This window comes from Poecilia mexicana, unplaced genomic scaffold, assembly GCF_051168715.1.
Source record: "Poecilia mexicana isolate PSO_F unplaced genomic scaffold, ASM5116871v1 scaffold_22, whole genome shotgun sequence".
Lineage (NCBI taxonomy): Eukaryota > Metazoa > Chordata > Actinopteri > Cyprinodontiformes > Poeciliidae > Poecilia > Poecilia mexicana.
The window spans coordinates 19,959,156-20,029,673 of NW_028263391.1; the positions used below are offsets into that span (position 1 = coordinate 19,959,156).

General features: G+C 39.6%; 5 protein-coding genes across 6 annotated transcripts; all 5 read right to left on the reverse strand.

The window, feature by feature from the left end:
- Positions 1 to 3,826: 3,826 nt before the first annotated feature.
- Positions 3,827 to 12,124, reverse strand: ak7b (adenylate kinase 7b). The gene is made up of 18 exons (XM_088002814.1): positions 11,361 to 12,124; positions 10,708 to 10,863; positions 10,508 to 10,616; positions 10,000 to 10,094; positions 9,777 to 9,887; positions 9,607 to 9,690; positions 9,309 to 9,397; positions 9,138 to 9,228; positions 8,986 to 9,063; positions 8,710 to 8,859; positions 8,495 to 8,623; positions 8,324 to 8,420; positions 7,640 to 7,762; positions 6,893 to 6,928; positions 6,617 to 6,814; positions 5,829 to 6,049; positions 5,436 to 5,611; positions 3,827 to 4,352 (listed from the first exon to the last, which is right to left on the reverse strand). The coding sequence occupies exons 1-18, from the start codon at positions 11,439 to 11,441 to the stop codon at positions 4,163 to 4,165; spliced, it is 2,214 nt and encodes a 737-aa protein (XP_087858940.1). The 5' UTR covers positions 11,442 to 12,124; the 3' UTR covers positions 3,827 to 4,162.
- A 336-nt stretch (positions 12,125 to 12,460) lies between these two features.
- galcb (galactosylceramidase b) lies at positions 12,461 to 24,304 on the reverse strand. Of its 2 annotated transcripts, none has more exons than XM_015002022.2 (17): positions 23,794 to 24,304; positions 23,632 to 23,700; positions 22,303 to 22,366; positions 22,106 to 22,219; positions 21,845 to 21,984; positions 18,579 to 18,617; positions 16,996 to 17,126; positions 16,611 to 16,766; positions 15,722 to 15,846; positions 15,196 to 15,323; positions 14,998 to 15,087; positions 14,820 to 14,909; positions 14,592 to 14,736; positions 13,544 to 13,724; positions 13,300 to 13,463; positions 13,131 to 13,207; positions 12,461 to 13,009 (listed from the first exon to the last, which is right to left on the reverse strand). In XM_015002022.2, the coding sequence occupies exons 1-17, from the start codon at positions 23,941 to 23,943 to the stop codon at positions 12,866 to 12,868; spliced, it is 2,007 nt and encodes a 668-aa protein (XP_014857508.2). In that variant the 5' UTR covers positions 23,944 to 24,304; the 3' UTR covers positions 12,461 to 12,865. The 2 variants fall into 2 exon arrangements, with proteins under 2 accessions (XP_014857508.2, XP_014857509.2); XM_015002023.2 differs by lacking the exon at positions 16,996 to 17,126 and adding an exon at positions 18,319 to 18,446.
- A 142-nt stretch (positions 24,305 to 24,446) lies between these two features.
- LOC106926858 (GTPase IMAP family member 4-like) lies at positions 24,447 to 29,654 on the reverse strand. Its single transcript, XM_088002816.1, has 2 exons — positions 29,520 to 29,654; positions 24,447 to 26,287 (listed from the first exon to the last, which is right to left on the reverse strand). The coding sequence occupies exons 1-2, from the start codon at positions 29,539 to 29,541 to the stop codon at positions 25,527 to 25,529; spliced, it is 783 nt and encodes a 260-aa protein (XP_087858942.1). The 5' UTR covers positions 29,542 to 29,654; the 3' UTR covers positions 24,447 to 25,526.
- On the reverse strand, positions 26,393 to 29,657 carry LOC106926854 (GTPase IMAP family member 9-like). The gene is made up of 2 exons (XM_015002020.2): positions 29,520 to 29,657; positions 26,393 to 28,366 (listed from the first exon to the last, which is right to left on the reverse strand). The coding sequence occupies exons 1-2, from the start codon at positions 29,539 to 29,541 to the stop codon at positions 27,399 to 27,401; spliced, it is 990 nt and encodes a 329-aa protein (XP_014857506.1). The 5' UTR covers positions 29,542 to 29,657; the 3' UTR covers positions 26,393 to 27,398.
- Positions 29,658 to 39,734: 10,077 nt separating this feature from the next.
- On the reverse strand, positions 39,735 to 42,834 carry LOC106926861 (microsomal glutathione S-transferase 1). The gene is made up of 4 exons (XM_015002027.2): positions 42,714 to 42,834; positions 42,315 to 42,447; positions 41,872 to 41,966; positions 39,735 to 40,112 (listed from the first exon to the last, which is right to left on the reverse strand). The coding sequence occupies exons 2-4, from the start codon at positions 42,429 to 42,431 to the stop codon at positions 39,866 to 39,868; spliced, it is 459 nt and encodes a 152-aa protein (XP_014857513.2). The 5' UTR covers positions 42,432 to 42,447; positions 42,714 to 42,834; the 3' UTR covers positions 39,735 to 39,865.
- Positions 42,835 to 70,518: the final 27,684 nt, after the last annotated feature.

Here is a 70,518-nt window from a genome sequence, read left to right on the forward strand (position 1 = left end):
ACACATGAATACATTCTCACTCTCTCTCCCACATGACACTCCACTGCCCTCCCACACCAGAGTGGGAGGTGTCTGTGTGGAACCTTCCCAACATCCCTCTCCTCCTGCCAGTCTGACCCCCAGAGCTGGTTGCTCAGTCCAAACCCTCCCTGAAGCCTGCGGGGCCTGAACCCGGTCCAACCTGATCCTGGGAGCATATCAGCATTTGTGGTAAGACTCCTTCATCATCATAAAGGAATATGAAGACCGTTCCTGTGATCACACAAGTTCGGAGGTTTTTAAACGCCGTAGAGTTCTGCTAATTTGAGACAAGTTAAAACATGCTAAAGTAAAAATTCATTAAACAGTAACTAAATGGGAAACTTTGCAGAAGTTGACACGCCATTTAAAGAGGCCAGTGAGAATTATAAATTTTTCCTGGAAGGAGATTTTTCAGAAGTTTCCTTCATATTTTTTAAACCTAACTTGTGTAGCTCAATAAAAAGAAAAAACTAAATGTTTTTTTTTCTTTAAAAACTCATAGCAACTTTAACTTAAGTCCAGACACAGATAGATATATCTGATGAATGAAGCAGTTTTTCTGGATGCTTATAAAGAGGCTTCAGTTTATTGTCTAACTTAGAGGAGTCTATAAGGCGGCAAGACATTTGTGTATATAATTCAGATCCTTGATGTCAGGTTTTGTTCTCTAGTATTTCAAGAATACTATAGAGTTCACTATAGTTGACTTATATTTGACCAATATGGTACAAAAATTGTACAGTTAAAAGAGGTAAAACATATAGTGAGTCTACAAGGGCATCTAGTTGACTAATTAAAGTTATTTTATTGTCCTTTTTAGGTGAATAAATAATGAATACAGTCAATAATGTTAACTGGTGTTAACCAAGTCATCAATTGGGCTAATTATTCAGAGTGTTTAAAAGTCTTGCTAGTACTATAAATGCAGAATTTTGTAGCAAATTTAAGTTCTGTATCGAGTCAACTTGTACATCAACGTATTAAAATTGTGACTGAAAGTTAAACTAGTAGAGAAAAAGAATACCTCATTATGGTAAGGGTATTGAATAAATACATTTAGGACTTGCCATATTCTCCCCATCCAGTCTGACCAGTGACGTTTTGAACATCCGGACCGTGTGACCGTGGTACAAACATGAAGACGCTGCCTACACTGAGTGCAGTGAAATGTTTCCGTGACACAGACTGCGGCTCAGATGCGATCCCAGCATGCAGGAAGGGAAGGTGAAGTTTTCCTGACAGTCGGATCAGTAATCGCTCATCACCATCTGATATTCTGCCTCAACAATCAGGCAGGACAGTCATGTAGTTTACTAATGAACAATGTTTGAACCAAACATCCCCCTCGACACACCATCCATCCATCACACACACACAGATATGTGAGCATCCTGCTTTTGCTGGGCTGCTGGAGGTGTTTCCAGCTCTTTGATGAGTTTCTGGCTGCAGCGCTCAGCCTCCCTGCTGAATGTGTGGCTGCTTCTCCGCCTTACTCCTCCTCTTTGTCTTTCCCCCTTGTCAACACAATCCCTCCATCCATCCGTCCTGAGGCAGGGGCTCGGCAGGGGCCAATCCGCCCCTCAAAGCGTCCTCTGGGTGCTCACACACTTGTCTTTGGGCAGCAGTGAAGACCTTTGATTTATTACATTCCTTCTCCAAACTCACAGCTTGGATCTGTGTTCTCAGCGGGTTCAAAACTTTACTGTCACATGAAGGGGCAAACTAAACACCAGAAACCAGAAAGTGAATATAAACTTAAAGCAAGGTGACAGTGCTGCAAGATTCTGAACTTAATTCTCACCAATAGGTTGTCTTTTTTATTTTGTGTTGCAGATTAAAGCATGTGAAGGATGCTCTACTTGTTTACTGGTTTGCTCTGTTGATGTTTATGAAAAAATAACTCATGGGTTTAGTCTTATTTTATGCTAAACCATCATAATTTTACAGCTACGTAGAGTCATGAGCCCCTTTTGCTACAAGTAAAAACACAAATTGATGAGTTAAAACTACTCCAACATGGATTGGAAAATGATACAGTGATTAGATTTTAAACCAGAATTTGGATCTGAATTTTTAAACCTAGTATTGCGTCTCGTCTCATGAGCTTGTTCTATAATCATGTTCTGTCTTTACATAAATATTATCAGTAAATATTCACCCTACTCCTATTTTTTAACGTAAGAGGAATGCAAAACTACATTTTTCTACTTTTATTCTAGTTCAAAATATGTTTATTTGAAAATATGATATTTACTTTTTTAATAGAATAATTGTCCCTGCTCTGCTAAGCTCTTATTTATTTTTCTGCGGTTCTTTTGTTGCTATTTTCTTTGTATGGAAATAAGTTGGAATCAGATGAACAGCCTGGTTTTTCCTGACGGGACCTGTAGTCTATTTTTGCCCTCAGAGTTGCTCATTCAGTCATGAACACAGATATAATAATCTAGGAACCTGTAAGACAAACTCTATCTTCAGATCAAATGCTTTGATAATTTGGCATGAGAAAAGGGGGAGTGTGTGACAGACAACATTCTGATTTCCACGGACTTTAAAAAGTTCTTATTTAATGATTCTGGAAGCCAAACTGACGATGAGTATTGGTACAAAACTTAATCATTTCTGTGCTCAACAACGGAGGAGACCACATGATGTTCAGGAACAAAGCTCTTGTTACAACTGCAGGCCAACTGTTTCTAAGCAACAAACACATCTTTCTTGTGCAAGTGTGTATGTAGGTGTTGGTATGTTTTCAGTCTGAGCTCAGGGATGTTACTCATTGGATTGGGTGTTATTCGGAAACAGAAACCAGCAGAAGTGAGGCTGGATTCAGTCCAACTGAGGAAAATGGGATGTAAATGATCTGATGAAAAAAAAACAAAAAAACTGGGATTTCAAACATCACAGAGACAAATCTGCAAAGAGTTTACCCGGTTTTCCCAATTTGATCTTCTCCTGAGAAGGACGTTATCCCCTCCGTCATAATCCTAACACCCAACAAATTATCTGAGACTGACACCTAGTGGTGCGAGAGGGTCATTAAACCGGCTGAGTTTCAGCTCTCTGAACATGCAGTCTTTTTTGATTATTGGAAATAAAATGGTAAAAAAAAAACAAAATGCACTCGGGTCTGATTAGTGTGAAGAATTGTAAAGTGCAAAGAAAAGTTTCATGTTTAAATGTCTTTTGAGATTTTGACGTATTTCGGATGGTTCAAGCTTGGACTAAATGTTTACATTAGCATTCCAAGTAGCTCAAGAAGAATGTTAAAATCAAATCAGTCAATCAAATCCCCCTAGTGTTCATACAGAATAAATCTGGTCAATTCAAACATTAAATTCGTTTCATCTAAAGCATCCGTTAGACTGCATAGATATCGGCAGGAGGAAGATGAGAGAAACCTTTCAGACCATCTTTTCCAGGGATGTCCATTATTATTATTATTATTATTATTATTATTATTATTATTATTATTATTATTATTATTATATTTTATCAAGACAATAGAATATTAAGCAATTTCCCCTTGGGAATCAATGAAGCATATTCTACTCTATTCACAGGTTCTGTGGCAGCAGAACAAGCCCTCATCACCATGTCTCCACCACTGTGCTTGGCAGTTTGGCAGTTGGTATCAGGTGTTTGTTGTGACACGCCAAACATTTTAAAGGTGCTGAATTGGCTCCCTGGCTGTAAAAGACCATGCATTACCTCTGCAGAGGTAATGCATATGGTGTGTTGTGTACAACAAACACGTATTTTACAGGAACAAGTCGATGACAGAGACTCGGGAAGCCGTTCAAACATTGTGCCAACATATTTATTACAGAAAGTGAATTGCTCTTTTCTCTTCATGTTGTGTTGTTTGTCACAGTGTTTCTCTCTAATTTCCCAGCGTAGCGATTATGTTCAATGAAATTATTTGGGCTTCTGATACGGCTAATTATGAACACTTTGGAGCTGTGAGTGGGAACTCCAGAGACCTGCAAATTAGCTGCCTTTTGCACCGTTTCTCCGTCCCAGATATCTGCAGCCAAATCCGAGCGGCGATGACTGGAGCGTCGTTGCTCCTGAGTTCATTAAACAAATTAACTTTCTAATGAGCTCCTGGATTCATGCACACGTTGAAATGGTTGTTTTGCAGTCATGGCCGGTACTCAAGAGTCCAAACACTGCTCACATCCGGTGGGAGAAAAACGCCGCGACTCAACCAGGTTTCCCTCAACAAATAAATGCTCAGTTTAATCAAACAGCGCAGGAAAATCAGGGTTCTCGGATGAGTCCTCGCCACTCGGGGGGTGGTCATGCGGGTTGTTCCGGAACAGGAACTCCGCCTGGAACGAGACACACCAAAATGCATCACGGAGCAGAAATAAACCTCGTTTTGCTTTTTAACCTTTCAATTACAAAGATTATCTGCTCTCCTTTTCACTTCAACTGCCTTGTCAGATTCCTCTAATAATTCATGTTTTCTGACTTTGCAGGGGGGGTTTTGTATCATTTTGCTTATGAAAACAACCACTGACACTCTGCAACTGTACAAGTTTTATTTCCTGTACAGGAAGCCACACCTTGTATTATTTTTCTTCTTAATAACGGGAAAAGTGAAAGAAGATGAACCCCGTCTGATCAACTTGTGTGTAGAATTTGATGTGAACAAGGTTCCTAGTTTTCTGTTACTGAGTGAAGCTCTGTAACACTCTTTTTGTTTTTCATGACCCAGATGTGCATTTGTGTCCTCAGTAACTTTCCTAAGAGTTTCACCGGATCCTAATTCAGAAGTAAAGAAGGACCAGACATCCCAAACCCATAAGAACAAACAGAACGCAGCTTTTGTTTTATTTTAACGTGTCGTTAGTGGTGGGCATAGTCAGTGCCTTCCTCTGGTTCCAGAAGTGTCTCTAAGCCAAAGACATGAGAATTAGGGAAGTGTGGGGATGCAGCAGGTTTTATGGCCCAGGAAAACGCTGACAGCACATATCGCATCCAAATAGGTCGTTTTACTTAACCTGAGAGTATTTAGTAAAGCGCCGGTAGTTTCTCTTGTGTTTCATAATCTTTGAAAATATAATTTCTCGTCCAATTCTCCACTCTGAGATTATAAAAACATAAGTCTCAGTAAGAACATTAGAATAAGATTCCTCCTGGCATCTGGGAGTCGGACTGTTAACAACTCTGAAGCTTTCAACCAGCTTCAATTCTTACAGAACGGAGCTTTTGTCTTTTTGACAGCTGAGAAGAAGAACTGTACATGCTGTAGATGAATATGTCTTCCTTCTTTTTCTTATCAGTTGGAAATTGAAATCCAATGGGGGAAATTAACTCCCATTAGATTGAATTTTTCCCTACAATCTTGCCCATGCTCATTTTCCACGTTGACTCCCTTATAGCAGCAGATGTTCAGAAAAGTGACCGACTTGAAGCCGAGCAGTACCAGGAAGTCCAGGGGCTCCGCCGGCTGCGTTCTGCAGCACTCGATCAGACCCTTTCCCAGCGTTGGCATGACGCTCTTCATCAGATAGCTTCTCATCTGGTCAGTCAGGTTGGCCATGTGCAGCTCCTCCAGCATCCTCACCTCCTCTGAACTCTGAGTCTGAAACACAAACATCGGACTGGAGCTGTTTAAGGGTTCTGAAGGCTGACAGTCGGCAAACGTTTCTAAATAATGCGGAGGTGTTAAGTCGTTCACTTTACGACTGTCTCACGTTTACATCTGATGCTTCTCATGTGCGCCACATAGACCGTCAGGCAGGAAACAGTTTGATTTCTTAACTGACGTGACGTGCGTCTGATGAATCGTGTCCACCTACCCACTCCTCCCAGCGTGCAGCCCTGCTCCTGGCCTCTTCCTCCTCTTTTCGCGCCTCCACTGCCCTCTCCTCTGCCTCTTTCTTCATCTTCTCTTCTGCTATCCTCCTTTCCTCCTCCTCCACTTCCTGAGGGCTGGGACTGTATGTTCTAGGGGGGCCCATTGTGGTGAAGATCTTACGCATCAGGAGCGAGGTGGCGGGTTCTTCACCATTTGTGGCCTCTGAAACACAGGGAAGTGAACTGAACTACAGAATCCTTCCTCTAGTCACCCACACTGGATTAAGGATGCACCGATCCACTCTGTCTCACACCCAGTACCGATATCTGAGGTTTAGTACCGTCTGATACCAATCCGATACAGAAAAACACTGCTGGACTGACTGAAAATGTTTCTTTTAAAACCGACATAAATGTACTGAATTACAAATGTATTTTATAACTGTGCAGCAGTACAGCATATTTAAATACACCAACAGCCAAACAACACAACTTTAATTTGTTCAGTCGCTGCAGGTGCAATAGGTTGACTACGTTAGTCAAACATGTAAAAATTAACTGCAACAAACTTTTTTTTCTAATGGTTCAAAAGGGGCAAATTGTAAATGAAATAAAGCATGACGTCATTCAGAGCACAAAGTGTGGAATTAGACTGAATAGATCTGACCTTATGAACGGGATACATCCTCACCAATACCCAAGCAAGAATTTTGTTGAGTATCAGAACTGGTACAAATGTCAATATGAGATCGTGCATCTTTACACAAGACGTTGTCCTCCATCACGTTACCCAAGAGCACAGGGATGATATCCAGCTCCTCAAAATAGTTGAGAACCGACTTTTCCTCCTGCATGTTTTCTCTGTAGATGGCCAGCCGGCTTAGGAACTTCTCCGGCTCGTAGCCGAGGTCTTGAACCGTTTCCTCGGGGAGGTTGATCACTCGGTCTGTCAGGAAGAATTCGGTGGCGTCCAGAACCAACACAAACTCTGCAGCCAAAACAAGGAGCTCCATGTTAATCCAGGGTCGCCTGACAAAACAAGCCAATGATGATGGAGCAAATCTACCTGGTGTGAACTTTTCGGAGAACTCTTCCTGCTCGTCTGAAGATGAAGAAGTGATTTATTCTTTGTTTGCTGTACATGTGCAGGGCCTTGACCAAGTGTTCATATCCACTGAGTGCAACCACATTGTCTAATTAGTAAATGAAGTCAACTTAAGTGGGATTATGTCTATTATAAATCTAACTGCTTTGTGAGGGCCTCAGAGGTTGGTTAGAGAACAAATAGCAACATCAAGACCAGGGCAGTATTTAGAAGAATAAGAGCCTCTGGGCTGGAGCCAGTTTTGGTGCCTTATCCCCGGAGAAAAAAAAAAGAAAAATCAGTGTTTTTTTTCCCCTAAAGGAGTTTTTTGGACTTTATTTCCCAGTAGATTGGAAAGAGGGTTGTGAGAGAGAGGGAAGATATGCAGCAAAGAACAACGGGCCGAGACTCAAATCTGTGTCAGCTGGACTGAGGCCTCTGTACATGGGTCGCATGCAAAATGAGTAAGAATCTCAACCAGGAGATCTACAAAACCGGTAGAGACAAATACCACCTTACAAGTTTCCATTTGTAGCTTCTGCAAAAAATGAAATGATTGCATTCATCGTTTTCTAAACAGAACGGAAAATTATGCACTTCTTTACGCATCGAAAAATTCAAATTAAATATGAGTTTTCTAAATAAGACCAAATGTGAAAAAGTTCAAGGGATATGAATACTTTGCAAGGCGCTGTAAAGATGCATGTGGAGGTAGCATGTCCTTCTTACCTTCAAACAGGTCCTCGGCTTGCTTGTACGAGTTGGGAAAAGCATCAAGGACATAACCCTGGTTTTTGCATTGGTTGGACGTCATTTTGTCCCTCAACACCTTGAGCTGCTCCTCTGAAATATCTGGGAGATAAAAGGAGAGGTGCGGCACGCCATCTCTTGTTTCTTATTGTGCAAAATATGACTGTCCTCGGAGTTGTGTAAAAAGGACTAAGATCTCTGCTAAGAAATGATTCTTCCTGGTTGGCTTTGTGTTTTATTTTTTAAGCTGTTGTGTTACATGTACTGTTTGGAAAAAGCATATAATGTATTTGTGTACGTCGCAGATACCCATTTTTTTTTTTTTATGTTAGAAAATCTTTATGTGTTATTATCTCATGTTATAATGTGGAGACCAGCAGCAAGTGTGGCCTATGTAAGTACGACTTTTTTTTTCTCTTCAAAGTTCTTGGGTGCAAGTTATGTCAGAACAAATCTTTCCAAAAATTATTCCAGTTCTGGGAGAAAGAAAAAAAGCAAAAAAAAAAAAACATCTAAACAATTCATTATTTTCCAGCACTAATCAGAAAATAAGCACTTTATAAACATGACATTTTGGAACACAGACGAGCCATAAGTCAGTTTTACCACACTTGACTGAAAAAAGCAAGTGTGGTAAAACATTTTTTTGCAGAAAGCTTGAACCTTCACTATCCATGGACTCGTTCAGGGTGTTGAGCAGCTCTTGAGCCTCTGCTGCGACTTCCTCAGCATCCGGATCTGGGTTCTTCACGATGCCTTCCTGATCAAGAATACCAACAGAGTTCAAACATGATCAGCTTTAATTGAAAATAAGGGTGCCGTACGGCGGCTCACCAGTTCGGCCATGGCCTTATAGATGGTGTCCCTCAAAGTAATGTGATGGAGTTTGTATTTCTTACAGATCTGTAAAGACAAGGTAGTCTTCCCCACTGCGGGAGGACCCAGGATGCACACCCGGAGAGGCTGCGAAAAACACACAACCAAGCCGCTCAGGCACAGCTCCGTGACAGAAACACTACGTGAGGTTGAATCTGCACATTGAGCCCCACCAGAAGCCCTCGAGACAGTCGATACTCCTCCACCACCAGGTCCACATTGTCCACCAGACCACCCTCACAGTGCCAGTGTATGGAGAACAGGTTTTCAACGTTTACCGCCTCCATCCGAAGGTTGACCTGGAGGGACTCGATCTCCGTCACCTGTCAGGTAGAAAAGAGCCGTCAGGAATGATTTCTAACATCCAGAGAGGAGCAGGACTCCTCCTGGGAGGGGCTCTGTGTCTACGTTTAATCTAAGCTTCTTCTTCTGGTGTTAAAATAACTTACAGTTAACTCTGGGTTGAGGTAGATGTCCTCAAAGGGCCTGTTCACGGTGTTACCAGGTCCCACTACAGTGGCAATAATCTGGACGGATCATCAGCAAACAAAAATTGGTTTCTTAAGCTGTTCACTTGGATCAGTCCTGGATCGTTTCTCACCTTCACCAACTCCTCCATGCTGTTGTTTGACAAGTCCACAGCCAGCAGGTAGTAGGGTCTGGGCTGGTGTTGGATCACATTCTGGACCACGCTGCAACACAAAGGAAACTAACGGGTCATCAAAATGACAGGAGACCTGCCTATCTGTCCACCTCCGGTTAGAAGATTAACCTGGCCAGATCGGTGACGTGGATGGTGGGAATGATGTTCTTTCCATCTCCATATATGGATATTGCAGATGCCTCTCCCAGCCACGACTCCTAAAAGCATACAGAATGTCACAGATTAAGTCAAATAAATCAACATTTGCAACTCCGGTTTTGTCTTTCATTAGATTTATCTGGATTGTGTTTAAATTCCAGCTGAGAAGTTTTTAACAGTGACCAGGAGGGGGCATTGTTCACTCAGTAGACTGAAAGTATGTCTGAGTTAAAACAGTGGAGAGTTGTGTTTTCCTTTGTGATGGGACCTTGAAGAAGAAGTGGAAGACCCCTTCCCCCATTCCGTACTGCAGGCCGGATGCCACCACATAGGTGGAGAAGATCTCTCTGTTCTGTAAACAGAACCCGCCCAACATTGTCAGTCTCACTCATCCTCTGGAAAGAGAACAGGAACCTTACAGATGAAATGGGAACGCACAGGTTTGCCGACTTTCACCACTACTTTCTCCAGGTCGATGTGCTTTTTGAAGCTGGGATGAGCTTTTCTGCAGTAGAAAATCTCATCAGTGAAGGGAAGCTCCGGGTCTTCCTGGGATGGAAAAAGAATAACACAGTGACAAGATTCCCCAGGATAATTACATCCAGATTAGATTAAATATTTAAGCAGGAATGGAGGTAGAGCATAATTAAAAGTGACTTACTGGATCCAGTGGTATACTGTTGGCCCACGTCATCACAGTGGAGATGAGGATAAAGATCTTTGGACTGGTAAAATCCTCTCTGTGATCATGGAGGGCTGTGAATGAAACACAAGAATGAATCCTGCTGGATTTATTGACTATTGCATCAGTTATCGTGAATTAAACTTCGTAGAAGAATGATCTTTATTTTATTTTATCTTTTTTTAGATTTGAATTTGAATGGATGCTAGAGATGTTGGACATCAAGTGTGCAGGAGAGATGGGAAATAGAGAGAAAGGGAGAAGAAAAAACATTTCAATTTTGAGACAATTCTGCTTAAGAAATGTTGGGAAAGTAGTAACGTGGTCACAAAAAGGAAAAATTAAACGCTGCAATTAAATTATTGGAAGAAGTTGCTCCATCCCACAGCAAGATCTCAGATATTTACCCTTTATCATCAAAATGGTGTAATAATTACTGCGTTAAAATTACATTCATGACACAGCACCACTGTAAATGAAAGGTTACCTTTAACAGCCCAGGAAGCTTCCTCCACCTGATCGGCATCCTGGCTAATGTTGTAGATGATAACTTGACACTCCATCAGCTTTGACAGCAGTTCTTCCTTTCCAGGATGCTTAAGAAAGACCCAATAAAATCAGAATCAGTCAGTGAGGTTCCACCTCGTGAAGCCATCTGACGGGACAGCTTCGGATCAGATTACTTACACAATATTCCTCCAAGATGTGAGGCGGGAGCTCATCAGACAGATTAGAGACAGTTCCAACCACCTGAAAGGCTTGATTCAGGTGACCCTCCTCCCCTTCCTCCTCTTCCTCTTCCTCCTCTTCATCCATGGCGTTTAGAACGGCCTTACATAGGAACTATACAACAGGCAATAATAGACAGAAGAACAAATCCTCCTTACTAATTTTTTAACTATTTTAAAATATATGCTTTTATAGAAAAAGACAATAAGGACATTAAAGTCAAAAGGTCTTCTTTTCACCAAATACTCTTGTTTTTTGCTCTTGAGTCACTTTTTTATACTTGAGTGACATTATTTTAAACAAAGGCTGTCACTATTTGAGAAACACTTCCCTGACTCTTTGAAGTATTTCTGTTTTTTGCAGATTTTAAACTATCTCCTGACCAGATCTGAAATTAACTATTACATATAAAGCCAATTTATCAAAATTGGCAGAACGTAAACCTTAGTGCCTTATTCGGAGACAAAACAGGTTTCCAAGGAGCAGTCGACACTCACAATATGGCGGACAAGCTCACGTATCACTTCTGCTACAACGAAACCAAGCGGCATTTAATCTTCCGTGAACATAAAATAAAGAGAAGCAAACAAAATCTGTCAGTGTTTCAATACCTTGGCGACGTTCCTGGAGGAATACGAGTCGATGTTGTTGATAAAGACCCGTTTAGGAGTCGCTTTGTGCTTATGCGGCATGTTACTTTATAAAGTCGAAGTTTGACTATTACCATGGCAACGAAACGTACGCTAGCGAACGCGCTAACTAGGTGATGGGACTTACGACTCTTTGAAAGGAACCAAAGCTCATGGATCCGATTACTTTAAAGAAACGTTCAAAAAGTCATTCAAATGATCCATTTTTGAGATGTACATCTTTCTAAGGAGGACAGACCATTTTATGCTGGTTGCATCTTAATTATTGTTGCGGGTGAAGTTCAGAAAAAAAATAGTTTAAGGTAAAAAAAAAAAAACTAAAATTTTAGAAACTAAAAAAAAATCATAACATACCCATGTTTTTCCACAAGTGTTGTATGCTACATGAAACCTGCATCAGTGTAGCAGCCAGGTAACCGTGCTGCCAAAAGTGGCAAAAACTGTGCTCATATGTTCAGCCCCTTTTTGTAGTTTAACTAATAGAATAAAGTAGCTACTACAGTGTGAGACACGAGTCTTATCGTTCATGTTGAAGAGCCGTTCAAAAGAGTTGGATCGTTCGTAGACGTCACATTACGAAAAACTTTGCTAGTTTTTCCCTTAGAACAATCGCTCAAAATAATTACCATTACCGCTTAAGCCAAAGTTAGACTTCCTCAATTTGTTATAAAACAAGAATCAATCGTCTCTTCAAAACAATAAGTTTAAGAAAATTATATTTCAGGGCCCCACATGTTAAGTGTGATGGAAAATCTATTTGTGATTTTTTTTATTTATATTTAAAAAAAATACAATTGTATCAAGAAGGTCTACATTTCCCAAGTCCTTTGTACAATAAATGCCACCTTAGACTTTATTGGGCAAAAATAGACTAACATTTTTTTTACAGTACATCATTATTAGCAGAAATATATAGAAACAACAACTGCCTTCAATAACACATCTTTCCCAGGGGTGTCAAAGCAGAACTGGATGGATTTCAATAGATAAAATGAAGCTGAAGAGGAAAGAACATGTTGTAGCTTAAGTTGTATAGCTTAAATAGAAATAAAAGTCAAATAAAATGTTAAATTATTTTTTAATTGCATAATCTCAATATTACAGGTAAAAATATTTAATAAACAAATTCAGGCAAACGTCTTTAAACACCAACAGTGACTTTAATCAGTTAATCCTCCAGAATGAAATGGATTAATCACATTCATTTTGAAATATAATTCATGGTGAGGCAGTTCAGGCAAAAAAATTCCTTAAACACCTCAGTGTAGTCTTTGTGTTCCCTTGAACGTGAAAAAAACCAACATAAAAATCAAAAACAAAAGCAGTGCAAAATTAATTAAGCAGTAAAGCTCAGAGCTCCAGTGTACTTCCTATCATTACGTCCCTCCTGTTCTCTTCTTTTGTACAAACGTCAATCAAGTTTCCAAAGTTTTAAATCAAGAAAGAATAATTTCCCTATTCCATCTTTACTCTGCCAACACATTAAAGTTATCAAACTGAGCCAGTTCAAACGAGTGGGTTCCGATTGCTGCCCAGCCGTTCTTCGGTGAAGAAACTCCGGTGACATTCCACAGCTGCCGTCCGTCCAGCATTCCGGAGGCGCTCTGACCCTGCAGCATGGAAAAAAATTAAAGAAGATAAGACAGACATTCAACCATCTGGCATCTGTTTCCCTCCTAAAAAAAAAGCTGTTACATAAAGATCTCATCACAAGTTAAATTATTTTCCCACCTTTACAGAAAGGGACAAGTTGTGCCAATCAAAAGGTCTTGTTCCTGACTGTCCCTCTGCCAGCACCGATTGCCCAGCTGTTAATCAAAGATAGTATTGAAAAAAAGCACATTAAAATCCCAGCCTGTGCTTTAGACTCTGTTCTGCACTGACGAATGACAAAACTGACCCAGATCATTGGTAACCTTGTACGATCCATCGGCAAACACCCAGAAGAAGACTCCTTTAGCGCTGCGTACTGACTGGCCCCCTTTATCCACCCGGGCTGCCACGAACACGCCACCGCTTTGTACGTTCTCCATAAATACATCGCAGGTGACCATCATGTTCTGCCTGTCATACAAACATTAGTGGATTAATTTTCTAGATGCAGGTCTCTGAACTGAGCAGCGGCGATCACAGCGCTGTCTTACCACTGGTAGTCTCCGATGACAGTGACGGTTTGATCGGCGTCCGTTGCCCAGGTGATCGGTCTTTCCGTCACGACCTGCCGTAGGGTGAAGGTATGTGGTCCGGGGTCAGTCAGGTTAATGTAGTACTCAAACACACCGGTTTGGTCGGCGAAGTTAGGGGCCTCAGAAAATGGAGGGTTTCCTGCACAGACGCAAAGTAACAACTATAGAAATGATCTTTAAATCTCTTAAATAGGAATCTGTAGAGACAATAGTGAATATTTCATTTTAAAGTATAATGATAATATACTTTTAGCTTACTTCTTTTGTCTCAGTGTAAGCTGTTAAAGACACTTCAAGTAATACTTTTTTCTGATTTTTGCATGTCTAAAATATGCTATTTACTTTGAAAACTAACTAGTATCAATTGGAATGCATCACTACAAAAAAAATGTTTCAATGCAAAGACAACATTTGATGTGAATTGGCTTGATGTAAATAAAATTTTATTTTTAAAAAGTTGGAAAAGAGTGCAAATCGTTAATTTTTACTTAAAAAGCTACTTCTATTTGAAATACATCCTTATAAGCATTCTCAAAAATATTGAAGAACTGGATAAAAATATATTATTATAACATAGTATTATAAAAATACTCTTTCCTTAGTAAAAACAAGGAAATAAACTGTATACGTTTTTTGAAGGATACATTTTTATGACTTGGCTAAACTAAAAAATGGAACTACGTAAGTGATTTAATAACATCCCCCAAAAAACAAAGACACATACAGCTTTCTTTGAAACAAAAATTAATACAAAAAAATAAAAATAAAAAATCTAATGGTTCAGTTGCAGTTTCATGGACAAAAATAAAAATGCAAAAATTAACTGAATCGGATAAACATGTAAAACATTAAAGAGGAGTGAATAAAAAAATATGGACATATGGTTCAGCAATATAATACATATGTATTCTGTTGCTTCTATTTCAAATTTAATGAAATTCTGATATGCAACTCTAACATTTGGGGAAACAATACTAACTTTGTTTTCAAGTGATTCTGGACTTACGAGTATCAAAGTTGTCCTTGTAGGCTTTAGGGAAGCGGGCTGAAGGTGGCGGCTCAGGGAAGCTCCCTTTCTGTCCGGTCCTGATGGTGGTCAGAGTGTAAACTTCATCTTCAGCCATATTCAGAGTAAATGATCCATCTACAAGCTGCAGGGGGCAGAAACATTTCAGGATACAGGTCGGCCCCAACATCTATTTCTTCACAGCTTTAAAAGCTTGTGTTTGTTAACCTTCACAGGAGGCAGCTTCTCGAACAGCGAGTGCTTCTTCGCCTTTAAGTCAAAGTGCGACCTCCACACCTGCAGCTCTTTGATGGAGGCCTTGGAGAAAGAAAGGCAGCAGAGAGTAAAGGCACCAGCGTCTCTCAGTCAGTTTCATCAGACATAGAAGGAGCTCATTAGAACTTACAAAGGAGCCTTTCAGCTGAAATGTTGCATTCTGGGACGTGACATTGAAGGGAGGGAGAGGAGGTCTGATGCAGATGGAGTGATCATGAGTCTGAGGAAGAAAAACACGATTCATTTTATCTGACTTTGCTTTCCATCCAGAGGATTACACATTCATCGTGTAGGTGCTGATCACTGTAAAGGCCAAGAACTAACTCACCATGGTTTCTATGACAACAGTCAGATTTCCATTCCCGTCTGTCAGGGCCACATAACTTCCCCCCTGAGCGAAGTGTCCGACAGTCTGCAGGTATGTCCATCCAGGCTGAGTGAACTGTGTGCTGTGGGCTGCAAGGAACCAACACTGAAAAGTTGGACTGATTTCTGGAACCTCGTTCCAAATGCTGGAACACATAAAACTGAACATCTTCAGGAAACGAATGCTGGAAGTTAGGAAAAACCCATCAAACCGCAGCATAATGTTAGACTCAGTACTAGGCCAGATCTGAGAACTGCAGGAAGAATAAGATATGACTGGACAAAACATGGAAGCTCCTTTAGGTCCAGACGCCAAGAATGTTGGATGGATTTTATAGCAAGGTCAAGAACATTTCCATGAGAACAGGGCTGAGATTAGTAGGAATATTTTGGAAATCATTCATAAAATTGAAGGTTAGGGAGCTTGTCTTTTAGGAATGAAAAACCCAAACTCCTCATGTGGGTCTCAGTATCCGACCGTGACACACCTGTGATCCAGATCGGAGATTCCACCACGTAGTTTCCACTCCAAGGTTCCTGAGCCGTCATCAGCCCGTCTCTGCCGAACGGCAGCTCCTGGTAGTAACTGGCCACCAGGTTCCAGGAGATGGTTCTGCAGGACACAGAGTATACTTTTATTTTCATCTGTTAAACCCTGTCAGTTGTTCAAACAGGGAGGGAGGAGCAGCACAGCAACAACCTCAAACTATTCTGATGCAAAACTCCGAGTCAGTGCAATCAGACCTCCTTGCCATCACCCCGATCTTTGTCAGGACTCTGGTTGAGTCATTCCAACCATTAATATCCCAGCAGGAAAACATATGTTGGTAAAATTAAGATATGACTAGAAGACTGGTGTGAACATTTAGGATCGACTGGGCCAATTTTTAAGGGCAAAGTTCCTAACGCTGTTCTTTAAATTCAAAGTCAAAGCGATGACATCTGCAACAAAGTTGCCATTAAATAAAATGCATTCAGTATTCTGTGATGGAAAAAACAAACAATACTGGTCCAAACGCTGCTTGACAGCAGTAATGCAATCCAGTAGAGAGTGGAGGGAATTGCTGCATTCAGGCTTCAGATACAAGTAGATCATCTGCATAGTACTGACAAAGTTCAGAGTTGCTGCAATAGAAACCTGACTTCATCCCCTCTGACTGAAACCATGAGATGGGACTGGTTTTACTGGATAAACTGAGGCACATTTTCATTTTATACAAACTTTAGATTGAAATGTGTTACTGAGTCTACCAACCAGCAGGTGTTACAATGTCTCAGGAGCTGCCAATGTAGTCAAAACACTCTGAGCTATTTGTCACATGAATCAGCCTTTGCTCTCATCTCTGGAACATCGCTGGGGTTTTCCGTGTGGCTTACGCAGTCATTTGTCCGTTGACATAGTTCTGGTTGAGAATCCGCGCCCAGCAGCCTCCTCCCACGTCATCGTTGAAGGTGCTGTAGTCCTCCGATGACCACAGCTTTTTCTTTGTGGTCAAGGCCTCTGGCACTGTGGTAGTTCCCGGATAGTGAGCCCTGATTCGGAACAAACAAGATTATTAACAGTAAAATAGAACAAAGCTAAAAAAAAAAAGAGGTTGAGATGATTTCCAGCCTAAACATGTTGAGTAAACTAAAGGAATATGATGGGAATTTCCTTGAGACATTCCACAGAGCTGTCATGCATGTTGGCACGCAGAAGTGAGGTTATTGTTAGAGCAGTCCCTGGAGCGGAAAAGCAGGAACAAATAGGACTACGGCCTACCCTATCACATCTACGGCGCTGCTGAGCTCTGGGTCGAGAGTCAGCGACAAGGTAATGGGCTCCCACAGGTTATCGCTGGCTACGATCCGGACCGACTCCAAGCCAGTCTTGTCCAGAGTGTACCGCAGCAGCTGGTGGAGTTACAGACGGAAAGTAGAGACATTCACACCTCCCTCAGTTTTAAAGATTTGCTGCCGGCATGGAAAACTCATCTCACTTTATGGGGAAAAACAAAGACTGGAAGCAAAAAAATCCCAAAAATAAATGTATCCTTTGAGGGAAAAAAGACCATGATAAGAAATAGTTGCTTTAACAAAACATACCATCACCACATCTAATGAATCCCTTACAATCACAACAAAATAAGTATACGTTGGTTTTCTGAGTTGATCATAGCATCTCTGAACGTTATCTATAAGCCATGATTTCCTTTTCTCCATCAACGTAGAAGAAATTTGGATTTGTCTTGAGTGACACATCTGGAAATTGCAGCAAGAAAACTGCTGTTGACCTAAACTTGCCACCATCTACAGTCAAAGCAGTGACTAAAATGTCTAAAACAACTGAAACTGTGGCAAACAAAGCTGGACGAGGAGCTAAATAAAACCAGGCCTCACAAAGAGCAAATAATGGTGTCACCAACATGCCACCAAAAGCCATGGAGTTTCATCAGCTCTACAGAGACTTTGACTGGAAAGCCGTGCCTTGATCAGATGAAGGTGAAGCTATTCAGCAACTCTAGTAACACAAGTAAAACTTGTGTTTTACTAATAGATCGATACACTCCTCTCTGTATATGCAGCGTGGTTAGGTGAGGCTTTCCAAACTCTGAAATGACCCAATTCTTTTGGTTTATCAAGCTTTTAGTTTTTATGTTACAGATTCAAACCAATTATCTTGAACTTCTTTGTACAGATTATCATCACCCTGTAAAATTCCTGCTGCCAATTTGAGTTGCATTTTAATTTGGTTCTTTCCAGTCCGTTTGTTGAAAAGCCAGGCGAACTACTGATGATTATCAAAACGTGACAGCAAAAGACAGTTGTATGTATTCAGAGATTTCCATGATGGCAGCAAAGAAAGAATGGAGTTTAAGAGCAGAAACATGCTCATGTGATTGTTAGCTTTACGACGTTCAGTCTGTGTTAGTTTCACACAGTCGAGCGGAAAAACAGCCACCGACAGTCAGCTGAGCAGGTGGAATCTCAGAGACAAACCTCCCAAACGAAATTGAGCTTTCCCCTCCAAATGTCATAATTTAGCCAATCCGTCTGAACGAACTCCGAACCGCTGAGTTTACAGGGGGAGTTCTGCGCTACTTACCCAATCACCTGAACTGAGTCATTAAGGTGTGGGTCAGCGATCAGAGATTTAGCGATGCTCCAGTCTCCGTCTGCGGCGACGATGCCGACGTCGGTCAGACCGACGCTGTCCAGCATGTTCCGCAGAACCTTGGCGAGAAGGAAACGTTCTCAGAGGAACTTCACCAAGGTCTCAGCTCAATGTGAGTGGCTGTTCTTCCCATATGGGTGACTGTGGATCGAGCTCATGCACATTTATCACATGCATGGAGAAATGCTCACCTTGATGTACTTTGAGTTGAACGACCGCTCATTCCAAATCTAAATGGGAAAAAAAAAGAGAACATTTTACAGCAACATGACGTTTTGCTAAACAAAATTTCAAAAAAATGTTTCGGTTTCTGTCAAATTTCTCCTTTTTTTCCCCTTCAAACCTAGTTTCAACTGAGATCCTAAGAATATGTTTTTTTAAATTAAATGTACAGGTGCTGGTCATAAAATTAGAATATTGTGATAAAGTTCATTATTTTCCATAATGTCGTGATAAAAATTAAATTGTCATATATTTTAGATTCATTGCACACCAACTGAAATATTTCAGGTCTTTTATTGTTTTAATTTTGATGATTTTGGCAAACAGCTCTTGAAAACCCAAAATCCCTGTCTCAAAAAATTAGAATATTATGAAAAGGTTCTCTGAACGAGCAATAAAAATAATCTGAATCAACAAAGTAACTCTAAACACCTGAAAAAGATTCCTGAGGCCTTTAAAAACTCCCAGCCTGGTTCGTTACTCAAAACCGCAATCATGGGTCAGACTGCTGACCTGACTGCTGTCCAGTAGGCCATCACTGACATCCTCAAGCAAGAGGGTGAGAAACGGAAAGAAATTTCTGAACGAATCGGCTGTTTGCAGAGTGTTATATCAAGGCACCTCAGTGGGAAGTCAGTAGGAAGGAAAAAGTGTGGCAGAAAACGCTACACAACGAGAAGAGGTGACCGGACCCTGAGGAAGATTGTGGAGAAGGGCCGATTCCAGACCAAATTAAATTTTCATCTCCATAAAACTTTTCAGCAGATGGAAGCATGAAGTGCTCCAAAATCTTCTGATAGCTGCTGCATTGATCCTGCCCTTGATAAAACCCAGTGGACCAACACCAGCAGCTGACATGGCACCCAGACCATCACTGACTGTGGGTACTTGACCCTGGACTTCTGGCATTTTGGCATTTCCTTCTCCCCAGTCTTCCTCCAGAGTCTGGCACTTTGATTTCCGAATGACATGCAAAGTTTGCTTTCATCCGAAAAAAGTACTTTGGACCACTGAACAACAGTGGTCCAAAGTGCTGCTTCTCTGTAGCCCAGGTCAGGCGCTTCTGCCGCTGTTTCTGGTTCAAAAGTGGCTTGACCTTTGACCTGGGGAATGCGGCACCTGTAGCCCATTTCCTGCACACGCCTGTGCACAGTGGCTCTGGATGTTTCTACTCCAGACTCAGTCCACTGCTTCCCCCAAGGTCTGGAATCGGCCCTTCACAGCAGTCAGGTCAGCAATCTGACCCATGATTGCGGTTTTGAGTAATGAACCAGGCTGGGAGTTTTTAAAGGCCTCAGGAATCTTTTTCAGGTGTTTAGAGTTACTTTGTTGATTCAGATGATTATTTTTATTGCTCGTTCAGAGAACCTTTTCATAATATTCTAATTTTTTGAGACAGGGATTTTGGGTTTTCATGAGCTGTTTGCCAAAATCATCAAAATTAAAACAATAAAAGACCTGAAATATTTCAGTTGGTGTGCAATGAATCTAAAATATATCACAATTTAATTTTTATCATGACATTATGGAAAATAATGAACTTTATCACAATATTCTAATTTTATGACCAGCACCTGTATTTCAACGGGATCATTTTAACCATCAAAACATTTACAAGCAAAATTTTGTAAAACTTCTAAAAATGTGTGAATGTTTGGGCAGAATCATGTAACTAAGTTTTGTGCTGTCAGTTCATATTGCTTTCAGATTTTTGGTCAGATGCAGATTAATTCAGTGGAAACAGCTTTATTAGTTTGAAAATTTAATTCATGACAAAAACAAATAATAATCATAATTTCATTATGTGTAAATCTATGGAGTTAGATTTGTTGGTAACACTTTATTTGAAGGGGGGTGAATAAGACTGACATGACACTGTCATAAAAACCTGTCATGAACATGAATAAGCCTTCATGAATATTTATGACTGTTTTCATAAAGCGTCATTCGGTAAATTATGACACTTTTAATACAAAGTTGACATTATTCAAAATGTCTTTGTTATGACAACTTGACATTAACCAAGAAATCATTACTGATGTACCTTTTTTATAAAAGTATTACTGATTACACTTTAAAAATTAGGTAACTTTATGTTATTAAAGGTAAAGTTTAAACAGTAATGATTTATTGGTTAATGTCAAGTTGTCATAACAAAGACATTTTGAATAATGTCAACTTTGTATTAAAAGTGTCATAATTTACCGAATGACGCTTTATGACAACAGTCATAAATATTCATGAAGGCTTATTGATGTTCATGACAGGTGTTATGTCATGTTTATGACAGTCTTATTCACCCCCCTTCAAATAAAGTGTTACCAATTTGTTTCACAATTATTCAATCAAAAAAAAGTCAAACAAAAAAAAAAAAATCTTTAAAATATTTTAATCATAAAAATATTTTTTTACGAAACAAAAAAAATAAGATTTTTTATAATTGAAGTCACTAATTTTTGTTTGAAACTTGTTTTTGGTTTAACTCCTTTTCTTGCTTATACAACTTTATTTGCTTTGGGGAAGCTTACATGAACATTCTGGGCGGGGCCTAAGGACGAGCGATGTAAGACGTGTTCCGATTGGTTAGCGCTGACTAAAGCGGATGACTCCCTGAGATCTCAGAACTCTGTCCCGAACTGCAGGGCTTCGGTGACGGGACACAGAATGTGAATGGTAAGTAATCTTAACAAAATTACATCGTTTAGCAGCTACTAAAGTGTCCACCCAGTTTCAAAGAAGAAATTTTTGTCTCGTAAAAAAATTTTATGATTAAAAAGATTTTCAGATTTTTTTTGTTTGACATGATTTTTTTTTTTTGATTGAATACTACGTTTTTGTTTGATATGATTTTTTTGATTGAATAATTGTGAAACAAATCTAATTCCAAAAAATCCTGCTTTTGTTCCAATAATCACTTAAAAGTAGGGTTTGGGCCAGATGTGTTTAAAGGTATCGTCTCTCCATCTCAGCAATAGTCTTCATCACTTTGCAGGAAGGTTCAGCAAATAACACTCCAACTTCAATATCAGTTTTATGTTGATAGATCAGTATTATCTTGATAATCTCCCAACAATCTCTGATCTTCCAAAAAGACCAATTCTGTGAGTATTGACTCTTCACAGAAACTTGATTGATTTGCTTTTCAGTCCAACACAGAAACGGATTAAACCCGAGTCAGGAAACCTTCAGCCATGATTGTATATCTACCTGTGCTGTAATAATAAGGAATACTCACTCCAATATATTGAATGTCCAAGTCGTGGTATTTCTTGGCTCCTATGACCCAGTTCACCACATACGCTGCAGTGACATCTGGGAAGTCATAAGGCCAGTTCTTCCCATGGCCCACCCAGCCGGGGAACGCCCAGGGTAACGCTGCACCAACACAGAGTTTATCCATGTGTAACACACCGTTTTACACTTCATGAAGTCACTTTTGGGTCATAAATTTGCCCATTTCAGCTCCCAGGTTGGTACATCTGAAACACTTCCCCACCTATGAGCGTTATGTTCGGGTTCCTCTTCTTGGCCTCCTTCATCAGCCACCACTCGTAGCCTCTGAAGAAGTTCTCATCGTTCTCGTAGTGCATGTATGAAGGCTCCGTTCCATCTGATGAAGCCGTCATTGAAAAAACAAAACGTAATCGCATGCGGCCACTCCAACTGCAAAAATTAAGCAGTTAAACAAGGTACCTGTAGTCTGAGCATCTCCTCCGATCTCCACCTTCAGAATGTGTAAAGAGGCTCCAAAGTTTGGCTGCAGGAACAAAGCAGACAGTATAATGACATAGTAAAGTGACCATTTATTTTACTCAAAAGAAGCCCATTAGGGCCTCCAAAAAGCTGACTGCCAAAGAACTTTCAGGTGAAAATGTGACATCTCTCAGGAATAAGGACACTAAACAAGTGGAGGGCTAAAGATGTCGTATCAGCCTAAAAAATGTTTACTTTGTCCAGAGTGGTTTAATAGAAACTGTTTTTCTTTCTGCACTCATGCATGCCATTTTGTCTGTAAAATGCCATAAAAGCAAAATTTCCTTTCAACTCTTAATAACAAACCTGACCAGAATGCTGCAAATTGGTGACTGGATGCAGTCTGCTGGGCTTCCTTTGACTGACACTTTTTCAACTATTATGAATAACTATTTGAGCATACTGCCCTGTTTGATAACAACTGGAATGTATACATAATTGAATTTAAATATATATTTATATATGTATATATATATATATATATATATATATATATATATATATATATATATATTTTTTTTTTTTTTTTTGGTAAAGTGACATTTGTTGTGAATTGATGCTGCTGCAGACCGACATGACAGTCAGAAAATGCAGAACTTAATTATTGACCAAACTTAGTAAAGCTCTGTCAAAAGCCTGTACACAAATCCGTATTTTATTACAGTAGCATAATCTTGAATTTTTTTATCTTCACTTAATTAATGTTATTAAATTCAAAGTTGCATTCTTATTTTGTTTAGTGAAAAATGATCCTACTGCAAAAATATATCATTCTTAAGGTTTTGTGCTCATTTTACCAAGGGGGTCAACCAGTGTGAAAGACTGGTTGTTGCTAAAACAAACTACTTATGGAAAAGATTTAATGGAAATGGGATCGTATTCCAGTCTCACGTTTCCAAACACACTATTTATTACAGTAAAGCCTAAGATAAACGAGGTGGACTTGAAGCAGGAAATGATCATCCTGATTACAGTAAACAAAATCTTCCTGAAGATTTGATTAAGCTTTATGCTTGACATTCATACCCGCCATGCTTGTACAAGATCTATATTTCCCTTAAAAACTCAGAGGTTTATTTAACTACATTTCTCCAGACAAAACCATGTTTTAAAAACTAAACCCTGACTGAAACCAAAAAGACCAACAGCCAGCCTGTTGTAGCAGAAGTTACTCTGCTCCGCACACAAAGTTTACCGATAACTTTGTTTCCCTTTGTTTGTGTAGACCAATCAGCTGATCATTCTTGCAGCTTAACCTCTGACTCTCACCTTAAACAGGTAGTCCAGGATCTGGCTCCGGTACGGCTCAGCATAGTTCACAAGTAACCGGGATGTGGCCTAAAAAACACACATTTAAATTAAGAACCTCAAACAGGCGAACTGGGGGAGAATAAAACGAACCAGGAAGCTGCAGATAAAGACTGGACTCACCCCTCCACCGCTCAACCCCCCGATCCCGTCAAACTCTCTGCCCAGACCCCCCTCATCAGTCAGCGGGTAGGTCTGCCCGGACGAAGAGTGCACGGTGAGGGAGAGGAGGCACACTGCGGAGGCAAACACCCAGAACACCCGCTGATCCATGCTGTCAGCCTGGACCGAACCCTGCGCGCTCCGACTCACTCCGATAAGCGCGCTTCCGCGTCCGAGGAGTCACATGACTGCCGCCGATCACGTGGTGACAGAGCAGGTGACGATGAGCACGTTTGTTCTTTTTTTTTTTTTTCTTGATCTAAAAATCATAAAGACTAAAACAAACAAATGAATAATGCAAAACGCGTGGATGCAGAAAAAGGATGACGGCGTGGTAAGGCCTTTGTATGTAGGAAGAAAAGATGGAAATTTTCCGCCAAACAAACTCGAAGTCTTCTAGGAAAATCTATGATTTATGAGGTTGAAAAGTCGAAACGTTTTTTAAGACATGTTTGATAAGAACTTTTATAACAACTGAAGTGTGAACTGTGACATAGTTACTTGATTGTGCTATAAAATGGCACTAGGAGTCACTGATCACCTTTATTCCACCTGGCACTGATACAGCAATTCATGCTTTTTAAAGTTATCTATTACCTAAACAAGAAAAAAAATTGCAGTCACAAATATGTCTTTAATAGCATATCCTTACAGACAAGGACCAGTTACAACAACAAATCACATGAGCTTACATGATCTGAGTTCACACCATTTTCAATCAGGTTAAACAACTGCATTCAAATTAGTATGGAGTCTTTCAGCAGTATCCTAGGAGACCAAATCATTTATTACAGTTAATTCTGTAAAATATTCAATGGGCAATGTGCAGCATATGTTTATCTTTCTCCAGCTTTTATCCAACTAAGCATCATTAAGCATCGCCACATGCTTTTAGATAATTTATTTGCAATTTATATAGAAACAATGTTATTTATATTTCCCAGGGAGATCTTTATTGCTGACTAAAACCGGGAAAGAACATTTTAAATGAACACATTTCCAATGCTATACTTAACAAAAGAATAGTCATTTTAAAATCAATAGGAAGCCTAAAATATAAACGACAAAACAGAGAACATGAAATTGTACATTAGCAAGATACATAATCTTGTATATGGAGGATTTTGTGAAGCTGATCCATGTGATTCACAAAAAAACTAATTTTGCTTTCAAAATGTAGGGGGCACTAATCAGGAGATAACGCAGCTGTTTTTTCACGTCTAAAACTGGTACTCAGACTAAGTTTTAAATCATTTTAACCAAAAATGATTTGGAAAATTACATTGTTCCAAGTTCTGTTAGTCTGTTTTTGCTGTAGGTTTCTAAACATGTCTGATGTAAAGTGCTTAGGAGTTTTTAAAGTTGGCTTACATTTACACTCTAAAACAAGAATTTACTGAAACCTTTATATTATTGAAGGCTGAAAAATATAACATGATCCTGTCCTGTTTGCATTTACTTCACTCTCAGTCTGTCAAATCGACTTGCACAACCATTTATAACAAGTTTAAGGAAATAATACTTGACAAATATTTATTTTGTGAACAATCCCGGCGCCTTCCAAAAAACAGAAAACACCTTAATGTAACTGAGAATGTTTCCCACAATTCAACACAATTTCAGGTCAAAAACTTCAGTGAAGAAACGGAGGTAAACTCCACACGATGTCGTCCCCAAAAAGCAAGACGAGTTTCTCACTGCACACGACACTTGTTGGGTTTCTTCTTTCGACCCGATGCCGTCATCTCCTGATCCACCTCCATCTTCAACGTGTTCTTCCTCTCCATCTCATTTTTCTTCTGCATCTCCAAAGATCTTCGTTCGCTCCTCTTTGAGGCCTGTTTTGCTCTCCTAAACATCCATTTGGTGTAGTGTTTGCCATGGTTCTCCTGAACCATTTGATCGATTTTCTCCAGCAGCTGGCGGACTTGTTCCTCACTTGCCACTTCGTTGTTGAAGACATGATATCTACCGGAAAAAGCCATGACAAACTCTTCGAGGGCTGAACTCTTTGAAATAAACTCCTCAATAGTTTGTTTCTTCAGTTTGTCTCCATGTGTGAACAACAGCAATGAATATCGGGCAGCCTCAGAACCAAACATCTTCAGAATAATCTTCATGGTTTCTTCCTCCTCCTTGGTGAATCTTCCAAGCTTCTTAACCACCAGAAAGACATGAGGACCCGGAGCACTCAAAGAGATGCATGTTTCAATTTTCTCCAAAACTTTCTTCTCCTGGAAATTGGTGTCAAACAGCCCCGGCGTGTCAACTACTGTAACCTTTCGGCCTAAGACCTCTGCATCAGCCTTCTTACAATCGAGTGTCCAGGAAGACGGACACGCCACCGACTGGAACACTTCACTTCCCACTATGGTGTTTCCTGTGGCACTCTTCCCTTCTCCGGTTTTCCCCAGCATTACAATCCGGAGTGTGTCCTCGCTGCTCTTCTTCGATCCTGCAGACAAACACAGCAACAACTTTGGTGTCTTTTTTTTCTTGTGTTGTTGATGATTCTGTATGAGTCTGAAGTCTGAGGAAACAGTTTGATCACTCTACTAAGCAAATTTAACATCATTTTTAATTGGATGGCTCAAATTTGACAAAGAGTAGACACCACTCACAAGCTAAAATAAAATCCCAGTAGAAGCACAGAAAGTCAGTAAGATATGATTTCTAGGTTACATAATAATAATAATAATAATAATAATAAAAAACATCAGTTTACCATCTGATCTAACCTTTGAAATACTTCTTTTATGACTATAGGTTACAATACATACATACAATTAAAAGGAAACTGAAAACCAGGATCATCATGATGAAAAACTGATCTTTATTTATGTAAAACAATAAAAAAGAAAGCCAAACTGACCTATAGAAGGAAAACAAAAAAATGTCACCAGCAGTCAGTAAATCAGAATAAAAACTACCCATAAAACCTCAAATTTATAAGCCAGTATGCTGAGACCATGAATCAAACTGGTATCATTAATGTGAAATAAATCAATATGAAAGCTGAATAGTTTTCTATGTTTAAAATAGAAAGAAGACTTTTATTTTCATGTCATTTTTGTCTTTATTTCTAATTTGTAAAATGTCAGAATGTTACAGTTGGTAAGAAAATCACAATCATTTCATATTAAATAGATGTACATAATAAAACAATGATGTGCTCCCTCGCCAATCTTTTTATCACCTGATTGGTGTTTGACTTGAGTTCAGAGACAATGTACAGCTTCCCAAGATCTCCAGATTTGGATCCTTTAATATTTAGAGAATCCTCAATATATGGAACAGGATTACATTCAGCTGCAGTACATATAGTTGTAGTTCAACAGTCTTTCAGACAGTTAAAAAAAGATTCATACTCATATATAGCATTTCCTTTCAGGAATAAACAGGAACGTAGCATTTAATTAGACAAATCTATTTTTATCTTATCAAGCATGTTTGTTTACCGACTTAATCTATGCAAAATCAAGTTGACAGAAAAGAAGCTGCTGAAAGCTTTATGTATTTCTACATTAATCAGAGACAGACTGAGAGCTGAATTTGCCCCTCTAGTGTTATTGAATGTGACAGTTTTTGCTAACTGATATAGTCAAAGCTCCAACAGCAGCTCCGACTGCAGCTCCGGCAGCAATCCCAACTGCCACTCCGATTGGTCCGCCACACACACCCAGCACACCTCCAATGGCGGCACCGCAGGTCGTTGCCACAGCGATTGTTGGCGCAGCGAGGAATTCGTTTGACTTCTCAGCTCGGGTGCGTGCCTCCTGGTGGTAGTGCATGATCACCTTGGTCTCCTCCCTGCGGTAAACGGCTTCACTGTACTTGGCTCTGAGCTGGTCCAGCTCCCTCTTCTGCTGCTCTTCCATTTCCTTCAGTATTCGCTCCTTTTCCTTCAATATGGCGGCCTCTGCTTTTTCGAACATTGCATTTGTGTAGTACCCTCCGCCATTGGCCTCAACCATCTCTTCAATCTTGTCTAAAAGCAAGTAGGTCTGCTTTGGGTCTTTGATCTCGTTGTTGAAGACGTGGTATCTGCCCTGGCACTTGTCAATCAGGGCTCGCAGGTCTGCGCTCTCTGAAATAAAGTTTTCAATGGTCTGATTCTTCAACTGGTCTCCATGAGTAAAGAGCACCATTGTGTACCTCTGAGCATCTTCTCCAAAGGTGTCCTGGATCATCTTGACGGTATCCTTCTCCTCCTGCGTGAACCTGCCCAACTCAAGAGTCACCAGGAAGGCATGAGGACCCGGAGCGCACAGAGAGATGCACATCTTGATTTTCTGCAGCACGTCTTCTTGAGTAAAGTTTGTGTCAAACAATCCTGGCGTGTCGATAACGGCCACATTCCGACCGTTAACGACCCCCCGGGCTTTGTGGCATTCTGCCGTCAGAGAAGATGGAGACAGGTCTGACTCAAAAGCCTCCCTGCCAAGGATGGTGTTTCCTGCGGCACTCTTCCCAACTCCAGTCTTCCCGACTAGAATAATTCTCCTCTCCCTTGGATCTATTCCGCTTGTGAACCCTGTTGGATAGAAATACACCATTCATCATAACAGTGCTGCACTGCTGGCTGCACTGTGCACACACCAGAAGAAAACTGATCTCCAATGAGATCATACTCTGCCAATGTAACACCTGACATAACATGTTTTATTTAGATGCTGTTTCAAATTCTACATTCATTTATCAAGAGGGTAAAATGTATTCAAACCAACATGGATACATATATCCAGGTATTATGTTTTTCTTTGCAGGTTTTCTAGCCTTTTCATGTTGACAGGTAGGTTGATTAGTAACAACGTAGGTGCATCAAAGTAAAAATGAATCGTAATTCTGGGTCTTTAAAGGCTGAATTTAAAATAGGATGTATTTTAAATGAGATTCATGAGGTTTGTTTTTCTCTTTATTCCTTCTTCTGTTAAGCTCATTTTATAACAACTTTTGTTGTTTTGCATAAGCCATTGTTTCTTTTTTTTATCTCTGAGCTGGATCTTCAACTTTCAAATCTCTGAGTCACTGCCACAAAAATGCTGTGTCATGCTTAACTCGTGATGTTTTTTTGTTTTTTTAAACAGGAAGAATGTCTAAAAATAGATTAAATTTGGACATTTGACAAAAAAAGGGCTTCACTTTCCTTTCAGGTTTTTTGCTAAAATTTTGAGGTGTGCTCCTGTTTTCCTGTGTTTTTTCCTTTAAAATCTTGTGCTTAATGATTAGCAACAATAATCTGGATAAAACATATCTATTTCTCCAAACAAGTGAGTTATGCTCTTTCAGCAAAAACCAAAAAAAAATCTATTTGGAGTTTCAATTTAAACCTTTTTTTTTTTTTTTCCTACAGATGAACTTTAAATTTCAAACAACTGCTAAATTCATCAACTTCCAAAAGATAAATCAGACAGAAATATTTCTTTTGGGTCACCACATGATCTTTAGGTATGTCTGCAGAGCATAGTGTTGGTAAAATGCTCAAACATAAACAATTCATATATTTTTAGATTTACCATTAAACCAACATGATTAATTTCAATAAAAACCCCAACTTCTTTCAAGCTGACATGCTGAAAGTACTGCTGAGATGGATGCATTTGAACAGAAACCGGAAAACACATTCTGAGTTAAGAATGTCAGCCCGACCTCTTAAACCAAAGGCAAAAAAAAAAGTCTTTTCTTACCGGCAAATTTTTTCCCAGACATGTTGAAAGTCCCAGCTGTTCCTACCGTTCTTCGTCTTGTTTTGAATGAGCCTGTCTTCCTCACACCTGAGCTATCTTACCTCCAAGGGGGCGTTCCTTTTGTGTCTTTTTTTAGCTGGAAATATGCATGAATAAGATGAGGTCAAAAGGAAAAATACAAAACAAAAAAAAAAAAACAAGAGTAATCAGATTTAGATAAAGTTAGAGCTCTAATTTTACACCTAAAACCTGGTGGGTTATGTTTGCCTCAGGTCGGCTCAGACTAAACTGGGCTAAAGGATCGTCTTTTGAACCAAAACTGGATCTGTTGGTTTTAGAGCTGAAAACATTCCTTTCTACAACCTTAACACAACATGAAAATCAGGTTGAAGGAGATGTTTGTGAACCGTTCAGCTCTGCAAAAACTGAACAGGGAGTCATGCAAAGGTAGGCTCTCCAGCATCTCAATCAGGTTGAGACCTGGACTTTGACTGAACAGTTGCAACACAATGATTATTTGCTTCTTCGGTGATTTGTTTGCACACACCAGTTGACACTCTGGCAGGTTTTTCCACTGTGTTGTTGGTTTATCTCATGAATCTGATTGGTGCGGCAGCACCCAGCTGCAGAACGCACGCAGTGAAACCTGTTTCTCTTGTCTTCTCTCTGAGGTAAATATCACCATTTGTAGAAGTTGGACATGGAAATTCAGCTTGTTTTCTGAAACAGCACCTGCAACTGTTCCCTTAATTCTGGTCAAGCCACGCCAAAGAACAAAAAAAAAAGAAAAATATTTTGTATTGTTTGACACAGGTGTAGTAGGAGTAGGATGAAGGGAAGAAGAGCTGAAACCACGCAGTTTAGATTAATTCTGCTCAGCTCGGTGCAATACCTGCAAATCGCCACAGGGTGCCAGTATTTGCTCAGGATCAATACACACGTTAAGTTAAAAGTGGTGCTGATTGTCGGTGGTAGATTTGATGAAAGATTTTTTAAAGGAAAATTTTGCATTTGTTTTTTTTTTTTTTTACATTTGTTCTTGATGAAACGAATAACAATCACTGACATATTAGAAATTATGATATCTAATTTATGTCATTATTATTCACTTATTTCTTCTTGCTATATGGTAATTTTATTTATTTTCTTATTTATTTATAATCTTATTTATCCATCATTATAAGTATTATTTCTCAGAATGTTTCTGTGATGAATATATTTTGTCTACTTTTATTTTTTTTTTTACTTTTAAATGTTTATTTGATTTATTTACTATTAAGAATCCATTTCATTAATTTATATATTTGTTTTTCACTTAATAAATTAGCATTTAATACATTAGCACTACTGTTCCTCTTTTACATTTACAACCTATGTCATTAAAAACAGTTTATTTCTGCTGTGCCAATTCCCAGCAAATATCATTTCAAGACATTTTATAAAGCAATTTAATCAAGTTCACTTCTAGGAACTTATAATTCAATGATCCAGTTATATAGATTCAGTTGAAGCATGTGTACCTGTAGCTCCGAGGTAAAACATCAGTCCTGCCCTCTTCCTTTTACTGAATTAATTTTCCCAAGAGATTTTATCCCCAGTGGAAATCAGATCTCCCTGATGAAAGCAATCTAAATGCTGATGGTGTCCTCTTTGCACAGCCTTCCCTTTGCGTAATAAACATTTACTTCACACTGATGAGTTAAAGTATAAGAGGATTTAAATTTAAAGTCCCAAGCATGGAAAAAAAAAATCCCCCTCATGGTTTCAGAGTGAACATTGCATTGAGAGCAGCCAGTTATAATAATGAATCATTAGCATACTGTGACATTTCAGAGCAGTTGGTGTGTGTTGGGGGACCTGCCAGAAATCCGAAGGCTTTCAGGCTCACCTTTCACTGTGATTTGTTGTTTTCTTTTTTTTTAGACCTGCACCTCCACTTTTCTTTTGTTTCTCTTTTTTCTGACTTTAAATACTGAATCCTTCAGCATGTTATTCTAATGTCAAATTCGGCTCAAATGTCAGGCAGGGTTGACGAGGTAGTTGGCTGAAGTTTTTTCATGGAACCAACCAGAGTCCAGCCGGTTGAATTCAGCTCACTTATATTTGACTTTCCGCTGCTTGACAAGAGCACAGAAGGAGCTGCTAGGCAGTCTGTACATGAAGAAAAGAATCAGCTGTAAAGAACCCACAGGATGTTTCCCCCACCACCTTGCTTTACTGCTTACCTGATCTTTACGCAAAATGGGCTCATTATTAAAACCTTTGTCGAAAAGCAGAGGATTTATTTTTTTGTTGTGCCAAACAAAACGATGAGTCGCACAAAATGAGTCATATACATGTTGTGCTGTACATCATCAGATCTTTTCTTGGTAGAGCATCAGTCAGCTCCCTGATGAGGGGTTTACTGAGGCGGAGCCGACTGAAGCACTGCTCCCTCTGGGAGGATGCCGGGGAAGTGAAAATCCTCTGAGGACGGCAGGTTTTTCCACATGATGAGCCCAAGAATGTTTGGTCCGACCTGATGTTCCCCCCTGCCTGAAAGGAGAAACACACTGAGTTTAAAATAACACTCTAAATCTACAAAAACATCAACTTTTTTTTATAATTAAGTTTATGAAACTCTGGTTTAAGCAGTTAATCATTTTCAATTCTGAATCGCCACCATCTAACATAATATAGTGATGCTTAAAGAAGTCGTGGTCCTGAGGGATACAGTTTATTTTGAAAAATGAGACGCTGTGTAGATGTTGCAGCTCACGCCTCTAACAACTCAACATGCAAACAACAGAACTGCTGACTTCTGGTACCTGAACAGCAATTCTTATCTTCTGGTCCTCCCAACATGACAGGCACAATCACATGTAAGTGGTCGTCCTTCCAACTACTCCTTTTCATTCAAAACTTTTATTCATATCAACACGTGACATATTCATTTTATTAAACTGTAAGTTAATGAAATAAACAAATGTGACACTTTTCTTATATCTCTTCCTCCCTTCTTATAGTTTTTCCTATTTACAATCCATTTTCGGGTCGTTCTCTCTGATTTGAGTCTATTATGCCAGACTATTCCCCCTGATCTTTCAATACAACCTTATTTTCCACTTCATTCCTCTTCACAGATCCTTATTGTCATGTGTATATAATTATCTCTCTGTATAACACAATTTTTTATCCATTTTATCCTCCTCATCACTCCTTGAAATCCCCTTTTATCCCAATATAAATCAATATTTATCATTCTTATCATCCCTTTTCTCTCCTCGTTCCTCACACTCATCCTCCTCCAGTCTTGTTTTGATCACATCAGTGTTCTTTACTACATTTATCCCAAACCTTAATATCACTATTTGCTTCCTTCTCTTCAAACCTATTCCTCACATTTGTCTTTCTCGTCTCTCTGATTCAGATGTATTTTAATCACACTAATCATCCTCATTCCTCTTCGTATTTCCTGTTCATCCCAGTCGTTCTCTTCATCCCTTTTTAGAGACCGTTTTCAATATTCATTTTGGCCCTCATTCCTGTTTATTGACCCTCATCATCACATTTGCATTCATCCATTTTTACGATCAATCTCATAACTATTAATCCCACTTATCCTCTTCATCACCATTTTTACCTCTTCTGATCACATTCTTTCCTCCCATTTCTCATTTTGAGGCTGTTTAATAAACCTAATGCTCCTCGTGCCACAATGAGGCGCTCTATCATCCCACCCATCCTCATCATCCCTCTTTGTTGTGCTTAATCTAATTATCTTGTCTACAACCATTTTCATCCCACTCATCTTTTTATATCAAACATCTCTTCCCTTTATTTCTCATCACTTCCTGTTGTTGAAAGATTTCAGTCATTCCTCTGTAGCGGGTCATTCAGCTGAGCGATCCTCTGACTCCAACCAATATTTTCCACATCGTGGCTCAAATTTATCTCCTGGGCTTTCAGCCCCTTTAAGACTCACCTGTAATGTGTTTACAGAGACACAGATGAGTTCATGTGGATGCGTTATGGATCCATTCCTACCGCTGTAAAGGCCTCAGATTGATTATTGAGTTGTAGCAGAAGGCCAGCAGCAGCTTTCTGTTTGAATCATGTTGGTTGCCTCAGGGGAGCATTAAGTCTTGTTTGCCTCTCAACTTTCTCCACTGCCCCTTCTTTGAATCCTATTGCGCTGGCTGGTTTCTTTTTCTTCTCCTGTCAGCTGAAGTTGATGGGCGTCGGACCCGAAGAGGCCAAACAAAGACAATAATCGACGGCACATAGGTGGCAGTTTTGGCTTACAGCATGTCGGTTTTAGCATATGCAAAAAAACTAAATAGAAAGAGCTAAAAATATGAAGAGTAGATACTTAAACCTTTAGATTTTTACAGAATACTGACAAAAGCAGTATAAATTCTGATGCAGAGACCTTACTACAAATTTTGCGTATTTGTATTGAAGAAGTAGTTCAGGCTTACTATGTGATTTAAACCTTATTGCTATGCCTAGGTAGACTATGAGGTGAGCATTGAACGTTGCTGCTAATTTTCAGACAATATAATCAGAGTAAAGTTTTTGCTAACATCTTTCTTCTCTTTTTTAGAAAGTACAATTCCCTTAAGAAATATTAATATGAATGTGCATATTCCTCCTACAGTTCAAAAATATCTTAAAACTTTTCAAGGACACTGGGGTATTATTTTGAGAACAGCTCTTAGCTGGACGTGCGTCATCTCGAATGCCCCAGATGGTTCTGCATCAAAAAAACCTTCGTTCCTCGAAAGCTGACAGAACCGCATGGAGGGTTTACTTCAGGAAATTTAGTCAAGCTCTACATTGCAGAATTACACAGATGCCGCTTCAAACTTCACTGTTAAAAAAAACAACAAAAAAAAACAAGCCTTATGTTAACCCTGTTCAGAAGTGGAGGCCACTTCTCTGTGCTCAGAGGGATCCGGGACAAACCATCACACAGTGGAAAGCAGACTGTGGTCAGACAGATCAGCGTTCCAGCTTTTTGTTGGAAGGAACAGAGCAGAGAAGCATCCAGTTTGTATCAGTGCCCTTGGCAAAGCTCACTTCCAATTCAATGTGTCATGGTGGCATTAATAGAGAAAAGTCCAGTAGAGATCGTAGAACAACAAACTCCTTGAGGAACAAATCTTTTCTCCATCATGTAAATGCAATTTCTTTATGCAGGTGGCCACATCTGACACACACGTCCAAAGGCCTGAGGATGAAAATGACATAAAGATATTTACTTTGTAACTGTTTACTCATTGAGGCATTACTATCCTTGGTTTTCTGAAACCAGGCTTTGTTGGATGGATTCTTTTTTTAATCTCAGACTGCTGCACCCTGGACCTTCTCTCACAGTAAAATCAGCAGCTCTAAACGCACACATAACCCTTTGCTACACTTTATGAGGTTAATCGTTAGTGCAACATGTGCATGGGCGTGCTGTAATTAGCAGATTCACAACAGTAACTTCCAGCATGGGCAATAGAAGCATTGAGGCTTCCCTCTGTTCCCCCAGCTCATGCATTCAGCATCCACAAGGAGCTGAGCTTTATTAACCGAGACCATCTCAGTCTGATGTATAAATGCAGAATTAAAGACCCGAGGAATAGTTTCCATGGATGTCAGCTTCTGAAGGGTTTGTGTGAAATTAGGTGCAATTTCACACAAACATTTGAATCCTAAGATTCAAATGAAACAAACCATAATCCTCATTAAAGATTAAACCTAATGTGTAGAAAGTGCAAGCAGATTAAAATGTGTATTTAAATAAAGTCAGAACAATGTGATTAATTTTAATAAGAAGAATGTTTGCCCTACATATTGCATGTTAATCCATATGTTCATATAGTGTACATCTGTTGATGTTGGATTTGACTGGGTGATAAATAGGTGAAAATCATGGTTCACATTAGGAGATCATGTCCTGCAATCAGAAAAAAAGACAATTTCATTTGTAATTCATCTCATAAAAATGTTTAAATGTCCTTTGATCCACCATCCATCCATCTATTTCCTTCTGTCTAGTTGAGGTGACATCATAGCAGCTCCAGGTCAGTAAGCCAAGCATCACTCTTCTACACAGGGCGGGTGATTTCCGATCTGACTGCTTGTTAGGAATTAAACATGGCAGCAGGAAAGTCATTTTGTATAGACAGATACATAGATTTAACTACTTTTAAATAGCCTATTAGAATATAAAGTCATTAAAACACAAGACAATGTCGACTGGGAGCCATGTTAAAGCAGGTACGTGAATATATCGGCACATTACTTGTCACAGATTAATGCATGGGACTCCAAATCTCTGTTTTCCCATCTACACACACAGACACAAATAATTCTAAAATCTCCTCTTTGGTGGAAGTTTTTATAAATAATAATTTTTACTGAGTTTTACTGTGGATGAAAGGTCAAAACACATACAAATTTATTTGATTTCCTAGATATCTGCCTACGTGTAGATTAAGCTTCAGGTAACTGCTTTCATTCTCTTATTGTTTGCCTCCCTGGTTTAGTTCAACACTCCCCAAACCAACAAAGAAGCAAACCTCAGACCACACTCCCCACCGACCTGGAGCATCCCAGGCCATTCAACTCAAACATCCCTCTCTTCTGCAGCAGCATCTCGCATCCACTGTGGCCTCTGGCCAGAACATACACATAACTCTTGCAGTGAGTTCTGGGTTTGTTCCTGGTGCTATTCCCAATGGAGCGTGCTTGGGGAACCTCCAGTAGGCATCCAGGAGCCATTCTGATCACAGTTAATCACCTCAGATGAGGCTCTCTCATAGGATGCAGCTCCTTATCGTCAAGGCAGAGCCCTGCCACCTTGCAGAGGAAGCTCATTTCAGCCACTTCTATCCAGAATCACGTTTCACTCATGAACAATGGTGAGGGTCGAACCATAGATGGACTATTGAATCCAGAGCGTCATCTTTCAGCTTGGCTCCTTTTTCACTATGACAGATTGGAGTAACATGCTCATCACTGTAAGATATCCAGAAGAGGAACCATACTAACAAGCAAAATAAAAACTAGAAGAAGTGCAGAGCTGAAACAAACTGAGCCGATGATATTTTAACACTACATTCAATCGCCAAAATTAGCAGTTTTGGCTGGTAAATATGGTAGAAGGGCCAAAACAAAAGAGTAAATTCCATGTTCCCCTGCTGAGACTGAGACAAACAGCGCTGCAGCTACCTGTTCCTTATTGGACCAAATGGACCATAATCAAGACAAATGTGGTCTGCTGCTTCAATTACATCCATATGGCTTGGGGCTTGTGCAGACTCTCATGTTTCAGCTCAATCAAATCAATAAGTTATTTATCGCCACCAACACTCCGATGATGCAGAGAAACGGTGGGGGTGTGGGCAATTCATTTGGCCTCCCAATAATCAGAAGTGTTTTATGGCTTTCCTCTGAACAGCAGAGCATAATTTCCCACTGAGCAGAACTGCTGGGGATCCTTCATAGATCTCAGAGAGGTGAGCTGTTTTACAGGAGTCTCGTTGGTCAGTTTCATTTTATTTAAAAGAAAATCCATGCTCAAAGCTATTTGAAATAAAACTTTTCCTGGGAAACAAGGCTTCTGTTTTGTCAGAGGAAAATAAACATTAGGTCAACAGCAGTTAGTCAAACAGTTTGGCTTAAGGCGAGCTCCTAACAGGGTGGTAAACCATCTCAGCCCTGATCAGCCTTTGAATTAATGAGAGGAAACAGTAAGAGGAGGGGGGAGCTGTGGAACAGTATGCAAATCTGTTGCTCTGCAGCACAAATTGTTTTCACCCAAAGCTTCACATCCTCTTTTGATCAGAAACCACCTATAACGCTCGCCATGTTTTAGAGTCAGTTACCATGGTGATATGAACAGGTAGCTGCAGATGCAGCTTTTTCAAAAGTATTCCCCTTGAAGTGTGTCACCTTACAACTTCAAAGTATTTTAATGGGACTTTGATTGAGTAATTTAAACTATTAGATTAAAATCTGAATAGTGTGGCATGCGTTTATATTCAGCCCTATTTAATCTGACACTCTTAAATAAAGTCCAAAGCAACCAATTGCCTTCAAAAGTCACCTAACTAGTAAATACCGTACAGTTGTGTGATTTATTTGTAATATAAATCAAGCTTTGTTTGTGAAGGTCTCAAAGGTTGTGTTAGAGGTGATGAGTGACAAATCACGGAGGAAGTTGTGAAGAAGTTTAAAGGGAAGTAGATCATTAAAACAAGTTTAGGAAATCTGGTGGAGTTTGTGTAAATCATCAGAAAAAAGAAAAAAAAATCAAGTGTACGAACATGCAGAAGAATTTGTCATGAAACTGTTAATAGTCAGGCATTCTGAAAATCTGACTTTTATGGGGAAGTGGCTAGAAGCCATTAATCATAAATATATACATATCTAGAGCTGCAATGGAGGAAAACACATTAAAGTATTAGAATGGTGTAGTCAAAGTCTTGAGCTAAATCCAATCAGGAATATCTAACAACACTTAAAAATATATATTCTGCTTGAGGCAGACATATTTCTCAAAAACAAATTGGCAAATATTTCAGTCAGTAGATATGCAGATAAGAACTCCAAAGGTCTTACAGCTGCAACTGCAGCAAACAGTGGTTGTATTGTAAGCAGTTCCCTTGAATACTATTTGCAGAATAAAAATGCATGCCAAACTTTTCAGACCTTTATTTTAAAAAATCATGTGTGGTTTTCATTCCACCTTGTAATCTTGCTCATTTTTTACTTTACCACCTGCACTTCCAATAAAATAGTTTGTGGTTGGAATGTGTGAAAATGAGGAGACTAAAAGTTTAATGAGCATGACTAGTTCTGGAAGGTTTTACTTCACGGTGTTTGCTCTTGTTGTGATTTAAGTTGTTTGATTAATTTTGCTGACATCCCCCTGACTGAGGCCATTACCTGAAAAATATCAGACTATTTGCTAAGATAAATCTATGGAAACATTTCTGAGGATTCAGAATGTTTAAGCACAGCTAAGTAAGACATAAGCTCTGTATGTTCTGCTACTACATGATATGAATTGTGCCAAAAGTCTTATCACAGACAGAGTAAATGAATGCGCCCTACACCCACCCATCAGTCAGTTGCAGAGCAGATAAAGGTTAAAACCCAGGAGCAACTTGTACAAAGCCAGCGAGCTACAGCATACAAACATGGAGATAACCACGCAGACATCTCAACAAAAAAAAACAAAAAAACATCTAATTCACAGATAAAGTTGCATTTTTCTGTAAAAGCATTCTACAAGAAACGGCGAATCCTGTTTACAGTTCAGAGCTTATCAGGATCGAGCACCATTATGGTTGTCAGTGAGTTGTGAAAACGAGAGCAAAGTTCAACTTCAAATGGATGAATGAAGTTTGGACCTGATTTTCTTTACTGCTGACACTTTTCACTAGATAGAAAAACAATATTTAAAATCATCAACACAGTCTTCTTTTAAACTTAAATTGGTTTGTATTCTGTATCCATACATTTGATAAAGCAGATCATATTTAGATCATATTTCTCAAGTAGTTCAGTTTTTTCAAGTTTCTACATCATAATTACTTATGGGGTACCACAGGGTTGGGCAGATGGGCATGGGCATAATTTTTCACTTGAGCAACACTGTCAAAATTAGAGGTGTCCACTCTATGAGTAATGCAAAAAACTCAAACAAAAAAACAAATAAAATAGTCTAGATTACTTTGAGGTTGAACTATTTTAATTCTGTGAAGAAAAAAAAAAGTACATGCTAAATCTGGAGGTTTAGAGTCCTTGTCAAATGGCGATTTGACTAAAAACTGGATCTTTTTTTCAAATTCCAATCTTTTTTTGTTAAAATCTCTCTTTTTCTTACCGTTTATTCAATGTCACATGATATAAAGCACTTTGAAATGACTTGCCGCTGACATGTGCTATACAAATAAAATTTGATTGATAAAGCCAATCATAAAATGTTAAAGTACAAACTGCTAAATACTCAAGTTTCAACCATATCAAAGATCTGCTTCTTCCATGTGTTGCAAACAGAGCGCTTCACACCCAAAACTGTTTTCCCAACAAGCAAACTATGAGATTACCAAAGACATTCTAAGCAGTTTTCTTCCCACTGCTAATTTTACACTCTCAGCTCTACATGTATGCATTATTCACAGCTATTACTGTCATTAACTTGTGTTCTGAGTTTTTCATTATTGGGAGAAATGATGACTCAGTCAATGGAAAACTTTATTTGCTCTTTCTTATGCAAAAACCCCAATATTTAAAGGGTCTGTCAGCTGCAATGACACATAAAAATCACAGAACTCTCATGCAGGAAGGTGAGGGTGTTATGCTTCCTACAGGACGAAAACTGTAATGAGCAGGTTGAAGGCCATGGAAAATGTGGTCAACATTCCCAGCATGTAGGAAAGCCCTCTGCTGGGCTGGGGAAAGGCCAGGATGTAGGCAAAGCTGTGGAAGATCCGAGAGGCTGTGAATACACGGAAGTGAATCAAAGCGATGGAGAGTTTGGGTCCAGACAGGGCGTAAAGCAGACCGATGAAGAAGAATGGAATGATGTTCTCCAGGTCGTTGTGGTGACACCTACAGGATAAAAAAAAAAAAAAAGTGATACATATTTCCAAGACACCAGGTTATTTTCAAGCATTTCATTTACAAAGGGTTTGCATACAGGAGCAAATCTTTTATCATTTCAGGAAGTAGTAGCAGGATCTGATAATGGCTGTTGATGTCCTTTTTGTCGGAAATGTACTTTTTCTTCAACGCTCAGGACAATTTATAAGATGAAATGAACCTTTACAGGAAGACTTCGCCAACATTGCATATTTTCTGGGAGTCTACTGCAAATGGCCGATACCTGATGCGATCTGTAGATGTGACATCTGTGTTTTACTGTCGGAAACTGGTTTGTCAGACACAAACCTGTTCCCCCGAGGGACAAACACAAGCAGAGTGGTGTGTTGTCTGTTTATCAGAGGTGACAACGAGCATGACACACAGTGCCAGCTCCACAGGTCACTGTGAGGCTCTCAAAATTCACCTCAAACAGGAAGGAGGAAATCATGTGTTAAACTAGGAACACCAACAGGCAGAGGAGGGTGTCCTCCAACGCTCAGATTTTTAGGAGCTGCCAAATATGTCATTAACACACCTGGTGTGTATGCATTGGCAGGTGTTTTTAATGGCCTGTTGCATAATATAAGAGAGCCATTTTGAAATGGAAGCAGAAAATGCACAAGCTGCTCCCTCTACAAACATCTGCATGAGTCAGCAAAATCAAAGTCACAGTAACTGCAAAAATGATGATTAAAAACAAACTGTCCAAAGGTAAATCTGAAAATACTACACCTGAAATATGTTTTGGAATGATGCAAATGCATCTCATAAGTCACTCATGGTCTAAAAGTATCAGTTTCTCAGTAGTGGCATCTTAATCCCAGTAGGATGCAAACAAATGATCCGAGTATTCTTAAAGTAAATAATCATTCCCGCCTTTCTCTTAATGGAGGTCAGATCACAGAGGCAACATGCTCTGGAGAGAACCCAGCCGTTCCTCTCCACACTCGCACCGTACAGCTCCTCTTGGGGAAACCTGAGGGGTTTCCAGACCAGAAGGGATTTAAAATCCCTCTGTGGAGCTCTGGATGTGCCCTCGGGTGTCCCTCCATTGGGTTTGGAAAACTTCCATGTGGAGGAACATTTTAGGTTCCATTGCCGTAGATAAGGGTTGGAGCACACAGTGGATAGCCGAGAAAAGCAGGAGCTTCACCGTTCAGTTTGGCTTCTTCCTTACCTCAATAAAAAAACTGAGCAATGAAATCATTGCTGCAGAAGAACCCTGATCTGTACATCCATCTCCTGCTCCAATTTAATATCACTCATGGGAAAAAAAAAATAAAAATATTGGAACTCTTTTGTTTGAAACTGAGATGCACTTCTACACTGCAGGGAGCTTTCCATCTTCACAGATTTAAAACCTTGGCCTCCCAAATCCTTTAAGCCAAAAACGCTGACACAGCTCATGCTACATTGATCCAGAGACTGAATGGATGGTTCACACTCCTGCAAGAATTCAAAATAAAGTCCCTAAATAATGCTTTTAACCAAATCAGCCATGTTGACCTGATGTCTGCGTGTGCATTTAAAACCATCCAGGTTTTTACCCTGGGATTAAAGCAATCAGAGTATTACAGACACATGAGGAAAGGTTTATTTTATTGACTTGTTTTTTAATGTGTTGGAGTTTTATACAGAAAACATTCCTTCCTCCACCCATTCAACATGAGGGATTTCAAGATTCCAGTCAAGAGCCAAAGCTGGTATAAAAGGTAGAGCGTCTCACCTTTGAACTCGCTCCACATCTGGATGAGCTCTCAGCATCTTCTTCTTCTTTTCCTCGTTAGTCTCTTTGGCAACATCTTCTTCGTTGGAGAAGGACTGAAAGGAGAGACGACATGTGCACATATTTCAATGTTTTATATCTGCATTCCAGGAATCCCAGAACCAGCATCAGAAAAAACGGGAGAGGGCACTTTGAGTTGAAACTGTTGCAAGAAGAGGCAAAGGAAGTTTGTTATTGGTCTTCAGTTCTGAAACTTTTGCGCTGAATAACTTGTTTGGACACGTTGGACTACAGCAGACTGGACCGACTGGTTTGCAGAAATACTAGTATCATCTCACAAACCATTGTGACCAATCAGTAAGTGCAGATTCCAATGGTAAAACTTGAAACCTTAAAATAAAGAAACTGTTCTAAAAGGACATTAACCCATTTGTGTTACTTACCCCTCTGGTGAGGCGGAAGTACACGGTCACGGGACCCATTAGCATCATCTTGAGAGTGACAATAGCAGCATAGGAGGCAAAAGCCTTGAATACCTCGTTTTCCATGAGTGTGGCCATTTCTACGGATTAACACCTGGTGAAGGTGGAAAGAGGAGGCAGCAGGGTGTTACTTTCAGCTGTAAAAAGCTGTTGGACTGATAGTTTTTCATGTACTGTCAACACCTCATGCAGCAACATTACCTGCCTTCACACAGCAAATGCAGTCACCAAATGCTTGAAACAAAACAAGCTTCAGTGAACCCACTCCCAGTTATACACTGACCCACATCAAGTTCATAAAAAATACAAAGCAATTAGGGAGCAAACAAGCCAAAAGTCATAAATCATGAAAAAACTTACAGTGTTCCTGCTCTGTTGTCTCTTGGCTGTGACTCTGCAGAAGTGGAGCAGGCTGGACATGTTGCGTAAGGACACCTCCCAGTTCACTCAGTGGGTGGGACTCAGTTACACTTCCTGTTTGGAGCCGACCTGCTCAGTTTCTCAGCCAATGAAAACTTCTCTTTGTGCAAAGACACACATTTTGACTTTGAACTTTTAGGTTTTGTGTTTGACTATTGTGTGAGAGTGACCACATAATACATAACAAAGAGTTTTGTCAGTTTAAAAGATTATTTTCTAACTATGCAATCATTTTTACAGTATTTTTCACCCAAACTGATCAGTAAATTGTTTTTTTTAAAACTCTTATCATCAGTGGAGGTATATATCTTTGAAAGTGCCCAGCTGGACCCACAGTATAAATCTAATTAGCAGGCTGGTTGTTATCAAAGAGGGAGAGAAATTACTACCTCCTTGTGTTAGCAGTGCTTAGCTCTAAGACACAACATGCAGCCGTAATGAATTTGCATCAAGCTGGCCTCACATATAAGAAACTCATCCAGTTGATTGGACTGTTTTCGGGATCATCAAGCTGACAGACGTAGCTACATGTTAAAGGACGGCCAAGCAGGCAGCGCAAATGCCTGGATCATCTCCCTCCTGACAAGGGTGCTGTAGATAATCATGATGTGGCCACTTCAGAAATTGCTTAGTATTTTGCAGCAAGTGAGTGATGTAAGGCCATCTGGACAAGAACTCTAGCAAACTTGCCTAAGATAAACATTGAAGAGAAACTGGAATTCTCCCAGAAATGCAAGGAAGGATTCCAGAAGACTGGTGAAAAGTTATTTTCCAATGAACTTTCTTTGTGATTGTTTGGGACATTTGGAACATCCATCTCATCCAAGAAAGTGGGCTTCCTCTCAAATCTGAAAAATAATGCAAAAAACATCCAGGTTTCCTCTGAACCTGGTAGGTGATGCAGATGAGTTCAAATTTATTCAGTACAGATGAAAGATGGGGCTGCAGTTAAAAAGACTCTAAGACTTTGGTTTAAATATCTGAAGATACTGATTTACTGACTTCTTCATCCTCACTGGAAAAATTAGACTTTACTATCTGTTTTTTATACTGGTGGCCACCGCGCTTTGATGCTCAATTTCAGTCTTAAACAATTCACGGTTGTGCTCTGATTTTTTTTTCTTTAATGTCTTTTTCCGTGATTCACAATTTCAAACAAAGAATCAAATACAATCATTGTGAGATGCAACGACAAACATAATTGAAATGCAAAAGTTGTAAAAATGATGCCCTTAACGGTGAAGGACGTTCAGAGGAAGACACTCTCCATACTGAACGGCTTCTTGCCCTTTGGGCCAATCAGAGGCCTCCGTCTTGTGATTGATCTCTGAGGCTCTGTGGGAACTAAGGGGAGGGAAAATTGACGTCGTTACTAGTTGTAAGAATGTTCATGCCAAAGGGATCTATTCTTCCAGCCCATTGATTTGACGCCAGCAATGAATTTATTTCTCAGTCTTTGTTGAACTACTTTATCTCATCAGCAAGGATGGATTACCTGCTGGAGCAACACATAGGGTCTCCGACTCTCATTAGTAGATGATAGATGAAGCTGGAGATAACATCTCGTACATTTTTACTACCTTATAAGATCTCTTCAAATCCTGCACCGGGTCTCTAATATGTATAGAGAAAGAATAAAAACAGAAAATTACCTCAAACATGCATTAAAGCAAACATATAAAGTGGTTTGTTTATCTCTCCGAGTCTAAATAAACTGCACTGTATCTTCCTTCGGATTCTGTGCCTCCTCAGCAGCAGGAGGTCTAACAGCCCTGAGATGTTTTGGAGCTCAGACTCTCTGGTCTGTTTCCAGAACCTGCAGCCCCAGAGGCGTTTCACTAAGACAGCAGGACCCAGACAATCCATCAAAATTCGTCCTCCTCTTGTCTTCAGCGCTCAGGGTGTTTTCCAATTGTCACTACAGGATTTAACAGTCTTGCTCCTCTGTGTCTCGCTGCAGTTGGGACAGTCTGAATATAACTTGACGCCCTCACAGGGCTTTATTACCTGAATGTGCTCAGACAGCGGAGAGGAGCGCTTCGGATGCTTCGGATTCATTAACGACGGCCCTGTCCCAATACAGTTAATTTAGACATTTCACAGCCCTGTTTATCTGTGTTAGAAACTGGTGTCAGGAACTTTAAATCATTAAAAATAACAGAACAGATTTGCTGTTATAAACCAAATCTGCACAAAAATTTGATGTTGCTCAGGAAATTTGGATTATTCTGAATTTAAAAGATAATAATTGTCTTATTTCAATTACATTTTAACACTATATTACTGAGCTTCCAGTTCAGTAATATTTCACAATAAACAAACAGCAATTTTTAATAATACATCCAGTTATTAAAAATCCATTTCAGTCAACATTCAGGCCGGATTATTCGAGTTATGCATTCAGATTTCCATCCATTCGAAGTCTGATTATGACAGTCGACTGCATCGAGGCATCGGCTTGGCATCAATCTTTCTTTTATTTTGAACAAGCACATGGCAACAGTGAACAGGAACAACTTCCTTTTAACAGAAAGAAGTCAAAACAAGGCTCAGCAGGAGATTCAGCATTTCCCATGACCTGCTAGGAGATGAAATTGCACAGAAGTCCTGAATCAAGAGAATCTAGGAAATATACTACAGATGCACAGTATTGGCAAAAGTTTAAGCGGTGATATTATCATTCAAATTTTCGATATCCACTGTAATTTACCAACATTTTCCTAAATTTTCTCTTTCGTTTCCATCACAAATAATGACCACAACACCTTCCTTTATATTCAACATCTGAGTCACTTACATCTACATCACGTCTGAACATAAAAGACAGTGAACAATACACTTAAAAATAAAAAAAATAAAAAACTGGTTATTACAAACTGTATTCCACTGATAGCTGTAGAGTAGAAAGACTTAATCCAGACCTATTCCACAATCTCAGTAATTCAGCTCATAGCTGCTGCAAAGCTGCAGACTGACATGCTTCCCGTTAGTAACAGCATATTTCACGTCATTGTTCTGTTGTTACAGGGGGAGAGACGAACACAGTGAAACCCTGTGAGTGTCTGGTAGAGCCGATTTCCTAAAGAAGGAGGATCAACCTCCATTGAGGAACCTTTAACTTGAAAGGATATTTCAACTTTTCCAAAGATAACACTAACGTCGTAATTAAAATTCTCTTTCTGTCTCATCTGATTGTTTTCATCTCCTCCATCATCACCAGGCAAGGCCACGGCTCCGGGGCCAGGGGAGCCGACTCTGAGGCAAATGAGAAATGGTACTGTAATTGGGAATGAGGTGGAGGTGAAGAAGTGACGCAGCAAGCCAGGAGAGGAGCTCTGGAGACACATAAGAACTGTCAGACCCCAATAATGTCTGGGTTCATTTATTTTAAGACCCTCATTACCTGCTCAGACCCTCACAGGTGTTTGATCTATTAAAGTTGTGAAGGTGCCGAGGATGCGGCTATCCTCTGAGAGCCTGTGGTTTATCAGAGAAGCTCATAACTCCGTCAGAAAGTCTCATTAAAGTCACATTATGAGACAGTTTGACCATTTAAAGTCCCATTACGCTGCTTCTGTGGTTCAGTTTAATATGAAATCTGTAGAAACTAAACAAACAAATGAACATACACCAGCAGCTCCTCTTTAATAAAATGAAGGTCAAACAATGTTCTCACAGAGGAAATTAAAAACTAATTCAGCGGCAAATAACCCAAAGCCATGTCTTGTAGTAGCTCAATTAGGCAGGCAATTTTCTCACTCTGGATCAGTGCACATTCATGCAAAGCAGGTGACATCAGATGACCAGCCACCGTCACGCAGCTTAGGGTTTTATTTATTCTTTGCCTAAAGCAGTTTAGGAAATTGACAGAAATCAGCATCAGTTCTGCTCAGATTTCTCGCCTGCTTTGTTCTGATTGTCCAGCTGCCGCAGCTGTCTGATTTGGTCATTTTCTAAATGAACTGATTGGTCAGAATGAGATTATTTTGTAAGATTATGTTCATCTAACTTGTTCCAGATTTCAGAGCATGTTGTCATGGCGATGAAGACATTTTTAAGGTGCTATGAAGAAGATTTCCATGCTTTGGTATAAGCGTTCTTTCTAAATACATTCTTAACTCTGTCAAGATTCATGACTATAAAAAAACCTCCAAACTCAGAACCAATATTGGCTGAAAAACAAACAATTTCCAGATTGCTAAATCTGAGCACATTGCTGACTGATTAGATTTCCTAGATAGCAAATCTAAACAGATTCCCTATTTGAACTCTGAATTGATTTTCTGTCCTGATTTCCTCCAGACTCAAAGTTCTGACTGAAAAAAAAAGATTCCCATTTAAGAACATATCTTCCAACTCTGTACTGTCTCCAGACTCCAATCAATCTGAACTTTAAAGAGATTCATGCAAAGGCTCCAGACTGATTTTGAGGAGATTTGAGTCTGAGCAGACAGATTAAGTTTATCTGCATAGGATGATTCATAAACAGTGTAATTTCTGTTTTAAAGGAAGAAGAAATGAGCAGATTCTTAGCTTTAAGCAGCTTCTTTACTCAAACTCCATAAAGATCCTCTAATAACATGTTCTACACTCTGAAAAGATTCTGCACAAATTCAAAATTTTTATGTGAAATGTCTTATATATAAACAGATCTGTGACTCTGAGCCGGAGTCTGAACATATTTCTGACTCATTACACAGGTGTCTGAACACATTCCCAGCTCTAAACAGATTCCAAACAATGAACAAAATTCCAGTTCTCAACAGATTCCTGGCACAGAAACTTGGTGCAGATTCCAGACGTCAGTGAGCTCGATACGTTTGAGGAAGTCTTTCAGAAAGTTTCTGTTCAAAAGCTGCTTTTCACTCAGCCTCAGTCTTGTTTTTGACCTTCTTAGAAAAATGTTTTCATTATCTAAGCTTCTTAACACCGACATGTAAATTATCTAGGAATAAAATCACTCAACAAGTGTTGTTTAAACACGTAGATTGTTTCCTGCAGACACAATGTCTTCCTCACTGGTTAAATATGTAAAACATACTAAAGATAAAACAGTTTGACAGAAACTGGGGTGCTGAAAAATGTCACACTCAACTCTTTACCCATGACTGTACATATTTAATTGAATTTTTTACCATAAATTGCTACTGTTTTGCTCCTTTAGGCAGCGAGTTCCCTCTTCCTGTAAACAGACTGAGCTTCACCTGCTGCTTAATAAAACCCAAAGCACACAGCATGAAATGAGCTGTCTGAGTGCTCTGTCTCCACTTGTTAATCCAGCAGCACCAAACTAATTATCAGTCGACATGTTGTTCTGGCCAACAGATAACTGCTGGGAAACATTAGCAGCTCCATCTGTAACGCTCCTTTTATATCAGCGCACACCTACGAGCCGCGCTGCAGATCTGAGCGCGGAGTCCAACCGTCCTGTCCTCCGTGATCGGAGTGCAAACACGCGCTCACATCCAATCACAGGGAAGTAAGACCTTGTCCGGTCCTGACACATAAAGGCCCTGCTGTCTAAATGACTGCAGGATTGTGGGTAAATAGTATTGTCCTGTCCAGGCAGAGAGCGCGACGTCAGCAGGAAACCTTAATCACAGAGGTTGGAGTGTCAGCTTGCAGCTATTAACCACGGCCATCTACAGCGAGGACAGCTTGTTGCCCTCTACTCTTTGTCTCTGAGACGGATCGTTTGTCCTTTCCTTCAGCTTCCGCCCTCATGCTCCACTTCTACGCTCATTTTACCTTCGGATAACACCCTGAGACAGTTTAAACAGGATTAAAAGCCTGCTACAAACCGAGGTGAAGACCATCACCTGAGGCTCTGCGCTGCTTCCATCCCTTTCAGGCCTCACTGGGACGCGATATCACAGCTCCAGACAAGAATTATCCTCCAAAACAAATCGGGATCATGAGGGAATCTTTTAACTCAGACAGACTGGTGATTAATTAGCTTCAGGATCTGCTGCTGCCCTCAGACCTTTGGGGAAGACTTCCCCCTTCCACCAAAGCAGATTTTCTTCCTCTGACGGAGACCTGAGCTGATCCCCTGACAGAGTCACGCTTGGTCTCATGGTGTCTGTCCTACATTCTTACATGCTTAGTTCTGGACAAGGTGTGAACTGAAGAAAGCTCAGATATTTGTGGAAAACCGGGCTACTTCCTGTCGAGCAGTCATGCACGTGAACACGGACACGTGTTGATGGAAAAGTACAGACTATGGCAGAATAAATCCCAAAACTGAAGATCAAACTTAAGGGGGATTTTTCTAGTTCCAGTCGATTAATAAGTGTTTCATAGACAATCATCAGGCTGCTGATTAAGCAGGTGGATCCAAATGTGGTCCTGAAATCTGCATCATTTTCTCAGCAGATTCCCGACCCAGTTCATATATCAAACTCTTCACAAATTATTCACTCTAATATCACTCTTACAAAAGTCTGAATAAATTACCAACTCTAAACAGACTTCTAACTTCGAACACTATCATCCCAAATGTATTACTGATGCTGAACAGAATTCGGACTTATAATAAATCCTAACACATTCCAGAGAACTTCAAACAGATTTGCAACTTTTAAAAACATTCTCCGACACTTAAAAATGAGCCTCAGTGGGGTTTTTTCACTGTAAACAATCCTTGACTTCAAAATGATGACTGAACATAAAGAAAACTCTGGAAAGATTCCAGACACAAAAAAGGAACATAGTTACACACAACAGAGAATATAAAAAATAATCTGTTTTATCACTACAGTTCTTCAGGAATAAGATGGATATTAATGTTTTATGAAAATGGGTTAGAAAAAAACTCTGCAGAGGGCTTTTAAACAAAGTTCATATATAGTCAGAAAATAAACTAAATCAGTCCAACTTTCTGAAATGAACAAATCTGTACCACATTTAAGCATCTGCTCTGCTGGGACTTCAACCCAAAACCTTTAAAACTCTTCTGCTGAGTTTGAGTCAAACACAACTGTAATGGGCTACTGTACCTAAACAGTTTGCAAAGCCGGATATTTGGATAAAGATGTTCAGAAAGCCCCATTTAAAAGTAAAAAAAGGAAGTCTGACTAAATAGGAGGAAAGCAACTCACATCCTGAATAACTTACCAATTACATTCCTTGAGTTCAATGGATATATTTAAGTTTTTGTCCCTGAATGCAAAGTGAATGTACAGAGCAGCTCAACCTGATTTTTTTTTTCTGCATCAAAACTGTATGAAAAAAACAACAAAAAAAATCCTCTGCACTTCTCTTGTCGAAGCTAAAACTGCCCCTGCCGTTTCCTCCCCCTCCTCCTCCTCCACCTGGAACAATGAGCTCCTGGTCAACTGAAAGAAAGGTAATCAGTGAACAAAATCAAGGCAGGCCCATTCTGCCTCCACTGCACCAGATTCATTACCCGTCCATCACAGGAGGAGTGGGAGGAGGTGACGGCTGAGTTCAGAGGGGTAAAGTGGGGGTAGAGGAGGGCTGGAGGGGGGCTAGAGGAGACCCGGAGGAGCGATTAGCTGCTGGAGAGGAGCGATCAGGCCGTGATGAGCTATCGGACAGGACGGAGGATGGGGCAGAGGCAGATTCTGCAGAGGTTCATTACAGATCGTTCATCTTGTGTTGTGCTGCCTTCGGCTCCATTCCCAGTTAGGTTTACTCGGCAGGATGCCCCAGCTCTTATATGCTGAGGTCTAATCAACCTCTGCTTAACGGGGAAAGCTTTTCACATGCTGGAAGTCTGAAGCAGCAGGCTGATTGTGTGACGGAGCTGACAGGGTTGGGTCAGGCTGAACTTCAGCTCCATGCCAGAACAGTTCTGCTGGAGAAAAAAAAACATTACCAAAAGTAAAAAAAAAAAAAAAAAAAAAAAAAAGAGAAAGCCTTCTGGACAAGAAGAAATCTTTAATGATGTTGATTCATATATTATTTAACAAAACAAACCAAAGAGAAATTTACAGAGTGAATGTAAAAATGTATTAATTATAAAGTTACACAAACACTTAAGTAGTGTATGCAATAGTTACTCATTTTTGGACCAGATCCAACTGTTGATATGAAAGAAAAGTATGTTACTATCTTCGGGTGCTTTGGTTTGGGATTTAATTTAATTTTCATCATTTCTGAGTTGTACTATTGCTATGGTTATGCCACATAAATTAATTCCTTTGTTATTAATCTCTTACTTATTTTCTTTATGTTCGTTCTGTCATTGTTAGGCTTTTTCCTCTTGGTTTGTAGTTACTTTTGTTTCTAGTTCACCTCTCGGTTTTAATAAGTCACTTTATTTTTCTTCTTCTGTGATGTTTTCTGGCAGTTGGCAAACAATGAAACTGGTACATTGCTGCCCCCGACTGGTACTGAGTTAATTAGTTTCTTTTCCCTCAGCCTTCCTGTTTGTCTCAGCTGTTCCACATTCCCCTGATTAGCTCACCTGGATCAAATGTCACCAGCCACCTTCCCTCAGTATACTGGTTTTCATTCCTTTACTGGTTTCTCCTGGTGTCCTGTCATGCTCCATCTCCTGCTCTCCCTGTGATTTTGTGTAGCATAATATTTACATTTGATTTTATCAGCCAGCTAACATGGCAGAATAACTTTCAGTCAAAATGAGCCTTTATGTGTAAAAACAAGGACCACTATTGCATCTAAAATGCTTGGCTTCTCAAATTTAGCCTCAGAACTGTCTGAATTATTCACTTTGTGAGTGATTTGGTGAAATTAATCCACATTAATTCTCATGCCTCCTATGTTGCCCTTATCAGGGTCAAACATTTTCACCAGCCAAACTTGTATTGCATTATTTTCTTCCTCTGAATGAGAGTTGCTCCAAATTGAGTCAAAATGCAGTTGCCTGAGTGGAAGAAAATGATGGATAACAGACATTAATTCTGGCTTTTAAAGATCATCACATCAAGGACAGGCCTGCCTTCGCCAGCCTGAGAAAGAGTTAGGACACACTTCAAATCTCCATCATTTATTTTGACAGAGGCAATAATTCATTTAGGGTTTAAAATAATTAGCATAACCTTGTATCTGGGAATCCCTTAGCTGGGGGGTAATGAACCAAAAATCAGAAAAATGCTGAAAAATCTGTAAAAATAAAAATAAAACTTCAGAATTTGGAGAACACGGGGTAAATAAATGATTAAACATCAGTTTTTGGGATGCATTCTGATATTCTCAATGGACTAAGAGGTTTTCTTGTTTCTCATTGCATATTGAGGGTTTGTTTTGCCTTCAGTTCTGCTCCTGGCTATAAGCAATATGAACCTGAAGGAAGGATATGACTAACAAAAAACTGAACAGGGAAGAAGCTGATTCTCATCAGAACCGGCGCTGCAGCATTTTGAGTTTAAGCAGCACATTAGTTGTGTCCTTATGCAAAGCGTTCAGTCCCATCAGCTAACCGCTGCAGGACAACCGTGATGACTGTGTGTATTATTGAAGCTTCTTCTAACCTGCCTCCTGCAGCTCCTCTCTGCCAACACACCTTTTGTTTAATTGGAACAAATGGTTTTTTAATACCACCCGGGTCAGATGACCTTGGTGCTGTGAGGAAAGAGAGGCTGGTGGCAGCACTGCAGTGTGCATTAACTGGATGTCAGCAGACATTACTCTCCGCCAGCGTACGCTGATCTGAGACCTGCAGCAGTTAATAATGTGCAGCCAACACACCTTCCATCTCTCCTAATAGAGATATTGTCATAGAACTGCCGCCGCCGAGCCCTGCAGAGGCAACGGGGAAATAGATGGCGTCTGCGATCTTCCCCTCCGCTTCGTCCCTCCATTCCCAGGTCATGTTTATTTAAATACAGAGCAAAGTTATCACTGGGTTGCCTCAACAACATTTTGTTTAAACACTTTTTTTTGTTGTTTTCTACGTTTATCCACACACCAAAAATAGAAGATTCTACCTTCAGGTACAAACAGGTATGTTGGTGTCGTTAGTCGGAGTAATGGTGGAAAGAAGAAAGATGTGAATATGACCAATAACAAAAGATTTGGTTCAATTTCTTCAGTTTTGTTGCTCGACTGACTGACAAATGAAGATCCTTCCTGTCCACATCATCACCATCTACAACTCTGGAGATTCTTTGATAATAATAAACTTATGACAACAATTAACTTTCCTTTGACATTCAGTGTTTTTCGGTTGAGTTTGAATTCAGTTGGGTTATGTTGATATTTTTTAGCTTTTAAGCAAAACATGTGGGCTTAAAAAGTCTATTACACACCTGCTTTAATGTTATTTCCCTAATTCATTTAAATCTACAAGCTTTCCTTTGATAATGAATCTGATAAGAAATATAGGTATGCAAGGAGTCACATTCAGGTGAGGTCATTTCAAAGCCTTTATTAGCCTAAAACAGGACTCTCATTGAGATGTATTGCTTATAATCAACCAGTATCATCATAAAATAATTATTGACATTCACTTTTGTTATTTTATCTTATTTTTTCAGCTTTTGCACCTGTATGAGGCTATGTGAGGCATCTCGTGTTTTTCCTAATAATTTTGTGACATCTTCAGCGTCATGGGCTGGAAAATGTTGGGCTTGAAAAGTTTTTATCTTTGCATAAATCCCACAACTAGAATCAAACCATTCCACCTTACTCCGGGAGACTGACAAGGCTGGTTTCAAGAAGAGACTAAGACCTCACGTAAGACAACTTGACTTTGGCCTCCTTCTCTCCGTGCCAAGATGTCAAAAACAAACCAGGATGTTGACAATTTTTGCAAGGCCTTGTATTGTAGATCCCAGATTGCCTTGCATGCACACATCTGTGGCTTATAGCTGGTTAATAGCTGCATATCGGGGTGCTGGGTGCAGCACCCCGATATGGGAAGGGAGGTAGTGGCATATCCATAAAGTAGAGCTATGAGTTTTCAGAGATGAACTGGCTAAGCAGGCCTCCTGCCAAGCTTTTGCCCCCGTCATCTTCTGGCTGGACTAGCAGTGGTCTAACTTATGCTTTACAACAATCCTGGCAGTGCAGCTCTTAAGTTGTTGTGTCCTGTCACACGGACGCCCCTTCCACACATAAAACAGTATGAACCGAGCACAACACAGGAGATGAGCTCTGACCGGTAGAGAAAGATGAACTAGACTGCACCCAGACTCATAATGAAAATTGCTGGAAAAGTGACGGAAGAAGCAACTTTTCGACTGCAGGCTGATTGCGAACTCTGTCTTTCTGTGAAAGAAAAGTCCTGCTTTAAGATTAACGGATGAAGATGAAGCAGAGGACTGAATACAGAGCAGTGGCACAACCTGTTTCTGTGTTTGGGTTATTTATCAGCGAGACTCAAACAATAAAAAACACCAGATAAATGCCTCGGGAATGATCAGTTCACAGTAAACATTGACCAAACGTGCACACAGCTTGGTGTTTAGTGAGACTGGCTCTTTCAGAGAGCGCCATCAGGCCATGTGCAATGAAACATTAGTTTGCATCAGTTCATTGAAACAATCCAGGACAAATGCACCTTGCTGGAACGGTATCATCCAGCATAAATGGTCATTTTGATAAGTATAGCTACGTTCTGGTGAGACTTGGGACATGTCCAGGGAAGCATTCGATCACAAGTTTATGTGCTATGTCATCAAGTTAATGTGACAGATGTTTAGAGTCTAGAGGAAGTAGAATCTGCAAGACACCCTATTTGGTCCTTAGCCAGAATGTATCAGCAGGCTGATTAATAGCACAGTGAGGGAGGTTTTCCAAATAAGCTGAAAGGAGTCCTTGAGAGGAGCTCCTTTCCGGCTGCGACTCCTCACAGAGGAACTCAGGTAAAAACGATGTATTTGTGAATTTGTCCTTTCATCAGTCCTTTAGTTGTTCCAGTTGAAAAGAAAACAGTTTTCCCAACTGAAAAAGCATGAAACTAGATGACAAAATGAAAAAAATATATGAATTCAAATTGGTTAGGGAGGTTCTTGCATAAAAAGAGAGTTATTTAACAGGCCGCTTTGCTTTGACGTGTTCTAGTTTAACTTTATTTTGCACACTCGTTGATTTTTGTGAAACAAACTTTCTAAAGTCATCCGCAGCATCATTATTCACCGTTAAATTTGGAGCCTTTGTTCTGCATTTATCAGACTGTGTGGTAATGAAGGGTTAAATTCTCTCGCAGAAGGCACAAAGCTGCTGAATCGCCCAATCAGCCTCAGGATAATTTTATTCACAATTTACATTCGAGGCAGCATCTGTGTTTCTCTAATTTCACTGTTGAACGACCTGCCGATAGTAACCCATTTATTTCTGGGCACAGCTGAGTTGCAGCTTTTCTTTCACCAGAACACTGGAAACTGTTTAATGAACATCTCAAAGTAGTTTTCCTCACCATCTTCAGATGGCTGTGATGTGTTTGTGTTGGATAAAAGTTGTTAAAAATGAAACTTTTGGTTGCAGTTCAGGTAAAACAAAAGAAAACTGGTTCCAACTAATCCCACTCTTAGTTTCACCTCTCTGACGTTTACAATAGTTTTGTCACACACAGTCAAACTCTAAATAACATTCAAGAGGCAGTGCTGAACAAAAATAAAACTATCAGGGAACCTATTTGTTGGGCGGGATGGTCAGTTGGCTGATTTCTCATTTAAGTATCGGTCAATTGCTGATTTCCCACAATTAAGGAAATCAAGGCTGATTTATTGGTGCAGTCCTAATGAATACCAATTGATTAATTTACAGACACAATATTTTATCAAGCTGGAGAGAAATGACTTTGTAGGGGAACAACTGGCAAACGGGCTAATTCATCTAGTCACTCCGCCTACACTAAATTAAAATGATTCATAAATTATAATGCCATTCTCAGACCACACCAGTTTATTTCAGAGATTCACCAAAACAAGAAATCACATTCTTTCTTCTCTGGTTTATGCTCTGTTGGCTCACACAGCTAACGTAAGCAGCTAATCACGTCGTTTGAACAACATGCAAAGTTTTACTTTTGTGTAAGCAATGAACTTCTCCTGTGTTGGTCCTTCTATTTTTGTTCCATTTAAAAATAAAGTTGGTTTCGGGTTAGTTTCCGGTCTATAAATCACACGTGTCCTTCATTACAGCTGCCAGACAGGTATTTGTGTTTTATTACATTATTTTCCTATATTTTGTGTAGAAGTTGCTTATCTTATTCTCCTGGTAAACTTTAATCCCTGCTTCTTGAAGTTGCTCTCCAGGTAATAACAGCGATATTAAACTAACGAGCTCTGAGCAACAGCAGGAAAATCAGCAGCTCGGTTTGGATTCATTCAGTTAAACACCGGAGTAATTTGCAAACGTTAAGTCGCGCTGCCGGGCCGGTTCATCCTTGGATGATGAATGAGGTGACGCAGCAACAGAGAAGATAAAGAGCAGAGCTGCAGGGGCAGATGGCCGACATGTCCTTGTAACGCGGGAGAAAACACCGGTATTGTCTCATAAACGCTGTCTTGTTTCAATCAGCTCACATGTGCATCACAATGTGGAGACATTAGGCTTCAGTTCGATATCAGCCACCAGCACTAACAAAAGAACCGTCTGGGCATGCCGCTGCTGAAGGCCAACGGCGCTATATGAGCTGACATAACATTTGTGGAACTTTGTGATGAAGCTGTTTGGTTACACAGGAGATCCACTTTGATCCGACACCTGAGATGACAAAACGTCAACTTGTTTCTTATTAGAAACCATCAGTGGGGAAAACTTTCTGGCAGTAGCATCTCGTTCTAATGGGGCTGATCGTCCCTGTCGGTGTTGAAAGTGACAACGGACGCGGACGACAGCAGTTCCTGTGGCTCATTAAAAGTAAGCGCCTGAGCAGCTTCAGGACAGAGCTGATTGGAAGAGGACAGGGGAGGTAATTGAAGAAGAAGACTGTTTCTGCAGATGTCCTGCAGCTAAATGTGTCATGTAGTACCAGGAGTTGCTTTCTTCACATGGTTTACGCAACTCTGATGGGCGTCATATTCTCCACTATAATAATTACTTGGAAAGAAACGACAGGAAGGATGTCTATTAACGCTCTGATAGAAATCGATCCAACTAACTCTCAAGCAATCAAACTCTGGCTTTTGTCGCCTCACTTCCTAACAAAGAGCTCAGTCTTTGGAACACAAGATGGCAGCCACAGAAGACTCACCCACATGGTAACAAACATCTCAGAAGTACGTCGACACCCAGACTGTTCACATTTAAACACTCTGGAACTGAAATAGAAAGACTTCTTAGTGCTATCTACAACGGTTTATGTATACTCAGAAAAACGTATGTTTTTTTACTTGATTGCATACCTGAAAGCATATCTAAAAGAGAAATAAAAAAGTGCATTTTTGGTATTACATGATGACTAAACAAAAAATTCACAGGGAGGCAACAGAGCTCAAGCATGAATAAGCTAAAGTCTAATTTTTACCTGCATATTAAATCCCCCAAAAAAATCTTTCCTTCCCTCGACTGAAACGGCTTTTCCCGAGCATTTTGCATGTGATTACAGTGTTCACTGCCTCTTAACCTTTACCAGTCTTCCATGTGATGCAGCGAGAGCCTTAAATCTTGGCTGGCTAACAGACCTTGCAGCTGGAACACAGTGAGGCGTTTCAAAAAGATGATTATCAAAGACTCCGTCTGACCCATAATGGATGGATGCCAACGCGCTGCCCTTTACTCTCATTATGAGCAACGTTGGACGTCAATAAACCCTGAAAATCACTCACCATCCATCATCAGCTGGAGGTTAGTGAGCACGCTGCACGGATGAGATGCAGCTTTTGCTCACGCGTTATATTTGGCTGTGACCTCCGTCAACCCCAGAAAAGATGAGCAATCAGAGCTGACGTGACATTTGATGAGGTGAGGCTGAGGAGTCCCCTCAGGTAGACAGATGGATGTCATGCTCTAGCCTGGAGGAGAAATCTGGAGCTTGAAGTTTTGCTTTAGAACATTTTGGCTCCAGCTGAAAGATGCAGAGCTCTTTTCATTGACCCTGTTTTGAAAAGTCACGAGGGTAAGAACACACAGTTGGACTGTGGCTTTGACGGCTCGCTTTGTTCCTTCAGGGACGGAGGAACAGATGTAGGTGCTAAGTGTGTTCACTCCACCAGGCCAAGGCCTATTAAGTTCTTGTTTTGATTCATAATTAATAGCAGCCAGGAAATTCCCTTCTTCCAGAACAAATTATAGTTAAACTCTTTGATTTTATGTTAATTGAATGCTTTGTTTTAATGCTTTGTGGACTTTTAGAGCATTTAAAGAGAAAAAAAAAAACTATCTTCTCAGTTAGCGAGCATAAAAGGCATTTTCTTAAAAGCACCCCTCTCCAAATTACTCCAAGATCATCTTTGTAAACAGCTGGACAAAAGTCCAAGTCACTCAGCTCCGTCACTAAGAGAAGCCTTGACTCCCTCAGATGTCTTTACTGAGCCCTGAACTTTTGAAAAGTTGTAGAGCTAAAAGCCAGGTTGGTGCCAGAAAGTCACCCAATTTTATGAAATTACCAATTCACCAAACTTATCCCAGAAGTTTGATGTGTCCAAAAAAGGAAATCCAGCTTCCAGAGGAACACAGAAAAAAGTATTAAGGCTATATTTAAATACTGAAGGTTTTATGCACAATTCTTAAACGTTTTGGATTACAGAAAACCCAAAATAAATATCAAACTTGTGCTTCCAGTTGTTTTACAATTACTCCACCTCAAACCCTATCAAACAAAATTACTACCCTTTATGAGTGGGTAAAATCTTTTGACTGGAAGTGTATGTGTGTATGTGTGATGCTGCAGCCATTTCTGCTGAAATGAATGAAATATTTACTTAATAGACGTGATTTATTCCAAGCTTTTGTTTGTTTTCTGACAAACTTAAAGGCTCGTCCTTTGTTGTAAATGTTTTAAATTCCCCAACATTTGCCTGGTAAACCACAATCATCCACTGAGAATACAGCCACGGACGATAAGACTCATTATTTTTACGGACACATTCTGATGCAAAATAGCATGTGCAACATTAGGGAGTAAAATGTCAGGCCTGTCATAACGTCGTGCTGCACAAGCGTATCTCTCAGCCAAAATGCCACACCGAGTCTCTGAATACAAAGAATCCTGCCAGAACCGCTTTTGCGTCGTCATGAGTGAACAACATGAACTGCTTCAGAAGATGATTATGTGTGCGTTTGTACATCCGTGGTGAGTTTCTGCATGTGTAACAGCAAATGAGGCAGAAATTGTTAAGAGTAGAGCTCCAGTTTTGCGGCAGCAGCGGTCGGCTGTTATTAATGACTCATTCCCAGCGGCCCCGGGGCCCTTGGTGTGCAGCCTGCTCAGAGATCACCTCAACCTCCCATAACTCTGTTTGGTCAGGAGAGAAATTATCAGCGGGACGGAGAGAGGAATATGGAACAAAGTCTGCAGAGTGAAGAGATGTATCCTCATTAAATTGCTGCTAATCAACAGTTAGTGATTATATTTAAGTAATTACTTGGACTTCATTCTGCACAGGGGACAGCGGTGTTTGTACTCTAGTTTACAGAATACAAGCGGTGTACCAACTAGCTTGACATTATCATAAAGAAGATTCTCTGTTATATAGCAGTACAAAATAAATGAATCTAAACATTTCCAATGTACTTTTCTCTTTGGACAAAGTTGCCAATCATACTTTGAAACTTTATGTTCAGATAGAAAATTTGATAAGCAGACTGATTTGCAGTGATGAATTCTGGGTGAACTAAACCTTTAACAACAATAACTGTCGTTTCTCTGACTTTCTGTCTTTGTGGAGGAATTTTGGGCTCTTCGTTTTTGCATCGCTGCTTCGTTGTTTTGATGGTTTTGTTCAGCATTTCGAACAGGTCAGGATTTTGACTTTGCATGGACTATTTTAATGGTTTGATCCTGCTCATTTTTTTGACATTATTTTATGAAAGGTTTTTCTACTTTTTCGGTTAATTTTCTTTTTAATAATCTGGTTTGAGAAAACTTTAGCTGTCACACAAATGGCCTCACATTTGACTCTAGAATACTTTGATCCAAAGAGGTTTTTTGTTTTGTTTTTTTTTCTTTGAGCACAGTGTGACTTTGGAGTGAATTTGTTGGAGTATCAGTTTGTCTGAAGATTAGCAGGTGTTCCTTATATCCCAAAAAATTCCGGTAATGGTCCAATAACCGTTTCCAGAATTGTTGGCCGTAGCAGTTTCTTTTCTGATGTCTTTCCATCTTGGTATTGAGTTACCACACCTACAAGCTCCAAACAGCGATCTCCTCACTTTTACAATGATCCTCACAGTGAAAGCAAAATGAATTCATCACTTTTTTTTTATTTTTTTATCAGAACATCTGGTTGCTGCTTTCTTTTTTTTAAATTCATCGAATTATATAAATAATTTAAAGAAACTACTGTTGGTTGTGTTTGGACTAGAGACAATTTTAAACCCTGCAGGACCCCTGATCCTGATGGGTGTAGTTTGACACCTGTGAATTAGAATATTATTGACTAGTTTATTATTTCAGTAACTCTATTCACATAGACACACTATGTAGATTAAATTAAGCACTGACTGGTGTTTTCAAACCTTTATTTCTGCTAATTATGAGGAGGTTTTGCTTTCAGCTAATGAAAATGCTACACTTAAGATTAGAACAATAGATCAGATCAATAAAAAACATGTTTAATACAGAAATGTATTCTTAATAAAAAAAAGCACATTAAATACCTGCTTAATGTTTTTTTTTTAAACTGACAAACGAGCCTCATCTGAATAATAATAATAATAATAATAATTTATTGAATATGACTGCTCTTCCTAAGCTAATGGCTCAATGATCTGCTCATCTATTCATCAGGAGAAGCTGCCTTGGGAAATTAACAAGAAATGAACAGCTTGCCTCCAAACCTGCCCGTCTCAGATTTTAACCCTCCTGTTATGTTCACTTTTGAGGTACAGCAATAATGTTCGCGGGTCAATTTGACCCGGGAAGTTCTATAGTGTTCTATAGTGTCAGAAACCAAAAAAATCCTCCAAATCTTTTTTGTGTCTGATTATTAACTCCTATACTAACCATTTCAATCAATATTTGTGCAATTATGTTTTTTTATTCCTCACAAATAAAGGATCAATGACAACAATTTACTCATTCGGACATAAAAAACTGTGATTTACATTTTTTTTATGGCCACTGAAAAGCCTAAACACAAAATAACACTAAGTATCTTTGAAAGTGACTTTTTGGAAATTTTTTTATATTACATTTAGATTTTTTTTGAAGGGGTCATCTTTATAATTGAACTTGAGACACTATTCTGCCCTGGGTCAAATTGACCTGCTGACTAAAATCAAGACAAATGAGTCCTGAAGATGATCCTCCAGGTGGATTTCCAGTTTAAACCTGCATGTTCAAAACATAACTGGGTTTTTCATCACATGCTGCCCAGATTTTTATGTCACATTTAGCTGGTGTGGAAGGCATATATTGCATAAATGAGCAGCGACCTCTGAATGCCAGCGGTGATCTTTATGAATGCCACAAATCTTCCATCTACTGTGACATTGGGGCCTGTTTTATAGGACAGGAGAAGTTACAACCCACATGTTCCACACTGTTCTATTAGCTGCTAGTTTGTCTTGTCTGTCGATTGTCAAATCAGATTACTCTGGAGACAAGTCTCCAGAAACATTATGGCCCATAATATTACCCTGCCTGTCTCTGCATCCCTTAGACTGGCTGTTGATTCATCCTTTGACTGGAAAACTCTGGTCAGAATGAGGACCCCCCTCAAATATGCATGTAAATGCATCTGGTCCAGCTCCTTCCAGTTCTCTCCAAAAACTCGCCTTCCTTTTAGATTTGTCATTTCAACAATGATTTTCTGTATTGCACTAGACACGAGTAGCTCAGACTGACTTGATGTTTGTGATGTGAATTACTGACATCCTGGCATGATCATCAAGAAGTTCCAGAGCTTCCATGGTTGTCATCTTTTTATTTCCCTGCTGCTCATTTCCTGATCTCCAACAGTGACGATATTACATGTACCTTCAGTGTGTAATGCGTTTAGGACTCCCTTACAGAGAGTATTTATGTCCCCCCCCCCACTTCTGCTGAGTGTCCACTCAGTGTGGGTGGAGTTTGTCCACAGGAACAGAAAAGGTTCCTGTCAAAAGTTGCATGAACACCTGCTTTCTGGCAGCTTCCTAGTGAAGTAAAGAGAATAGTGAAAGAGTGGGTTTGTGTGTGTGTTTAGGTGTGTGTGTGGTGTGTGTGTGTGGTGTGTGTGTGTGTTCATGCATGTGTGGTGTGGTGTTTGTGTGTGTGGTGAAATATGTCTCATGGGTGCAAGGAAACAAATAGAATTGGACATTGTTTTAATCTTTTTACCCTTCAACTTGTATGGCGGGTCAAATTGACCCATAACAGTACGTCTGTAACAAATGGACCTAGGGGGGGCTGCAAGTGTGTAAAATGAACCATTTTCATTTTATACACAGAGTGCACCTATTAAGACAAATAGAAAAAGTTTCATGCAGAAAAAATACTTCTAACTATTTTTTTTTTATTTTTAAACTTTGAAACGGGTCAAATTGACCCGCAACAGTCCATTCTCCTTCAAGTCCTACCTGAGTCATACTAACCAAGATAATTTCCTTCCAGATCACATTAGCAAACCACGGGGACACCAGAGTCCAGCCATTTTTCTTCTTTAAATAAACTATATCCACTGATATGTATAATTAATGACAGAATAAGATGGAAAAGTCTGTTACGCCTTCATGATTATCACTCATCTCATTGTGGGCGCAAACTAGCTGAAGGAAATTGATTTCCTTTAAAGGGTTTTAATGGTAATAGTATTGCTTTAGCTAAAGTCCCAAAGCTGTCAGATTGACACACACCTCTTAAATATTCCGGACTGACATCTAGATGAGTCTGTAAGCACTTGGAGGAGGCGCTGTCACAAGATGATTGTTCTGCATAAGACCCTGTCATTGATGTGATCTTCATCAACGTTCTGTATGCACAGTGTGCCGTAAGCAAATCCTAGACAGGCAAATCCTCTGAATGGCGATGGAGTCCTCTCATTCACACAGTTTTCATCTAACACCTCTGAGATGGATGAATGAAAAGCAGAATTAAACGTATATACATATCTCACACATCAAAGGTTCTTCTGCCGTATTCATTTTTACTGGGTGACCTTTAATGCGGAGTGGAAGCCTCAACTGCATTTACACCGAGTGCAAAACTACGAAATGGGTCAGGAAAATTGGATGGGAGCAAAGCTATGCATGGAAATATAGGAAGTGATTTGTATTCATGAGATTGCAGAAAGTTTGTTTGAACCTTGTGGAGGAAAACTGCAGCCAAGCAAAATTCCTGCCACACCTGTCATGAACAAGAGGGAAATGTATCTTTATTGTGAGAAATTGGTTGTTTTCCATGTTTGTCATATTTATTATCTAATCCAAAGCAACATATTGAGGAGAATCGGATTTATAGTGCATATAATTAGTTTTCTAATAAATTTGATTTGTGACTTTTCGTTTTTTTTTGTTTTTTTTTCTGGTGATGTGTTAAAGAACTCTAAACAGTATGGTAGTCAGAGTAATCAAATTATAGGAAGAGTCTAAATGAAAGGCAACAAAGCAGCTATAAGAACAACCTTATGCTGAGATTAATTTGCAGCCGACTTTATTACACCGTGTGATCCTCTTAAATTAAGATGAATTAAAGGGCAGCTGGAGCCATAAGATTTAATTAAGATTCAGCGCTCACCTTCTGCTGAGCCACGTTTGCTACTTCATTTAAATTAAACAACGTGGACCTGGCTGGTGGACTGTGAGCAGTACAGTGTACTGATATCCTTGCTTTGCCCTCAACAGCAAATGTATCGTTAGAGAGTGGAAACGGGTTATGGACAAATAACTTCTCAGTGTTAAGATTCCTTGACAAAACAATTTTTACGCTAGAAACATTTCATTATTTTCTCTTTTGGTTACTATTGGGGGACTAAACTAAAAAAAAAAACTAAACATATAGCGTAATATGGTCTATCATGTTTAAATCTCCATAGACTTTAATGGATGAAAGTCATCAGACATCGTATAAATATAAAGGTTGAGTTTTGTATCTTTATGAATAGGCTTTTAAGTATTAAGTAAGAGATAAAAATTGATTCATGATCTGCCCTAATACACCTGTCCCACACATGAATAAGTTTGTTCATGCAATAAGTCATTAACCAAGAGCATAATCCTCTAAAACAGTCGTCTTCTTTTTTGTCAGTATGAAGTTTTTGATCACTTGACTCGTGATGCAAAAAGTGTTTCCATTGCAGTATTGGAAATACCTTAATTCAATACAGCCACAAAACCACCTCATCCTAGAGCAAATACTTTTTTTTTAATCAAAAAACATCAAAATGTCAAAATTGGAATGTTTCCTTTAAGCAAATTAATTTTTTCAGTTCCAGTTTGCGCAATGATTTGGTCAGTGGAAAGGCAGCTACTGATGACAGTGAGCAAAATGGAGCAGAGCAAATGATACGCAAACAATCAAACTTTTATAAATATTGTCGAGAAAAGTCGAGCTCAGCCCACTTCCCCATGCTGGAGATTTTAGTTTAATAATAACAATAAATAAAGTTATCTTTAAAACTGATTACACAGGTGACATCAAGACCCAACAGTAGAGTCAGATGGTAATAAAATTAATCTGGTTGTGTGTGTGTTATTGTGTCCTGCTTTAATTCTACTTTTTTCTATTTAATCATAAAAAAATCATAGTCAGGCAGAAAGAGAGTCATGCAACAGGAAAAGCAGGTTTCCTGGAAAAAGAGGAAGTTTCCAGCATGCAGTGGTTAAAAATAGTTCAGACTGCTCATTTTGAGCACTAAAGGTTTAAGGAATAAAAACTAGACATTTTGAGTAATTGAATAAAACCCAGAGTAAAATACTTAAATTAATAATGATAACTTATGATTAAGCCGATAATTAATATTGGTTTAACCGGTGGTTGATGTTGGTTTGATTATAAGAATATTTAACACTTACTCTTACACTTATGGAAGTACTTAAAGGTGAAACAAGTAACTGTAACATGGTGTCAAATGATTAGAATAATGAATTATTCTTGGTTTCTTTTCAGAAATGTCTGTAATAACACATTATGATTATAAGAGTAACTAATAAGTAATGGTTATTATAATATTATAAGTGAATGCTAAATCAGAGAAACTAAAAGGTTATAAATGTGATTTTGACATTGAACTTGAAATGGTGTAAAGTGTGTAACTGTAACTAAAGGTCACTGATGTTGTGTTGGAGGTAGATGGTAGGTGAAAGGTCAGGGAGGAAGAGGAACTGATGGGAGAGCGGAGGTGTCCAACGCCTTATTGCTAAACTTCAACTTTCCTAAGAGAAGGTTAGACACAAGAGAGCTGTTGAGCAACTCGGGGACATTAGAACAGACATCAGGTCATGTCCAAAGATGGTGATGGATATGAGATTATCGGTCCAAGCAGTCAGCCAATGAGACAGGCACAGCAACAAAGCTAGCCAATGCAAATGCACCAAAAGGGTGGATAAACCCTATATAAGGTGAGTGCAAAGAGGAGTCTTTGGTTGGATCCTTCAGGCAGCTTCGAGCCAAGATCGAGATGGACAAAGAACTCTGCAGCTGAAGAAGAGCCGGAGCCACAGAGCCGAAGACTGTTCTGCACATGGGGACCAACCCGTTAGCCCCGCAACATGTGGCTTCAAATTGCACTTTTCTCACCAGCTGGGTTTGAGACCCCAAAGACAAAGACCAAGGCAAAGATGAAGATAAAGACAAAGACAAAGAACAAAGGCAAAGAGGAAGAACTGGTGTGTTCCTTCCATGAGACCAGCTCGTCTACATCTCGAAGGACCAGAAAGATGGTGAGACGAGGAGAAAGGAGCTACAGAGCTGCAAGACAAGAAGGAGAGGGCCGCTACGAGCATGAGGAAGTCACCCTGAGGCCCGAGATCTGCCGCTCTGACTCAGTACTCTTCCTGTACTGGGAGCCTCCTGCTGCTGCAACACCTTTTTCATCATCAGGCCAGTTCTGGGGTTCAAAATGCCAAACTCCGTCCGTCTCTCTCAAAGTTTTTCTTTTTTAGTTCACAGTGTCAGCATTAGGGAAAGATAGGCTAGATTATTGATTTTACTTATTTGATTATTTCTGCTACTGATTTAAGCTGTACTGACCCTTGCAAAACTGCCTTACTAATAAAATAATTAGCATTAAGAAAATCTAAAAGATGTTGTGGACATTCAGTTAATGAGTCACCTTAAAGTTCTTTGATGGTTGTAAAATAGCTATGAAGTTTGATTCTGGGAGGAGAAAGTGGAAAATGTTTTATAGGTTGCTTTTAGCCAAAACTAAAACAACACCCTTGGGACTCGCCCGAGTCACTAAAACCAACCTGGTTCAGTAACAAGTGCAAGTTGTAATAAGAGAAAGAGCGACCGTTAACAGGTGTGCTCTGTGAAACTAGCTGATTCTGGGCTGCTTTATCTGGCTAATTCACAGAGTGAAAAAGGGTGGGACATCTGGATGAAGGTCGTTAGAAACCAGGCTAGTCTTTCTCGCACCCAGCTTAAACAGAGTTTACTTCAGTTCTGGGTAGGGTAAATCTCGGCAGATTTAGGAAACTCAATTCACCCGTTAGACGGAGAGCTGGGAGCAACATCTCCCTCCTCTCAGAAGAGGAAGTAGAGAGAGAGAAGGGGGGGGGGGGTGTTGTGCAACAACAATATGCAGATGTGATTCGGGACCTCACAGGATTTTTTCCCCATCAAAATGGGTTCAGTATTTTTGTGGGCTCGTGCTTTTAATTAATTCCATAAAAAAAAAAAATAAAAAAATGAAATGAGTGTGGTTTTCCACACTCATGGAACCAACGTCTCATTTTGTTACTGTAAACACTGTGTGTTTTTTAAATGTTTGATCCTCCGTGTGTTTACAGAGTAGGGAGACGGTTTAGCCACACAAATTACATTATTTGTCTGGTTATCCCCACAGACAGATGCCTTAATGTCATCAGTCTAATTTATTAATGCTGTTTTAAACAACAAGTGACATTTGTGAACCTTTCGCGGTCCCCACAGATGATTTCTGATTGATACCATCTGCACTGTTTAATACAGCATTTGCAGCAGGATTTATTATGGGGTGTTTCAGCAGAAACAATCCCAAACACAGTGCATTAGCTTTGAAAATCATGTCTCATGGGTCTAATTTAGAGTATTGAAGTAGATTTCGTGGGACACCAAGACATCGGATATTTTTTGATATGTTTGTCAGATATGATGCACTCCTGTTCTGGATAATTAGTTTATACAAGAGTCAGCAGTGTGGCTGACTCTTGTATATGAGCACAACTAAATGGATATATAGTTTTTAGGTGTTTTATATCATTCTCATTTGCATCTGCTTTGTAGAGGTGGGACAAATGTATCATGTGAGGGCAGCCATGGAGAAAAAACAAGATGTCAAAAAAATTGAGCTTAATACCAAAAAATCCATTTAGTTATTTATTAGCTTTTAGTAGTTTTAGTCTTCAGTTTCTCTTTGCTCAGAGCTGAACCTTACCTCAGCTGCTCTGTGTTCTCTTGGTTGTCCTCACCTGGTTTCTTTGTCACAGTCACATCTCCACTGTTCTCACTCTCCTTCTTTCCATCGCAGCTAGATTCTACTGTTGCTGTAAATGTACTTTTTGTTTTCATTAATTCCTCGTCTGGTTCCTGTCTCCATTTTTCCGTCTCCTTTCGCACTAGAAGGGAAATATATAATAGTGTTTTGTTGGCAATCATAACATTTTGATGGGTTGCTGGGGTCCCTGGCACCAGCGAAAGCACCCTAGCACTTTAGAAATGACAATTTTGATGCTGAAATACTTTTTCCTGTCTGTTGTGCGTTACATTTTCATGTCTTCAAGTATTTCACTTTTTTACAACAAACTATTTGGATCAAAATGTTATAGAACATAGTTTATAGCCAGGTCTACTGATAGTAACATAGGTGCTTCATTTCATGATTCAAGAGTAATGTACCTTTTTTTCTGGTGTATAAGTATGTCACTGACTTTCAACAATAAGCATAATCCAAAATGATGAATAATTAATGCACTGGAGGTGTTGCATAGAGCGGTGAAGCACAATCTCAGTATTTCTCAACTACAACTGGTGACCCTAGTACTTTAATTTGTGTGTGCACTTTAAAAACTGTTTCTACGAACACATTCACCACTTTTTCTTGCAAGGCAAAGTTCATGAAAGCTTAGCTTGTGACATATTATTAGTGAAGTTTGATAATTGTTTGTGTAAAGTTTTGTAAAGTCTACAAAGTGGATGTGGGGCAGATTTTTTTATTTTTTATTTAATTGGATGTGTGTCATTAAAGGATTCATCAGCAGTAGCTGAAAATGCATGAAGCCATTTTCTGAGCTGACAGATGCCCTTTGGTTAAGTGACTTTCCCTGCCGAGCGCGCCTCATGCAGCATCTATCAGGCAGCTTTGAAACATCGATAAAATGAGGGCCGCCTGCAAATGAACACATTTAGCACTTCACTCGCCTGCCTTACCTTTGCAGGACTGGGCTCCGGGGAACAAGAAGTGGGGTGGGGGGTGGCGCTCTTTGAAGGCTGCTCTGATTGAAATAACAAAAGACTTTGGGCCTGTTTGCTGCATGTGGTGGCCAGCACTTTAAAGCCTGGGAGCAGTGGAGGCGCATTGAGCGCCTCTGCATGAGCCGGCCGACAGGCCTTCATTCTGCTCACGTCTGACGCTCTGGATGTGGGGAAATTTCAATTACACCGCCTTTTATTCCAGGAGGAACCGTCGCAGACTCAGGTCACGGTCTCATCAAACTCTTTGGTTTCATCAGTACACTTGATACTGCTGTTTGTTCCATATTTATTGTTTTACTGCATGCAAAGTTAGGAGGAAAATTAGGTTCATCGAGATAATTTAATAGGATTAGACTTGAAAGTCGGGGCATTTAGGATGCAACTGTTGCCGTGCATGAGATTAATAAACTAATTAGGATTTTTCTTCTCCCGATAAACATCTTGATCAGAAGGTTCTAAGCCTTCTCTGCGACAGAATTTACATCACACATGCAATTCTTACATTCATGCTTTTTATAGGAAAACCTTTTCACTTCACATCTGTGTAAGAATGTGAAATCACGAGTACAGGTGGATAATGTTGATTTCCACAGATTTAAGCAAACATTGGATAGCTGTCATGTTTTCTAATAATAAGTGATGATATTACTATGCTTCAGAGATGCAAGCAAACATTTATTTCTTATGTTTTCTGGGACGTGGAGTAAACAGAGAATGGAAACTAAACTAAAAAGATAATTAGTCACATATACCATTGAAGAATCTGATTACAGCAACAGCATCTACAGCTAAAAGGGGCCGTAGAGAACAGAAAATATAATTTTCATGAGAGGTTGTAAATGGTCAAAGTGTCATCCATATGAATGGGGAGACAGAGCAGAACATTGGTCCAATCATCACACATAGGACAAATATCTGCTGCAAATGTCTGTGAACCATTATCGAGGTCTGGAGGAAATTGAGCTACACTAGTTTGCTTATTGAATTTAACTACACAAACCAGCTTTTTGATGTAGTCCTTAAGTGCATCAAAAAGACATGGCCAACAATAACCCTGTACCACTTTCGCTTCTATTTGTGATGGATATTGACGGCTGCAGACTGGAAATAGCTAAGAAAAGTTGCAGTTTTGGACATATTTTGTCCTATGGTCTGGTTCTTGTCAAATCCCTGTACTGGCCCATTCTGTTTCTAAGACATTACCTTTGACAATATCTGGCCGTCATGTTTGTGACCTTAAGCTCAAGGTCAATTGGGTTATTCAGAAGGACAATTCTCTGGAACACACTATTTGATCTTTGAATGGCTCAGAAAGTGATTCTGAAACCATTTTGTTGAGTTTTATTTGAAAACTTCATCATACTTACTTTGGCTATATTTGATATTAGAATATGTTTAAACATCTGAAAAAGAAGAAGAGATATGTAGGGAGGCAAATACAATTCCCTGGTACTGTAGCTCATATTGGGGCAACCATCAGCCTCTCTGCATGTGGATTTCCTTTTTGTATCTTTTTCATGGTTAGCTGACATAGATTTTGCTGCACCAAGTTCTTTGAATCACTCCTTGGTTGAGCCCCCCACTGATGGACCAAGCAAAAAAACAATGCTTGTCCCAATTGATGCTGCAACTCCAATCACTCCTCAGAGAAGAAGACCACGTACAAGACGTGGGATGCTTTGTTTGCTACAAGAAAAGAAAAGGAATCCGAGGACAGGCCTCCTCCAGGGTTGGATCTGGATCTGGATCCTAATTACGTGTCAATCCATATGATTAATTCAAATTAGTTTAAGGTTTTCTACCCACAGGAATTGGTGACAAACCATAAAATCAGAGATTTTATCAAGCAGTCATTGCGATGCATTCTAGAGTCCACAAAGACAAGGTGGAGCTCAGATGTGGCCTCTTACCTACAAAACTAATTCCTCCTCTGTCACGTTTGTTTATTATCCTCCTCCAAATTGGAGAGGTCAGTGCACAGGTCACCATTACTGACCCGCCGGTGCAGAGGCAGAGCTCATGACCGTCAGGTGTCTCTCCCAGGTCGGTCAGCCAATTAGAGAGTTCATGAGCATGCAAATGCAGCAGCACTCATTAACGCAACACTTCAGTTTA

What these genes read in the sequence shown, in the direction of transcription:
- ak7b (XM_088002814.1), bottom strand. Translation starts at nt 11,441, where the DNA reads ATGCCGCATAAGCACAAAGCGACTCCTAAACGGGTCTTTATCAACAAC. An exon ending in ACCTCAACCCAGAGTTAACT is followed by an intron (nt 8,860 to 8,985) that starts GTAAGTTATTTT and finishes TCTACCTGACAG; the next exon opens with GTGACGGAGATCGAGTCCCT. An exon ending in TATCATCCCTGTGCTCTTGG is followed by an intron (nt 6,050 to 6,616) that starts GTAACGTGATGG and finishes CCTGTGTTTCAG; the next exon opens with AGGCCACAAATGGTGAAGAA.
- galcb (XM_015002022.2), bottom strand. Translation starts at nt 23,943, where the DNA reads ATGGATCAGCGGGTGTTCTGGGTGTTTGCCTCCGCAGTGTGCCTCCTC. An exon ending in AGAAGCTGCCTCCTGTGAAG is followed by an intron (nt 14,737 to 14,819) that starts GTTAACAAACAC and finishes TGCCCCCTGCAG; the next exon opens with CTTGTAGATGGATCATTTAC. An exon ending in CAAGGACAACTTTGATACTC is followed by an intron (nt 13,725 to 14,591) that starts GTAAGTCCAGAA and finishes GCGTCTGTGCAG; the next exon opens with GAAACCCTCCATTTTCTGAG.
- LOC106926854 (XM_015002020.2), bottom strand. Translation starts at nt 29,541, where the DNA reads ATGTCTGGGAAAAAATTTGCCG. An exon ending in GTCTGGGAAAAAATTTGCCG is followed by an intron (nt 28,367 to 29,519) that starts GTAAGAAAAGAC and finishes TCTATCCAACAG; the next exon opens with GGTTCACAAGCGGAATAGAT.
- LOC106926858 (XM_088002816.1), bottom strand. Translation starts at nt 29,541, where the DNA reads ATGTCTGGGAAAAAATTTGCCG. An exon ending in GTCTGGGAAAAAATTTGCCG is followed by an intron (nt 26,288 to 29,519) that starts GTAAGAAAAGAC and finishes GTTTGTCTGCAG; the next exon opens with GATCGAAGAAGAGCAGCGAG.
- LOC106926861 (XM_015002027.2), bottom strand. Translation starts at nt 42,431, where the DNA reads ATGGCCACACTCATGGAAAACGAGGTATTCAAGGCTTTTGCCTCCTAT. An exon ending in ACTTCCGCCTCACCAGAGGG is followed by an intron (nt 41,967 to 42,314) that starts GTAAGTAACACA and finishes CTCTCCTTTCAG; the next exon opens with TCCTTCTCCAACGAAGAAGA. An exon ending in GATGTGGAGCGAGTTCAAAG is followed by an intron (nt 40,113 to 41,871) that starts GTGAGACGCTCT and finishes TTTATCCTGTAG; the next exon opens with GTGTCACCACAACGACCTGG.